At 40.9% G+C, this 72,089-nt stretch overlaps 1 pseudogene; it reads right to left on the bottom strand.

Moving 5' to 3' along the window:
• Positions 1–40,109: 40,109 nt before the first annotated feature.
• On the bottom strand, positions 40,110–61,570 carry LOC118777670 (annotated as a pseudogene).
• Between the last annotated feature and the right edge of the window lie 10,519 nt (positions 61,571–72,089).

Below are 72,089 nucleotides of genomic sequence, written 5' to 3'. Positions count from 1 at the left end.
TCCCTGCAGTTCACGAGACGCTGCAGGATTTTAACGACACATCTCCACGCTCCCAACCCCTCCCTGTACCGCAGCGCCCCTTCGATTGGGAGTTTGACAGGTAGGTGCACTGAACACTGCTTCTGCCTCGCTCCCTGGGCAGAGAGGGGGCGGTCAGACACAGTGGAGGCTTTTCTATTGGCTGCATGAAACATGGTGCAGAGAGAGAGAGGGATAGAAAGAGACAGGGAAGGGGGGAGTGAATCCGGGGGGGGGGAGGTGTTTGTGGGGGTGGAGCCTGAGGTCTCTTTGTGGGTGCCTCCAACTACAGCCTAATGTGCTTGAAGGTAAACAACTGCAAGCACACATTTTGATTCTAGTGTCTTCAATTCTAGTGTATTCTACTAGTATTATTATTATTATTATTAAGTATTATTATAGCCCCTTTCATATAATGGAAAAATACACTAGTAAGTGAGTACATCAATCAGAAAAGATATAGAGCTGTGTAAAGAGTATATAAAACAATTCAAGGGTCAAGGTTAGGTCATTGGTTTTTCTCTGTATCTGAATCAGTCCCAGAATTGTGATCTGCTTGAAGCTGAGGGTGTTGACCTATGACCTGGATGCAAGTGGTAGTATTTGGTCCATGTAAAGGTCATAACAGGGACTGGAAAGGACATGTGGTGGGGTCTGAAGGTTCTGATCTGGTACAGTCAGGTTGAGGTTAGGTTTAGGAAGAAGGTATCATTACAGTTCCCTTAAATTAATAGGACACCTGGTGTAATGAGGGTAGCAGGAGCCATCCTAGTTCCCTGTCCCAGCACAGGATCTAACATCCAGAGCTGCCAGGCTTCAGTACACTTTCCTCACAGTGCAAACCAAGATGTGCCATAATGTTCTAAATGCATAGCCAAGAAACAACTAAGCGACATTCTGTGTAGTATATCCACAAATTATTCAAACTTTCACGCCTTATACTTTCGATAACACTGTTCCGTTACATGTCGAAGGCAATGTTAAATGCTGAATTAATGCAATACTGTTTGTAGTTCTCTGATGCCTTTGGTGTGATACCACGGCCTCAGTGAACAGCAGTGCATCATCACTTTCCATTTTCAATCTGGATTTTTTTTTGCATACAATTCCATTACATCTCTGCCTGAGAAATCGCCCTTAAGCTTCATTGCCAGACTCTTGCGCATGCTTTCAAGGAAAAGATATGATTCCGAGAACTGGCTCTACAAAAGCAGAGACAAAAGCAACTTCACACACGTGCACCAGTTGTATCTGTTCATGGTGCGGTTTGCAATGCCACATCTCATTACATGAAAATGCAACGTGACTTCCTTTTGCTGGTGCAGTGGTTAAGATTGTAACTGGAAACCAGAAGTCTGTGGTGGAGGTTTGCTCTTGCTGTATGAGCAACTCACTTAAACTGAATTATTTGTAAATAATATCCTGATATATAAATAGGTTTCATTTTGAACCAATAATGTGTTAGTGGTCCTCTGAGCCATAAAGTAATAAAGCAATTTACACATCTGGGGGCCACAGCTTTACCGATGGACATTTCTGGACCTTTCTGTGTTGTCCCTTAATGCTTAATGTTCAAATTCTAGTGTCATATGTTCACGGATAAATTGACACTGACATAATGTGCAATGGCATTAATCGTGAGTTTTATTGTAAATGAGCTTTAAGGTCTTTTATTTAAAAATTCAGTGTAAACTGTAAATACTCCAAGTTACATTTGTACATAAAGAAAATTGTGACTGATATCTTGACTGAAAGAGGAGAAAGAGGGGCACCCCCACCACTATACATACACACACACACACACATACCCAACCCCTTAACCCCATTTCTTTATGCCCTCATTTGCATAAACATGAGTAATTTATGAATAATAAATGGTCTTTGCATTCGGAGGAATTATTCATTTGCATATCACCGTGGCATTACAGTTTTTATATCTACCACGCAGTGCTATCGTCAGGCTCTTAAAACCCGCAGAAAACGGAATCAAGGAAGACATTAAAATAGGTAAGCATTCATTTTCCTCTCTCTTTCTGTCTTGCTGTTGCTGTCTCACACACACACACACATACACACACACACACACGCTCACATGCTCACATGCTCCATCTCTGTCTCTCTTTCGCTCTGCGAATATTTCAGTTGCCACAATTGTCATTTTTTATTGAGCTTCACAGATGTGGTTTGAGATATGGCTACATTCTGCGGGAAAGGGGCTGGCAGCATTTTGATATGGTATTTCATATGCCAGTATTTAAAATACCCATTGCGTTTCTGACCCCATTTTTATGCAATTTGCATAAACATGAAGCACTGCTGAATAATTGATGAGTGCCCCATACGTATGTATGTGAGAGAGTGTGTGTGTGTGTGTGTGTGAGTGTGTGTTCAATGTAGATTACAGGCTTAGTAGACTAGATGTTTTACTCATTAACATTTAAACTTTCTTCAGAAAAAATGGACCACCTCATCTTTAAACTGCAGTGATTTTGGCCTGAAAACAATAGCCAAGGCTGCAGACACATTGTTTTCCATTGTGGACCATTGTTCAGTATAGGCATTTTATTTACTCACGACTGATTTTATCTCACACAGTGCCCTGTATTCTGGTTATTAAGCTTTTAGTGACTTTGAAGGATAAAAAAATTAGGGTCAAATTTTATTTGAAAGATTCTCTTTGTGAGCGCAGGGTGGAGTAAACAACTTCCTCAAACGCGTCATACCCAGTCACCATCTCCTCTCAAGCCATTTGCATTTTATATCTATCTCATCCTTGCAGTAATCCTGCCTTGGCTCTAGCTCTCGTCCAACTGACCTGGCTGTTACAGTTGAGGAATTCTTTATCTGAGCTCTTAGTCTAAAAGGTGCATGCGTGTCCTTGAATTGGGAATGTGCTGGTTTGGCACCTCCGTGCATTTTGAACATGAAAAAATGACTTCATGCTGATGTCACCATCCTATAGGTGGCAGACTCTTTTGCAAACCAGGGCTTTGTGTGTGATGATCACTTGTTTTTGCTATTCAATACGAATGCTGGGGGCTTTCTCTTTCTGTGTGAATGGTATCTGTAATTCAGTTTCCATTGTGCAGGCACTTTGATCCCCAAATCTTTACCATTCCAGGTTCCTCTTTTCAGAGTCAGTCATGTTGATTTCCCTCTTGGTTGAATATATCATTTAAAATTATTAAAATATCTGTGGATCGTCATCATCATCATTGTCATCATTACTACAACCACTGCAACTAACAATACCACCAATAAATGTAGTAACAATAATAATAGTAATGTTGCTGTTGTTATAATCACTTAGCACAGCACAACTGAGGAAGCATTGTGAGAGTTGGAGACTGTGACCACAGGCTTCAGCGGGGAATTGTCATGCCCACAGCACTTATTAACCCCAAGTCAGTGGGCAGTGTGCAGACTTGTCTAACACACGTTTGTTGTCCTTTTTAGGTGGGCTGCACTTCTGTACTTCTGCACTGCAACAGCACTGTATAAACTCTTGGACACATTCATGCCTGTAGCATGGCTGAATGTTATTTATCAGTCTGTTGATTAACTAATGTGCTTGTCCACTGAGAACAACAATTTGGCATAGGCCGGTAATATAATTCAGACACAAATGATCCAAACTACATTTTTATCACCATGAGGTGAAATATAAAGCATCATCTTTAAATATGAAGGTTGATGTATGTAGCTTTCCGACTGATTAATTCAAGGTGAAAATCATTTAAGTGCATTTATGTAAATGTACATTTTTTTGTACAGTAGCATGAAATGTCACATGCACGTTCATGCACATTGTTTATTATGCAGAATATTTACATATAATGCCTGGTTGTTCCTGATTGGTCAGTGCAGAATTCCACTGCCCTATTACACTGGCTGTTGCTAGTTGCCATGGAAACCATCTGAAAGCAGGCTGTGATGATGTCAGTTGGACCTCCAAGGAGAGGTATTGCCTGTGAGTCAGGTCAGGTTCCTGAAGTTCAAACCTGCACCAGTGTGCAACAGCTCACATAATGTGTGCATGCAGAATGTGACTGAACAAGTGAGCAAGCCTGATCACAGAAGTCAGGCATTACTCCTCATGTAAAATTTAGTGCTTTTAGACAAAGGAAATAAAACCTGTGTAAACATTGTTATAGTAGACGTCTATAGTACGTGTGGGCAGGTCAAAATGGCAGGTAAATCTCTACCTTGTCTGAAGTACATATGTATGAAGGGACTTGCCGTCAGTTCTAAGTCTGGTCCTTCCATTGACAAAACAGACAGAATGAACTGTGCTGATGAACTGCAGTTTGCGGCGCCATCTTGTTTTTGCATCCTGAGCGCATCAGCTTCAGCGCCTCCCCTTTCGAGGCCCGGTGGGGGTGGGGCTCACTGCCTGGATAAGGCGGGCTGGAGGGTGTCTGAAGTTGGCACACAGAAGCCACTTGGGCAGCCCTCACCCCCACCCCCACCCCAGTCCCCTCCCCCCTCCTTGTCTCCAACCACCCAGCAGCTATCAGACCCCTTTTAATTGATCTTTGTGTCTGCCTCCGGTCCTCTCAAAGGCGCTCATTTGCATGAGTAGAAGACTCCAGCTGTAGAGAGTAACGCACTGCGCTATGAGTGGCACAGACCTATTTTGCGTGACGTGCATACTAAGTAAGCCAGAAACCCTCTTCCACATGCACCGACACAGGCCCCGAGGAAGGAGGCTGGGGCTTAACCGTGTTTGCTGAATCACAGGCAAATCATTTGGTTACATTATTTGCATTCTGATTAGTTCCAAATTAAGAATTTCTAACCTGTACATTTTTGGCTTTGGTTTGTTTATTGTAAAAGCAGCCATTGTGAACACTGTTTTACTCATTAGAGAGATTACTGAGGAATATTTGCAATTTAGATAACTTCCTTCTGGAACGTGGTAATTTTTCAGAATTGCTACAGTGCCAAGTTGTCTTGCACACATATTACAAAAGATAATAATCATTACATTTGGTTATAATTCCTCTTTGAACCTCAAGCAAGAAAAAATAAAGCACACACAGACAAACATGGGAATGCATAAAATACAATTAAGACAATCACAGTAAGTCAAACACAAATTTGAAGCCCATTAGTTAATTAATATATTATTTTCAAAAGCTAATTTCACGTAAATATGTCCGTATTCTTACTGAAATTGTTTGAATATCAGAAAAAGAATAACCTCCCCAGCCACAGTCTGGTATTTTATGTGTTTGCATGAAATCCTTATTTTTAAAGCTGCAAACTTAACAAAATACACCATTATGTCATGTATTTAATGGCATCAACAGAAAGCATTCACTCTGCATTTATTTTACGTAGCTTGAGAGTACAGGCCTTGGGAGGTGTCAATAATGCAGCAATCTGTGGTTGTGCTTGTGTTTGATGGCATCATTTGCTCTGATTAAATTAAACCTGTGATCCACCCACCAATCACAAATTAATGAATTTGCACGTCGCAATCAGTCTGAGCTCAGCAGTGGAGAAAGGACCAACCTGCAAGCGGGATCTGTTTTGTGCTATTAGCAGGTGGGTTGAATTTTCATTTATTTTGGGCCTCAATTGAGAAAAAAAGCTTCAGCGTTAGTTCAGATAATTGGTACATTATCTACACCCTGCTTGTTTCCAGAATAGTGCTTATACAACATAATCTGCTCTGCTGAACACTGTTTTGCTGGTTCCCTGTGTTCACTGAGAAATTAGACATTGAGTCTGCTTTGATGGCTGTTGCGCTGAAAATAGTATTGAGACTGTTTGGCCTGGTTTGGACTGTTGTTTTAGTGTTTCACAAACCTTGTACCAGGTGCATGCGTCTGCAAAACCCTACACCATTTTTGTTGTTGTTGTGCAGAGAGAAAGAAGGAGAGAGGCAGAGGGAGGGAGAAAGGGAGGGAAAGGGAAAGAGGGATGCAGCCGTTGAAGTGAAACCCCAGTCCTTGGCAGCGCACCTGCTCTGCAAAATCTCCCATTTACGTCACAGTGAGGGCCTGTTAACACTTCCACGAATGGGCTGGCCCCTGGAGAGAAATACCTGTGTGTGCACTAGTGGGAAGGTGACATGTTACCTGTGCTGTGTTCACAGCTTCCCTAACCTCGAGGCAGAGGGTCATTGGGATGTCTCCATTCTCCAAGGCAGGTTTTTGGAGAAGGTGGTGTGGAGCAGGCATACAAGATTACGGGCTGAAGCTGATTCTGTTCCCAGTTTCCCAGATATCTCAAAGAAAGCACATTCATAGATGAATCTGCAGAACCCAATCACAGAATCATCGCTGTGTATGTGGTGTTATGGGAATCTAGCTAAAGGCATAATTCAGGTGATAGCAGTTAGTCAATATTTGTTAGATGCAACAAAGACCTTTAAAAAGAATTACAATTTAAAATATTCATCATCATAATTAGAGCCTGAAAAAAAATCTATTTGAAATGAAAATTATATTTGTTTTTAAAATAAAACTCTGGGGGAGTGTTTACTTTCACATAGAAACCTCAGAACAAACCTGTTTTATGCTCTGTTCTTGATTGGGAACAGGAGAACCTGTAGTGTATCTTGTTTGGCAGTTCAGAGTGGCATTCCATCTTGGGTGTGTTGTGTGGGTTAACACTGAAAAAACAGCACATACTATAGGTCTGTAGTAAAAAAAAAAAAAAGAAAAAGAAAAAAAAGTTGTGCTCATTAACTTAAATTCGTATTGTCTATTCATCACTTTCCAAATATTTGCACACAATCTCTTCATTAAACCCGTTTATAACATGAGAAAATGACACAATCCATTGCAAGTTTCGGCAGTTCACAGCTGAACTAACTTGAGTTCCAGCACAAGCGAACATCAACAGAAGTAGTGATTTCAAACACCGATTTTTTAAGAAGGGAGCTGAAATCAATGCGTTTATCCGTCTACTGTCTGTTGCGCGAGGCAATATTGAGAGAGGAAACGAAACAAAAGAAAACAAAAACGGAAAATTGTGCCCCGGTTTTTGTTTTATGGCTAATGATGCCGTGTGATGTGAAGACGACGCTGAAACGTGTGCTGTCTGCGCTGGAACAAAGACGTACAAAAAAAAAAACGGTTCCGTATGGTGACAAAGATTAGAGAAGCCACACACAGAATACACAGTGCGTGGAGAGCGCAGAAAGGGAAATAACTATGGAGGATCACAGAGGGGCTTCATAAAAACAGACTGTGGGAAAGGAGGCCGACATCCAACCCCGATATCCCTATCATTAGGACACGTGTTAATCGCAAAGCCGCACAGACATGCAGTCCACTGTGATCGCTGTCAGTCGCGCGATACAGACGATGTCAGTGGGTGGAAGCCTTTTCTGTTTCTTTGCTTTGTTTTTCCCCCCATTTCGTGTGTGCTATTGCATATTTAAATATTCTCATTGCCATCGTAATATTCACTGTCATCGTATCAAGAGCAATACACATTAAGATACACAGATGTTCAGATGACAACAGTAGGAAAAGAATGAAAAATGTAACTTTAACGACATTTCGATCTACACCTTACTTACATCTTACTCGATATCTTAGTATTTATATTTTGGTAATCATCACAGAGGATAAAATGTAATGTATAACAGCTCATCGTGTGTATATAATGATTTATTCTGAACTCTTTAGTATCCCCACATGAAAATGAAATATGGTGTAATATTTTGAGAAATATGTTGTTCATCTGAAGAATATATTGGGAATGCATTTCAAAAAAATATTAATGCAAAGCAGAAATATATTGCAATATACCAGAATGGCAATAATATACATATTTTCAATATATTTTTGTCTGGAAAATATATTCTCTACAATATCTTCTCAATTTTTACATTTTTTGAATTAGAATCACCTTTTTAGGGACCACAAATTACAAGCAGCCTTCAGCTGAATCAGAAAAAACTTGAGTTATTTGTTCCTGGTGAATAAATAAGATCAATAGTACAAATGTCCATTAGACAGAGGTGTCAATAGGTTTTTAGAGATTTGCAATAAAATCAGATGATGTCTTTCATATCTGTTTCCTAACTGCCATCTTACTGCCAGTCACATCATTGATGGTGTTGGGGTTCCCTGCTGAAAGTCTCAGAGAATCAATGTCCAATGATAGAGCAATATAGAGAGGTCCGGCACTACAGCTGTCCAAATCCACATCTACTTTTCACAAATGTTACAACTTTACTCCACTCAAAGAATATTTCCGCTGCCATTTGCAGTCTTGTGATCGCGTTGCATTTTTAACTAGTTCAGTATCATCCAGTTTCTTTCTAATTAGGAACATCTGGGAGGAATTATGCAAAATGTCACATAAAGTAATATTTCATAATGTATTGAGACAAATACATGATAAAGGATTTTACTAACGGTGTGTAATTCCACATTCCAGCACACACACGTATATACACATGCATGCACATACACACAATACACACAAGCACGTACAGCTATGAATTCATAATAATTATATGCCTTTGATGAGTCCATGATGAATACACTACCTCTCACAGCTGGATAATTGGAATTCTGCAAACATGTTACCAAGGAAACAATTTCATGTCTTTTGGGCCTGGATTAGCCAGGGAATATTTGCACGTTTTGCTTGTTCTGAAGTGAAAGTGTTAAAGGAAGCACTGTGGATGCATTTTTTTTTTTTTTTTGTTTTTTTAAATGTGCATATAATTGGAAAAACCCTCCATTTGATTTCAGTAAATCTAAGAAAACTAGGGAATGAAGCAATGAAGTCTCATGTTAGATGTACTGATTCTTTACATGTAGCTGAAAATAAATCAGTACATCATAACAACATTATCCTCCTCCTACTGATCCTGCCTGCAAATGAGGTACTTTTCTGAATTTGGTGCTATAGCAGTGACGGCACTAATCTGTGATATAATGCATTTAGCGTTCCCAGCTATGGACTAACAGTTTTGACCAGACTAATGTTCAGCCTCGTGCTGACATCGTACAGACATCATGTCACATAACGCAGAAGGTTAGAGTCACCACAGAAGAGTAAAAGTAACAGATTGCTGCACTGTGTCATCATAAATGCACTGTAGTCAAGACATGACCTGTGGGTTTACATGTGTGTACGATGATTACGAACATGCATGTTTGTGCATGTGTCTGTGTCTGCTTCTGTGTGTATTCTGACCCTGATGGATTTGTTTATTGTAAAGCCCTCTGTGCCATATCAAATAAAGTTTGACCAATTAATTATTCAAGGCAGATAGAATACTACTGAGAACCATGGGGTGGATGTTCCTCATAACCTTGCAATTTTACAATCAAGGTTTACCATGGTATCTATGTCTAATCTCACAAAGGGTATGAAGGCGGCTATCAGCTACCAGGAACTGCAAAAACATAACTTGTACTATACCACTCTGCTTGCATTCAGTAGCAATCACCATTGTCCATTCCAAACTTCTGCCAGGGTGTTATTGTTATTCACATAGAACATTATTTCATTTAAGGAGGGCGGGGGCTCCTATTCAGAGTGGACATCATACTATAGAATAATTTGTTTATATGCTTTCGGCACACGTAACCCAGTATCACACATGGAGTAAACATGTTACACGGTATGACACATACAGTAACTGTGGTAGTCCAACCTGGCTTTGGTGTAAAAAACTTATGGCAAAGCAGGTGTAAATTACAGTACATGGAAGGAACGTCACATTAATAGAGCATATGTAATTTATAATCAAGGTTTTTTTGTTTGTTTTTTTTCAAAGGTTTGTCAGTTAACCTGCAGCCCTCCTTCTTAAGTTAATGAAATAAATGTTTTACCTCCTAATACGTTGGAACTTTTTTCATTTCTTTGTATGGTTTGGCTAGCTGTCTTGCAAGCTACTAATTGAGTTTTCTGTGTGAAAAATCAAAAGCAACACATAGGCTACAGTTTATTGTGTTTTTTTAATTCATTCCAGTGCCTTTTAACACTTTCTAACTGTGCCTTTTGGTAATGAAGGACGATGGCGTTGAAAGAAGTGCTGTATCACCAGTAGATGTCGCCACAGTACTTTTGTACTTGTTTTTCAAACTGCATTTTTCATCCAATACCGTTAACACTGAAGTGAAGGCTTCCTGTTTTCCACTGCAACAGCATAAAATTGATCTTGTTCTCCACGTTGCTTTTTGTGCAGCTCTGGATTCATTTCTTGTGGGATTTCAGGGTAAATTAATGAAAAATTTCTCGATCAAACATTATTCAGCTTTAGATCTCAGATGTTGAGAGGATAAAAAATCAAATGGAAACATAAAAACATCATTTAAACAGAAGCTTGCAGATCCTGTATGTGTAATGGATTTTCAGTTAATGCACTGTACCACTGAATCCCAAAAATGGCATTTTTTTCTCCTCACTGTGGATGTATAGAAATTCCTACTTTAATGGCATAACAAATCTTGGTTTTGTATGTGATGTCTCTACTACATTATATTAGTTCTTACAGAAACAAATACAGAACAAGAACTAACATTTTTCTTCTCCAGTTTTTTTAAACCATTCTTTAAAACAATCAAACAACTTAGTAACAGAGTTTGTGAAATGGATTCCATTGTTAAAAAGGAGCGTAACAGGTATGTCCCATCTTTGTTCTGAATTTAATTGCCAGCCATATCGTTTCAGGCCATAGCTAATTTAGTGTTACAGCAGAAAATGTAACATCTTGGGACCTTTGCCAAAAGAAATGTACAAGCTCGATAAATTATTAAAAGGGGCAGTGGGATCCTCCACCTACAGCAGTGCAGTGTTTACAATTACTTTAGCACTTTCATATATTCTAATGCATTGCAGTTAGGCCTTCTAGTCCAGAGCAGCTTGCAAAATAAAGGTAGACAAGTGTGTATAATAAAGTCACATGAATAGTGATGCATACAAAAAAAATACAGCATTCAATGTACTATAATGACTGAAAGTAAATCTGTTACGTTTCGTGCTGCTTAATTTGTACACTGAGAAACATTCTCTCACATACATGTAGGGTAGTTTGCAGAAAAAGTTGCACTGGGGTACTTTAATGACTTCACAGCTTTTCTCATGGGCTGTCTCAGGTTATCCGTGGAACTGAGATGCTTGGGAAGGTAGATTTAATTGTCTTACAACCACCTCTGTGAGGAACAATGGAGATTACAAGCACCCATTGATTATAGTGTAGGCCTGCATAAGTGACCCTTATCCCTATATTGCTTATTCATTTTTCCTTTCCTTTCTGTTTGAAAGAGACCAAATGGACCCCAGCAGGTTAAAGTACAGAGACCTGAAAAGCCTCCTTCCTGGACGCCCTTTCACACACGCACAAAGCCCCAACTCTTGTCTTTTTCCCTTTTTTCCCCATGTTAAAAACCTGATTAAATCTTTTCCTGCAAGGTTTTTGTGGGAGGGTGCAAAACTAAAACTAACAAAAGCGGCACATCTAAAAGACGGGCCTTTCAAGAGCGGACTTCAAATGCTGAGCGGGGCTCCGTTTTGTGCGCCTGCAAGCGTGCGTGTGTGTGTGCGTGTGCGCGCATGCGAGCGTGTGTGTGCATGCATATGCAGGTGTCATTATGCTGGGTAATTAAAGCAACACTACACTTGGAGAAACTAAAAGAAAAAAATCTCCGTTGCACTGTAATGACAAGAGAAACTGTAGGAAAAGAAGGGTTTGTCCATTGGAGGACTGTGCTGGGATCTGCCAGAGCCTCAGAAAACGCTGGAACATGGCATGATATCAGGCTTCATTAGTGAATGCCCTTGTTGATTTTCCCATGGAGGATTAATTGGCAGCTTTGTCAGTTAATTTAAATAAAAATGCATGCAGGAAGTGGACAATCAGTCTTTCTTCCAATGAAAAGGATTCTTCTCATGGAACTATTTTCGTTTTTCACTTCAATCTCATTGAATATTTTAAAATGTATTTCTTGTACACAGTAACACAAAGTAAACATGTTTGCATAATCATAGTTGGCATGGCGTAAATATTAACTCTATAAATCTTATAAGTGAATTTTAAATATTGGCGATAATTAACACTGTGTTCTGCAATGCAGGTAAAAGAGGAAAAATATCTACAGAACACATGATTCTTCAAAAATGTATTAACTGTCAAGATGTAACAACTAATATGAATTTTGGGAAAGGTGACTCTGGAAAATGGAACAGATGGTGCACCTAATATTAAGCCAAAACTAAAAAAAATGTCTATACAGATTATGAGGAATATGTTCGATATGTCATTGTTGTGCAGACATTTTAAAGAACAAAAACTGCTGTACGTATTATGTGTACTTCCCTGATATGCTTACCTCTGCATATATGCACATGACAGTTACATACACATATGGAAATCAATGTCATTGATTTTAACATATAATCATAACATTCTATATAGTTTAGAATTTGAATTTTTACTCTATGGTTATAAAAAATAAAAATTTTGATTATAAATGATAATTCAGGCAATAGTAAATCACAATTAATGCCTATTTCAGACACACACCTGCACAAATACTAGACAAATTGATAAACAAATTTTAAAGAATAAATAAATAAATAAATAAATAAATGGAGAACTTTAATATTGCCACTAACATAAAAATAGGTTTTGAGTGAAACTGTGAAATGAGCCATCAACTGGAATCAAGGAGTGATTTTGATTGAAGTGTAAAAATGCTAAAGGACACTGTCTTGTATAAGTTATATTTGCAATGCCAATCAGACAAAATTGAATAGTTTTGCTTTTGTTTGAACTAACATATGTTTATTATTCGTTTTAATCAAAACAAGGCCATACAGGTTGCTGACTTCTTTGAATCACTTGTAGTAAACTGCCAATTTAGTTGCACAACTTTTCGTGATGAACATTTACAGTATTTATGTGACATCACCTTTTATATTATGCAAGCTGAAGATAGTTCAAGATCAGTTGTGTGTGTCAGAGAGAGAGAGAGAGAGAGAGGGAGAGAGAGAGAGAGAGAGAGAGAGAGAGAGAGAGAGAGAGAGAGAGAGAGAGAGAAGGCTAATATATGGAACTGTACATGCTTGTGGTTTTTGATGGTGGTTTGCCATATTTGTGCAGTCCCAAACAAACTTCACTGGTGGCTTCTGACAATAACTGTCATAACTGTAAATTGACAAATACAAAATGTTCTGTCATCGAGTTCACATATCTTTTGTTGTTGTTGTTGCAATAATCCTTTGTATTAATTCATGGTGGCGGTTTTGCCTTTTTTACTGTAAACATGCACAACATCCTGTTCGGTGACTATACTGAAAAGGCTGAGAAATCCACGACAAACACACCGTAAGTGTTAAGCCCTCAGCGGTGTCTTTCCTCAGTTTACACCCAGGTACACCCATCTCACCACAAAAACAGCAGGGGGCGCTGTCCCAAACTCTACGGCTTATCATTTTTAGACACATTTCAATTTGTGAAAATCAACAAAATGCAATATGACATATATACTATGTTGAGCAGGTTCACATAGTTAAATTATAACAGTGCATCATCATTGTAGATGCATACGTTCTTTATATTCTTTAAATTAGGTGAATGCACTAGGCTATTATTAAAAATACAGTCATTTACATCTATGTGCATTGTGATCATTCTAAATATTGTATATTTAATTCTGAGCACACTTCTGATATTTATTATTATTATTATTACTACTACTACTATTATTATTATTATTATTATGTCATGTTCCCTCAAGAATAGATGGATCAGGACCTAGATAAACATCCCTCGGGTCCATCGCAATGTTAGTGTTAGCAGGGGTCCGAGGCAGCGTAGTATATATCATTCTATGCAATTAAATTTGAAGTAACGATTTTAGTGTTCCTAACTGAACGATTTCTAATTTTCTCAAGGGCTAGTCGTCAAATTATTTGTGAAGTAAATCATATTCAGATTGTTCGTAATCATATTTTATCTCTTCGTTAGTCAAATTATAAATGTATGGGTGTGAAACGTCATGGTGGACGATTCTCTATACCGACATAAATTATAGGCTATTGCATATATTTAGAATGGTGAACGGGTAATGATAACAGCCTTCATTCCAAAGTCACCACTGCAATCTCCTTCAACAGACAATAGGCGTCTGTGCACTGTAAAAGGCTCTGTCTGGAGTATTGAGGCCCTCGGATTTTACTAAAGGGGGCATTCAATCTAACCGGTGTAGTGCTTTGTCCTCAACTCTGAGAAACGGATTTAAGAAAGCAGATTTTTTTTTGCGATACTCACCCATCGTCATGAATTTAGCAGTCACATAATGAACGAAACACACTGTGGGGAAAAAAGAAAAATAATCTAACACTCTCTTTAATTCGTTACATTGGAGGACAGAGTGTCTAACGTGACGTTAGATTGAACGCTTTCGTAAAATAATCCTGTTTCCACTTGTTTTGTGGACCAAAAACGGTGTTACACTTGAAACAGTTTTGTGCTCCATTCATTTACAATTAAAGCTTAGAACTGGATTCCGAAACAGATGCTTACCTAACACTGCCATTTTAGAAAGGCAAGAATCAACATAGACAGATTACAGCAAATTGAAAGTGTTTCCACAACCCTGAAAAAATGAAAATGTTGAAATTAAGAGAAAAACGGTTTAAAAAAGACGTCTCCAGTTGACAGAGTTGACAAGCTTGTGTTGCTGGGGAGTGCCTGCGGGCATTACTTGGATGTGTTTAAGTAAACGACGTTGGTATTAGAGAATGGCACAGGCTTCACCGTGTGGCGCCACCGTGGGTACGGCACCGCACACATAGAGTAAAACTCTCTACCTTCGTACACTGCCTTGCGGGGAAGTTGTGTGTATTTGTTTGATGTGTAATATTTATTTTTTCCTTGTAGTTTTTTCTTCGTTTTGGGGAATTCTTACATGACCATGGTGTCTTAAAGCGGCAACACACCTGTCTTGCGCAGGGTTGTGTTTTAATATTGCCTAAGTCATTTGCAATGAAAAAAAATGCGCATTTACAAGTTTGATTGTTTGTTCATTTGCTCGCAGCATTTTAAAATTGCTATTTCTAATTCATTTTAGTTTCTCATACCGTGCATGAATTAGTTTCAAATGAATTTTGCCTTTCACAATGCAACATTAAATCATCCACAGTTAATCAAACTTGAATTAGAACTAAATACACCCAAACTATTGCTATAGTGTGAGACGACTGGTTGAGGCACTGCATGGGTATTTAGTTTTCTATGGCTTTCTGTGGCCTTAATGTGATCATCAATGAACATACTGAATATGGAGAAATATGTTCTTTTTTATTTGTGTAAACATGTTTTTATTCATATCTTTAAATGCATTTATAAGTGCATGCATCTTATTAATGCTATTTGTTGATTCAGCATCAATATGAATTTTGAATTATGTTAGTGCCTGTACAATGTGAGCTAAATATTTTAAGACACAAAATCACTAACACCACTGTTATTGCATCCCTTAAAAACAAATAATAAAATATTCCAAATATTGTGTCAAAATGCAACCTCTGAAGTGTTGTCAGCTTGTCTTTCTTGCCTTTTACAATGGGGCTGAAAAAAGGCTTGCTTGTGTATGGTGCTGAGTGGTATTTAAGGCCGGGCTGATGTAACAAGTTGCAAGTCCCAATCATTAAACAGGGAGAGTTGATATATGAAAAAAATGTTGATAACTACATGTAAAGTATGAAATATATTACGTGATATCATTTATCGCTTAATACTTGCATGTCACATCAGGTGACCAGGCTAAGATGAAGACAAATTTCTCACAGGTCATTTGCATCTTGTTGATAACAGGTGGTCCTCCTCCTTTTTATTCAGTTATGTGCCACAGACTTCTACATTGTGCTCCCTGTTGAAAAAAAAAAACAGTGAGACAGAACGTGGTACAGCGGTAGTACACCCTCATCCACTCAGACACTGTTACGGAGCACTCCGTTCATGGAGGATACTGTTTTCTGTTTGCTGTTTGGTTTGTTTTTCTTCGCATGGTGGCTTACGATTGGTCATGTAAAATAACTCTCAGAAACAGCAAGAGCTGAAGTCCATTGTGTGTTATACGCTCATGCAAGGGGCGCCAGACATGTCCATGATGGCACAGCAGCAGTAGTCTTGTTCTGGGGTTGTGGCGAATTGTGAGCTTGCAGCTATGTTCCTATGGACGCTCCAACACTGCCTCCAAAGGACTGCACACGCCTTAACCAGTGGAGCTGCACTCTGGACCTTGAGTTCAGCCAGCAGCCCTCAGACTGTCATACAGTGAACAGGCAGCCTCTCATCTGTGACAAGCTCAACCCCAGGGCCGCTCAGGGTCATGCTGGAAAAAGACAAAAAAACAATCAAGCTGCATTTAATAAACATGAGGAGGACTAAAATAAGGCAGCAAGAGTGATCACGCAAGTTTACATCTTGTATCATACTACACTATGGTTCTAATAGCATTGTCAGGATAGGTAGAACCCAACCTCATCTTCATAATGTGTATTTCAGCAAACATAATTTTCTATTCCAAGCAAATTTGATTTGAAAGGGAATTTGATAGTAACTCACTATGCAGTACTATATAGCATGAAATACATACATACTTATAAAACAAAAATGGCATCTGTTGTTGAATGCTGCAAGGATAGGTGTAGCCTGAGTAGACATTTTAGCAATTTTTTTTTTTTTTTTATGGTAAGATAGATATCTAGCTACTTAGCTTGCTAGCTTCAGCAGACATTGTAGCTCATGGGTTTCAATGTGACTGCCCATGGGCAGGGCACAGGGTAGAGGGACAATGGTGTCAGAGCTGTCAAGATTGTCACATATCTAGTAAGAAAGCACTGGCCTTGATTCTTCTTAGAAAATTTAGATCCTGCAGACCGTTCTTTCAAAATCAGTATATTATCTCAATGACCATGTGATCATCTAATAAAAAAGTATATTGTAATTGCATTCATTTCCTTGTCAACTTTCCACTTAAAACTGAACCCAAAACTTATAACCAGAAGCCACGCTAAGGTGGCTCTGTAAGGCTCTGTAAAGATCTGCTACATGCTCCAAACCCATTGAGGCTTTAGACAGGTGAGGGTGGCAACATCAGGTTTAACAAAGAAGTTGCAATTGAAGAGCACTGTGAAGCATGAGGTAGCCCATTTATACTTCCCCCTGAGAGCAATCACAATAAAGTGCACAGCATTTAAGGACGGCAGACAATGTGAGAGGTCCTGTGGAGGTGGGTGTGCGCTGCGTGACAATGTTTGCACCTCAAGTATGGGTTACAGTCATCGGGCGGCTGGGAGACATCAGCACGCCACTGCCACCCCTGGGCCACGGCTCGGAGAGTGACATGTGGGGACGGGTGTCACCTGGATTGCGACGTGTTGTCAGGTGACGGACAGCGCAGCAACTTTGCCGGGGAAGGGGTCCGAAAGGTGACGGCCTCCCCGCTTTAAAATGACATCGCTGTGAAGGGAGCTCGTCCTCGGGGTTCTAATGGGGGGGCCACAGGTTTTTTTTTACCCAGAATCCTTTTCACCCCCTCAGACCCTCTGAGGCAGCATCGTCTGACCAACGTCTCCTGTGGGGGGGATTGCCTTGGATATGGTCATCACAAAACAGCACTCTAAATTAAAAGCACTGTTGACTTTAAAGGGGGCTAACCCAATTTGACTAACGTGATTTTCTATCCTCTGGCAGAGCTACAGAAAAATTATGCGGATGGAAATGGCTCCCAGCCAGGTTTCTGTCACCCCCCAGTCGTTAACTGCTTTGGATTTTGGCAACACTTTGCCAAAGGTTTAACATTATCATAATCTAAAACATATTTAAGGTCATTGATGGCTTTTATCATGTAAAATTAGTAGTCGGGGGTGCTATTGTCAAGTTCTTAGTGCGGCTCTAAGTGGTGCAGACTTTTTTTTTTGGTAATTACAGCTCAGAAATGCCACTGAGTGTGAATGTATATAGTGGAACCTAAAATGCACTTAAAATACATGTGTAAATTAAAAAAGAAGGAAAATAAATGTGCTTGCGGATCCATATAATTTTGGACACAGTCCAACCAGGGTCCCATGCTATTTTTCCTCTGCAGCTCTTCAGTAACTGTTTCCATTAATTATTACTGTGAAAGTGTCTTAAAACAGCCCTCTGAGCTATTCCTCCGTGCTGGGGCTCACTGAAGTAACTTCCTTGGGTTGCTCATTGAAAGCTAAGGCAAACCCACTTTGCAGTTGCATTAAATCAGACTCTTTGTGAAGGATGCTATTTTAACACTTTTTTAATCTGTAAAAGCTCAGATGTTTTTTTTTATTATTACCTTAACTGGGATGTGCAGAAACCAGTGGTAGAAGTGGTAGAAGCTCTGTAGAAACGCTGAATGACATTAACACACCTTGTTCAGGGATTCACAGTGGAAGAGTAGTTAAGTCCTTGAACACAGGATGGGCATTATCGTATATTTATATAAATCTGAGGCATGTGAGTGAGTGTCTCTTTGTCTTCTTTTTTTCTGTTGAGTATATTGGCTTGATTTGGTTTGTTTTATTTGCGGCATAGGAAGAGTTTTTGTATGCTACATGTAAATAATTTGCTCTTGGATCAGATTGATTAAATACCTTGATCCTCCAATGGTTATGCTTTGGAGCTTTCTTTGCTGGAAACATGTCAAGGGATGTGAGGCAGGAAAGCAGAAACTTACATAAAGACAATTATGCAGAAAGTGCAGCAGAAAAATCAGTATGACTCAATCAATATGATAGGGATTATGATAACAGGTGATAGTGACAACCTAGCTGTAATGTATTACATGTTGTTTGATTAACATAAATTACACAACCTACACACAGACATACACACACACCTACACACTTACCTGCAGGGACTGACTGAGACCTACAGTCTTTACCATTTATAACTGTGACATGGTTACTTTATGATTTCTGTATTTTATAGGTATTACTCAGGTGGTACTATACTATTATTAGACCAACTGTTGCTGTTTAATCTAATGTAATGTAACTTGCACTGTTGTCTGCTTTCTGTTCTTTTTATTATTATTATTATTATTATTATCATTATCATCTTGTCCCCTGTTGACTCCTTTGACAGCAGTGTAGATTGATCCCTTGCGGTTGGTTTTTCATTAGATTTTGATTGATGCCAGACCTGTGGGTCCCTGCTGGTGATGGTCTTGAGTTCGTCCCTCATGCATCCCACTGGGGCGTTAATCTGCACCTCCTCAGGCCTTCATGGCTGTGCTGTTTGAGAGGGGATTACAGTGGGAGGGCTGGGGGCACCCAGGCCCAGCGTGGAGGTGACCCAGTGACCTTAAGCTCAGCTGGTCCAGGTGTGGCCTGCAAAGTCTGGACACCGGTAGATACTTCAGACCCAGCCATTCGTCCTAATTAGGTAGCCCGCTGACATCAGGTGTGCCAGCACTGTTGGGTATTGGGACATCTACTCGGCACCCACTGCACCGCATGAAAAAAAAACAATGAAGATCACCTGTCACTTCTCAGATCAAATGAGACCTCCTTTCTCCAAATCGCACCATGAATGTGGTCTTTGACTCCCCAAGTCCCCCAGCCATCTTTCAAACACATGCTGAAGTCCCTCTGCTCTTTTCTTTTGCCAGATATCATTTATTCCAAAGAGTCCTGGAGTTTTTTGTACAATGGATATCAGGTTTTGCGCTCAATAATCTTTTTATTTGTCAAACTATATTTAAAACCTAAAACTCAGGACCTGCTAACGGTTCAGGGATGACAGGATATAGATTACATTAAGACACAAATCATGGACAGAGGAACAACGTAAACTAACAAATCTCCTCAGAACTCTGAGACCCTCACAGATTTGTGCATAACTGTCCATGTCCATCCTGGGCAGGCATTAAACAAATACACCAAATCCAGAAAAGGAAAAAAAATCATTGTTGTCCTTCAGACTCTTCTTTTTTCAGTTCTTGTCTCATCCTCACTCCCCAGTCTTGCTCTAATCTTAAATCTGGATTTCATGCTGTAAAATAATTACAAGTGGCATGTTCATAAAGGGCTAAAATGTGGATGGCTGTAAACTGGACTGTCATAAACAGATCAGAAAATGGAAAACTATTGGGTCAGGAAATGTAAATAAACACAGAGTGACTTGTATCATGGGTTATAATATGCATCATAACACAGTTATGAGCATCATATACATTGTAATAAATCCCAGGTTTGTATTTCCAAAACCAAAGAGGACGCATGTTAGCGTACTCTCTCCATTTTTACAAGACAAAAGAGAGTCGTTGTTCCAGTGTGGAATGTTCAGTTTGTGGCGCAAACCCATCTCTGGTGATTTTCTTTCACAAATCAAGTACAGGCCAGGGAAGTTTGAGAGATCGCCGGACTTGGCCCCGCAAACAGACTCCGCTGTCAGTCAGAGAGAGAGAGAGTGGCGGAGCGTGGCCGGAGCGTTTGGTTAATCTGTCAGCTAATAAGTTCATGGCAGCTCCGTATGCTTCTGCGCCTTTCTGCCGAGGGACTTATGCCCCACGCTGTTTACACTGCCCTGCTGCTTTCTCAGGTGTACCCCCACAGGCAGGGCCTTTGTCTGGGTGGATCGACTTACCCCGCGCGGTGAATGGAGCGAATTGATTAGCCCGGACCATATAATTGTTGGCAAATCCCGTGGAATCATTTCCCATCCATTTGGAAAGGACAAAGCTGTTTTCTTCTCCTCTCGTACGCCACTGGGTTGGTGCCCCCCCTCCCCACCCACCCTTGCTCCATCTCCCTGCGAAATAATCCCTTTTTTTAGTCCGCCTCACACTGGCGGGCTGGACACGGATGAAAGAGACCGGCGGGTGGGCGTGTCCTAAGCTCGGGTCCTGGCGCACCTGCGGTGAGGCAGCCCAAAGGCCCTACCTGGCCCGTGACAGCCGGGGTGGGAGGAGGGGGACAGAGTGGAGTGTCATCGGACGAGGAGGAGAAGGAAAGAACGCGGCAAATCTTCTCAAAGCTCTTCTAGGGGGCCAGGAGCCGGGCGCCAGCACCGGCCGGGGATGCGGATTTCAACCAATTGGGAAGCTGCAGGGCCTTCACCAGTGGCACAGACACTGGAAACACTCACTTTGAGCTCCAGAGAGTCACAGCCATTTTAAGCCATTGACAATCACTCATGTGTACTCCTGTAAATAATTACATTCAAACAAGGCAATCCGAAGCATACCATAATTAATAAACACATTACAACACATCTAGATCTTTGAATAACTGTTTGCAACGTAAACTGTCTGTCAAATGTAGGATCCTGTGTTGTTGAGTATATAGGTGTGGTATATATGGCATATGGCACATGGTGTGTAGGATATAGTATAGGTGGCTCAGTATGGATTTCTTAATGTTTACTGCATTTTTAAGTAATCATATTTCAGAGTCAGTACCAACCTGACTACTCCTCACTTAACAACAGTACATGGACATAAATTAGGTTTTGCTGCAGGGAGAAAAGTCTGCTTCTACACATCTCCAAATACTGTAATATTCTTTTGGAATTGCACATAAAATAGGTATTAGACTATGTTCAAAAAACCTCAATGTATATTGAGGTAAAATTGTATTTTTTGGAAATATAGCTAGTACTATAGCTAGATTGTGCTATAGTACTGTGCTATACCACTGCAAAAAATATCAAAACTAATGACCTCACACGTGGCAGCATCAATGAATTCTGCACTCTATACACCGAGAGTGGATAATGGGCGTTTAACACCGTCGAACTGTTTGAACGAGCAGCAGACAAGGGCCTGTTTTCAATTATAGGTCACGACCCCTGTGGCATCATCCATTCAACCCCTGACCCCGCCACCTCCTGGGACTGCCGGACGGCAGACTTCCCCGAGGATTCCTGCCACTACATTGCAGAGCAGCTGGTCATGAGTAGCCAACTGCTCCTCCGGCTGTCCTGCTGATTACCCCCACAACTTACTGCTCAAGTCTCTCTGATGCCCTTCTTTACTAACTATGAAAAAAACCTCAGCAAAAGTTGAGGGACAGATTTCAAAGATATCAACGATGGAATGATGGAACAGTGCTGATCCCCCCAAAAAAATGATGCAGCAAGTCAAGCTCTGTGGGACACACTCCAAAAATAATAATTCATGATCTTTTTCCCCTTGGAGCAGATCGAGTGCTTGATGCCAGTCAGCAGTTCTAAGATGGTGAGATAACAAAAAAGAGTAGGCTCTTATAATTCACCTCCCTAGCCTAAATTTTGGAGTATAATGGAAGATCTACCTTTCCCTGGCAATGCATAAGCTCTGTGATGAGCATGTGCATTTTTTCAGCATTCTCATGCGAGAGCCTGAGAAATATTATTCATGCCGTTACCCAAAGCATCAGAAATTTAACACCTCATCACTTCAGAGCAGAAGAGAATCCTCAATATTTCAAGTTAAATACTGTGATTTTTTTAGATTATTTATTGATATTATTGGATTGTGGATTGAGCTGAGACCAAATCAAAAGAGATACATTTTTTTGCTATTATTCTCACCAATTTCACAGATACAGAGGAATAAGAATACAGACAAAGGAATACAGAATGGCTCTGAATCATGACAACAAAATGCATGCCTGCTTTGCTGTGGAGGTTTACCAGAAAAGTACTCCCCAATTTTACATAAGCAGTGGGCCAAAGGAAGCAGAGGGAGACAGGGATCCAACAGAAAGCTTTGCGTTCAGATTTGGGAATGCACCTTTTTCACAATATATGAACACTAAGAGGCTGAGACCGTGACCTTTCTGATATTGTGAATCTTGTAATAAGTATGGAGAGATTATCTGGTTTGGAGGAAATCAGTAACACTTCGAGATAACTTAACGTGTGGGCTCAACTCAACAAAAGACACAGGTGAAAGTTTTTTTTTAAGTAGGATATTCAGCCTGTAACATCAGCAGATGTCCCACAATTCCACAGTGCTCGATGAAGAAACAGAAGATCAGGTCATGCGCAGGATGTCTGCTGGATGCAGCCAGGAGGAGGTTTGAGGGAGGACGTTAATGCAACCAAGAATGCAGGCGAATAGAATACCTGGACACATGAATAGTCATGCAGGGCGTTTGGCTGCATCTGTACATAATATAAGGAGTAAGATAAAATCATAATGAAAGAGGGTCCCTTTATGCTCACACAGAAGAGACAACCTTGAGATGGGAATCATGGGCCAAATTCTGTTGAAAAGTTTTTTGCTTGATGGGTCAATTATTGTCTGCATACCATTACATGCATTCAGTTTTTGTCCTTGTATTTTTACCATTTATTTGCAAAGGCCATCTGTTTATTGCATACACCTAATCAATTTTGGCATTTTGCGCAGTTCATGTGAAAAGCATACTGTGTAAAGAATGACCTAAAGCTAATTTACAACACGGCTTTCAAGAATGATATTACAAATAATGATGAAACCCAAAACCCTGGATAGAGCAAAAAAAAATCAGTTCTTTGGAGGAGACATATTTTTCCCAGTCCTTGTATACTTGCTTTTTTACTCTAAACATTCTAACACGCAGACATTCCATGCATACTTCTCAGGCTGATATTTTACCTCAGTCTGAATTATACAATTACTTTTGTGCATTTTGTAAATTCTACTTTCTTTTTAAATGTGCTTCATATTTCCAAGTTCAAGGGAGCAGTGTATGAGAATTTAAAAATGAACTGGAATGAATGGAACATCAAGGGAGACAGGAGGGTTTCTGAGGATGGCTTTCTGTATTGAAGTGGTCCATTCCCTGTTGACCTACCCCTACATCCCAGGCCTGTTGCCACAAGACGGGCCATCCTCCCGCCACGCTCGGGTCGGTGCCCCCTGCCCCTCCAGGGACCTTCTGGGGTCAGAGCTATTGAACGTCCCTGAGGAGACCGACGTTGCCCCTCACTGACCGGCCGCGTGCTCACGTCCTGTTCAGGCCACAGATAAGGGGGAGGGGGCTCGTGTTCCAGGCTGTTGACCAGAACAGATAAACCATTGTTGCAGTGAGCCTGGCTTAGGACTACACTGTTGTCCATTACCGTAATGACCCTGACCCCCAGCACCCAAGGGAGGACACACATGGCTTGCCAGCAAATGACTGAAGCTTGTAGTTCAGACTCATTCCTCTGCAGTGCGGGTTTGGTGTCAAGGCGTCAGTGTGTGATCTCTATTTAATCTAACCGCAATGTGTTTTGATCTTAAATTTATGAAAAAATACACTTAATTAAATGCGTTACTCAAAGCATTTCAGACAATAATCATTGGATTCAGCCATTATTTGTCCTTAAATTTGACTTTCAAGCAAATTCAAGTTTGTTTTCCAATACAGATGAAAGGGCCTCATTCAATTTGGTAATCAAAAGATTAGCCAATATGTGTTTGTGATGAAAAAACAAAAAAAAAATTTAATTGTGAATCCACAGTTAAGTCTAGGACAAAGTACGTTCAATTAGACTGAAAACACGCTAAACACTGAAAGGTTGAAGACATGTGTCATCAAAAGAATTTCATTTTCATCATAAAAAATGATATGACTATTGAGAGTGAACATTCCTTTGTATTTTTAAGAATAAATGTTCAGACACAATTTAAACAGGTATTGTGTTTCTATGAATATGGACAGTCAGTAAAGCCCATCTCATTTTACTTTATTTTTTATTTTAACCACGCGAACAAATCTTTCCATAATCACATGGTATCTAATGTGCAATTCATTTTCATCATGAATTGTCTGTAGGGTTTTTTGTGGGGAAATGGAAGTGAATTGATGATGGTATAACCTATGCACTCCAGTGAAGTACCTTTAACAATGGAACTAATGACATGCTGCTCAGTTTGAAACGTTTCAAATGAATGACCATGTAGGACTGCAAGGGAGTGCTGTGATCCCCCTGGACCAAACGTCAAAGGTCATTCCCGAAGGGACTGGCCGCACTTGTTTCAATTTGGGAGGATGTCCCGTGCCATGGTCATGATGGCCTCCCTCACTCCCTCCTGCCACAGACTGAAATGTCTGACCATTCGGCCCCTGACCAACATGTTACCCGTATGGGCTGGGAGCAAGTCTATTGTCTGGATGCTCCCTGGGGTCAGTGGGTGAATGACCCAGGACTGTTTACAGGAAAATTAAATGGCAAACAAATGGCTTTTGTGCTATTGTTCTCCCCATCAGGAGACATGGTTCAGCTTGTTTGAGAGTACTGTCTGTGTGTATATGCACAGTGGTTTGTAAGTCCTCTACATCGCTGTACCTGAGTTCATTGTTTTTAATAGTGTCTGACATCCAGTGCTGAAATCAGATGAAGAAATTATGGTTTAACATCAGCACTGGTTCATTTAGGTGAATTCCCTCTTTTCTTGACCTTTTCTAATTAGGGAAAAGGGACAATTTAAAAATGGCAGGTTTGGGTTGCTTATTTCTTTGTCATGCAAAATCTAACTGGAGTCTCTTTCATTTAATGGTGCATTCTATCATTTTTCAATTCATACTATAAGTTATTTTGTGCTTCTGTTTTAATTTTTTTAAATTATAATATTTGAGGCCAATTTACACTGGGGAATAATCAGTGAGCTCCCATCATTCATTGTAGCACACTGTGAATTTAAGCCCACACGATGTCCTGCACAGGGAGACATTACTGGGCACACGGGTGAGACCGACTGCTCCTCGCAGGCTATGAATATAGTTATAAGGGACACTCTTTGTTTTGCCAGCCCTTGTTTAAATAAGGAGCCCTCCCCGGCTGACCTACGGGGGTCAGAGGGTCCCTGACTGGTGTCAGGGAGCCGTCTCGTGATTTTTTTCCCACGTACCACCACCCCATTGTGCCGCGCAGAGAGCCCCCATTAACGTTTGGCCCTCTAAGTCACCGCGGCTGCGGGCTCAGTGGCAGGGCGTCTGCCCGGTATGTAAAATAACTCAGTGAATGGGTCCCTTGGAAACGGCGGTAACGAGGGGGCGGCTGAGCTAACAGGGACAGCATGGGGCCATTTTCCGGCTGGGCGCATTTCCAAAGAGTTTTGGAACACACAATCGAGTCTGAGGGGCCGCAGACAAAGTGTTTGTGGGAGACGCGCCGCATGGGTGTGCGTGCGCGACAGAGATAGAGAGAAGGGGGGGGCGAGCACGAATCAGATGGCTGCGTTCGCGGGGAGGGAAGGAATGGTGGCATCGCTGCAGCGAGCACTGTGGAATTGTGGGACATCTGCTGATGTTACAGGCTGAACCTGGCTGAGGGGGGGGGGGTCACAGGTTTGATAAGCTGATTGGGATTTTTCAGCTCCTCACAGTGCAGGAAACATGCATGCATTCGTACCTCCAATGCGAATGCATGCATGTTTCAGAATTAACTTTCATGTGAGGACACAGTATTCTAGTTTCAGAATATGAGAATCAGTATCATAGTGCAAAGGAAAAAAATATTTCCTGAAAGATATTTCCTGGATTAATTAATTAGTTAATAGTTAATTTTCTACCATTGAAAGGGGAGACAGACCTAAAAATAATGAACACATTTCAGTGAAATGCTTCATCTCTGAAGCATTGTATCCCTGCTAGTGTCGCTCCTCCTAATGCAGAAAATGCGTGATTGATTTGTGTGAGACATTCAATATAAAATTTGGAGTAAATGCTCTGTTAAATGCAGACTTAAATACATTTCAAAACAGAAATATCAGTGTCAGAATTTTTATGATTATTTCAGCAACAGAGCAATCTGTTGTTCTGATGTGTCAACATGTGACCAAAAGCTCAGATGTATAGAAAATTTTGCTTTCATATTAAGAACCTGGCCAAAGTCTTCATTATTGCCAGTGAGCTATTGGCAAGTATAGGGAACTGTATTACTGCAAATGGATCATTTGCATTAAACTCTGATGAAAATTATAAGTTCAATGTGACACAAAGCATAAAGGCAATATTTACATTATGCACCATGAATTGGAATTTCAGAAAAAGAGCAACATTGGGAGCCATTTAATAATGAATAAATATTAACAAATACATAAATAAAACATGGTTTTGTGGCACTGCATTCTTTATGCTGTCTACACACTAAACATAAAGTGTTATTTTCCACATATAATGAGGTCATATGCTTTTTTATGCATTCATCTCTGAGGTCTATGACAGGTTTTCTCAGTTTTGCACCTTGGAGTAGAAAGCTCATGACTGGGGCTTTGTTGATCAGAAGGAAGAGAAAGAAGCCAATAGCACTGACAACAAAAAATGACAAGGAAAGAGATTTTTCCTTTCTTTTCATTTGTGTTGGAGCGGCTGAGGTCTTCTGTGAAATCGAGGTACGCTCACAACCCTCTCCCCTACCACCCAGAACATTGTAGATCACAACAGAACGAGGCTTGTCATCTGCGGTGCATTTTGGAGTGTGGCACTGCGTACCTTCACAAAATCTGAATAATTGAAAAGAATGATAAAACTTGTTGGTGCCTGTGCAAAAAAAAAAAAACTGCAACCATCTTATTAAATTAGGTACTGTTGTAACTTATTGCTATGGCTGTGCACTGTAGTTATTGTAGCTCTTTGACTATTAAATATTGTCAAATGTAATGTCCTGTTTTAATTCCTATATCTCCTGTAGGTTGTTGAAGTTTATATGATAACCAAGGTGCACATTTGTTTTAAGTGTTTAAGACTGTCCACATTACACTTAATAAAGAACAAATTAAAATAAGGTCTACTAATCCAAAAAACATTTCAGCACAGTGCAAAATTGCAGGTCTTTACTTTACTTTCTTCAAAATTGTCATTCCTAACAAAGGACCCTGTTGAGTTAGGCTAGGTGTCTAATAAATTGGTAAAATCTCCTCTGTGGACATGCAATGTTCAGCTATGAAAATGCTTGCAGTGCGGTGCATTGTGGTTTTATTCCCTTTCAAAACACCTTTTTCTTTAAAACGTGGAACTATGCTAGTAGCTTTATTACAAAAGAATGGGGTGACAGCAGATTGCAAATTTGTTCGCTTTTCATTTCACATTGTTTCAATCTTACCTGTTTGTCAGATGTCCAGTTGTTCCAAACGAGCAGGTGGAGGGACACTCCTCCAGTTAATTAGTCTCCAAGAAAGCAGGCTTCAGTGATACATCACATCACCGATGCTATGTAGGCCCTCATTAATCCAAATCCACTCTTGCAGTCTTTATGGGAGATGGTGACGTTGCACATTCTGTCAATTCCACACAGTGTTAGCTGAAAATTTCAGGTGCCTGATAGGGAAAAGCACACTTACGTGGCCCACATCAGCGCTGTTAATTAGGCCATCGGTGAGGTATGTTCAAGGCTAAATGCACTGTAGTTGTCTCCCACTGGCTACTCTCATGTAGATGAATTTAAAGCAGCGGCGTCAATTGGTGCAAACATCTGCCAGGTTGATCAAACTTAACAAAGCCCTCCATTGCACTCTAGCTTTGGTGAGAAGTTTTTGATTTTCTCTTCTCCTTATATCCCCATGTTTTGAAAGTATGGCAGCTGCAACCTCTGTAACTTTTAAACTGTGCTAATAGCTATTATTGCCTAATTGACAAAGCCTGCAGAAAGGTATTTTATCCTGGCATCTAACATGTGTAACTAGGATTCAATCTGTTACATGTACCTTAACATGACCTTTATTTCAATATGGTTATGCAGAGAGTTAATCAGTGGGATGAGCTTTGTTAGAGTTTTCCTACCAGTTCAATTGTTCTTACTATTCAGATTTATCAGATATAGACATTATTTTGGATTTCTGAGTCAATCTCATACAAGATTAATTTTTTGTTGCCTTGTGTAATGACCTACACTGAAAAAGTATGGAAGCTCATACTTTCAAGTTATTTGAGAGAAATCTCTCTCTGAGAAATGGAATGTTCATGTTCAGATCAGTGCACCTCCATACCCCAAACTTTATCACCTGGTAGATTTATGATCTCCTGTCCTTTGAGGGTAAATATTCATAGAGTCATTCAAGGTTCTCATGCCATTAAAAACATTCACTATTTGCCCATTGGTAAAAGTGAAAAGGAAATTCTTTGGCATGATTCATGAAAGCCACAGGGCTGAAGGACAAATTGGACTTTTGTGAACACAACTTCATTGTTTTGCCAGTCAGTGGCTCCTTTCACCAAAAAATCCTTGAAATCTCAAAATCAAAGCAATTGTGTAAAAACAATGGATGAAGTTTCCCTTCCCCAGGAGCAACACATGTACCAGAGTTGTCTTCCACATTAATAAAGAGAAACCTTGGAATTCCTTCCATTTTGCCGTTTATTGAGAATTGAGAATAAGTCTAAGAATGATGCTTTTAAGTGACTATGTCAGAGCCCCAGTAAGTCACAAGGCCAGAACTGATCTCGATTCATGCAGTGTGGAACAGCTTGGTGTATTGGAATGCCTCCCTGAATAGGACGGGTCTGCTTTACCTGTAAAGAAGAGTCTTCACCTGTCCCCAAAAAGACAAATGTGGGAAAAGTGTTAGTGATACTTGTATGTTAAACTGTGTTAAATGTTTGTTTTGCTTTGATCAGTAACCGTGTTTTCTATTTACAACTTTACCTATACCCGAGCTCGTTCAGTCAACTCCACTGCAATCTGTATAATTGTTATTGTCTAATTGTGCATGCAGCCAGCCATTGATTAATAAGCTTCACCTATGCCCATTAGTAATTAGCCTGTGATTAAATACAGGTGTGTGGCTGGAAAGGGAGAGCATTAACTGAGCAGTTTGCATTTTGGTTGTACCTGGGAGCCCAGGCCTTCTAGCAGTTTCTTTGTGCAATGCATCGGCCAGCACTGTTGCAGTGCAAGGAAAGGCTATTCTGTACTACAAAACTGAGAAAACTGAGTGAGAAAGGAATTTGGAGGGACTTTATCTTTTACCCTTAAACATAAGGGAAATTTTGGCGGGTCAATGGCAGTATGTCTCCTCTTAATTATTATGGGATCCTTTGCCTTTTCAGACAGAGTTTTCCACACTGACATGTTATCCAGCTAAATATACTGAAAGGATTAGTGCTAATCTTTCAATCCAGATGGATCTTTTTATTTATTTTAATTCCGACATCTGTGTGAGCATCCCAAATTTTGGGACAAACCCATTTTGGTTTCCACTCAACATAGCTTCCCCTTTGCTTTTTTATATGTATACGATGGGTTTTTAACACATTTTTTGTGTGTAGAAGAAAGACTTAGAGGCTTTGAGAATTGACTTTTGTGACATAATCCATAGGTATAACTGGCAACACGAATTATATGGAAATTGATGCATGCTGTCAATGAGTTTTTTTTCTTTTCTTTAAAGTTTGAACTTTACATGTACTTGAACTTGAAAATTTTTGTTCCACTGTATAATCAGTATCAACACCGATTCCAACACCCACCCAGCCCCCCGTAATACACACACATTGTTTAAAAGAAGCTCTTAGCCTCTACTCTGTTCCTTCTGCCCTCTTGGCAGACCTGCACTGGTAGACAAGCTGTGAAAATGTCACCCACAAAGACCTCACAGACTATTCCCAGGCCATTTAATAGCCTCACATAAACTTCTCAGATGGCTGTTTAATTTCACCTCCCTAAATACAAATTAATGGCTGCTTGCATTAATGCGGCCACAAAGGAGCAGCGATAACGTCTGGAGGAGATGGAAGGTCGCAGGGAGGTTGTGCAGATTGATGCCCCCAGCTCAGACTGACCCGCTCCTGAACTTTGTCCCAAACCCGCGCCATCCGACAAAAGACTAAACTCCTCCCAATTTGCCGGAATGCCAGGAGCTCAGATGAGAGAAAAGCCATAGACTTGGGGCAGATGCTCCATACAGCAGACGATTTAGAGTGACTCCACAGCAAGAGAATGTTTGGCTACTATTTGACCATTAAGGGAGCCCCAGAGGTCAGAACAAGGGCAGAGCGGAGTGGATATTAGACAGTGTGGGACAAAACATTTCAATGACCTCAGTTATCAACCTCAGCGTTAACCTAAGTCACACAAAGCCCCTTTCTACCATAGCATGCCATACATATATTCAGTGCTTTAACTTCGGTGATCGAGATTTTTTTTCCCACCAAAATAAAAGTGCTTTTGAAGGAAACGACATGGTCCTGATTGTGGGTGTGCTATGAAAAGGCTCGCTTCATCCACTGGATTTGAAGTACTACCTGAGCTCAATATGAGAGTACCAGTCCGTGAATAACAGGGCCTTCATAAAACCACTTCACCTGTGTTAATTCTCTGAATCATCACCCTCATTCGATAGGCCCCGAGTTAGATCTAAATCACAGTTTCCAGAAGGATACCTCAATTGATAGGGGCCAATTGATAGTCCAGCCAGACTCTTTTTAAGGAGATGAGTTGGCTAATCTTCATTTTTTTTTTTTAAAAAAAGAAGAAATAAAAAAGGAATTTCTAATGAAAAGAAGGATCGTGCAGTTGGCTGTCTAAGGCACTAATAGGCCTAGAAACCCAGTTGAACAAGATGGTTATGTGATTTCATCAAAATGGGAAGTGTCATGGAGAAATTAGATGTCCTTTTTTAAAGCAAAAAATGAATTCTGAACTACAGACACAAAAGTGAAAGTGAACTGCTGTCACTACTCGTATAACTGGAAAACTATAATAATTTTAACAACAATGTTTCCATATTACTCTCACTTCTTTTAAACCGTTCTAGGATTTTTTGTGTTTCAGACTTCACACTGCATTACAGAGCTTGTACTTTGAATAACCAAGAAAAAGAAATGGAAAAAAACCATAAACTCACACATAAACACAATGTCAAATGTGTAATTTTAAACAACTCCCAATAATTACTGGAATATATCCCATATAATACTCTGTTAAATCTCCCGTTGGCAAACAAATCAGTGCTCTTAGGTGACATTTTCCGAACAGCACATCAAACCCACAGAATGTCAGCCATCAAACCCATTCTATCAATGGGGAGATTTCCTTTCTCATTATGGTAAGAATAGTTCCTGCAAAAGAGACTGTCTGAACAGCTTGAGAACTAACTGAAAAATATGCATCTGCATAAGAAGGTTATACAGGTATCTGGCAAAAAAAAACAAAACTCTTTGACCTCATCCTGTGCTCCACAATCTTTAATTGGCTCACATCTTCGCTTCGAGCTAACAGTGACCGTGAGCTTCCAGGGCCCTCCCTCGCTGCTTTATACGCCTCTGTGACTTCCAGCTGCTGCCTCAATTCAGCGGTCCGCTTCGCCCTTGGCATGCCGTGAGGTGAGGCCGTAAAGTCAGCATTCGCTTCTGCATCACAACCCCTGCACTCTGCACTGCTGCTCTGTACGCCAGCTTTCATCCCCGCCGCGGCGCATCCTTCCTCACAGAACCTGGGCGTGATGCGCTGAAGAATGGTTTAAGTACGAACAAAGAACTTTACTTTGTTGTGTCCTTCAGCATGAGAGTGCCCTCTTACAATACACAGGCTTTCCCCTTCATGGCTTTGAACCGCTAATAGAGAGTATTCGCTCTTCTGAACCGCTGAGAGGAAGAGGGCATCTGCCCAAACGGGTCCGTAGCTAATAAACCCCAGCCATACCTGCCCATAGGTACACAAACCTAAGCTGCGTGTAGGCCTAGTCTCCAGGAGCAGGAGCAGATGGCTAATGTGCCTGAACTTTGGCTCTGAACACAGCCAACACCAGGCAGTGATGTGGCAGTTTAGGAGCTGGTAACCACAAGGTTTTGTGTTCTAGTCTCGAGTGGAGCATTACCATTGTACCCAAGGTTTCCATTGATATCCAGTTTTTTTTTTTTTTTACATTTTAGGTGAAAATTGAAAAGTAGAATATAAAAATGGAAGCTGTGTAAGTCAGTCATACCAAGGGTGACAGCAAATAAATAATAATAATAATTGTGTTGTACCATCTTAATAATATCATAAGTAATGGAACTGTGATCATCTTTATCACAGGCTATCATCTGTTGTATGAGAAGGTATGCTTTGCTCCTAAAAATAAAATGAAAGAAATATACTTGATATTTCAAATCATCTAAAGTTTCAGGTCATGATTCAGTTAATATGATTTACAGTTATAGAGTTTTTTTTTTTTCCCTACTCAAACGCAGTTTGGCAAGTTCACCATAATTATTAATACAATTCAGTTTGTATTGAAAAACAGTAACCACTTGCATTTAATTGTGAGTCAAAGTGAAAGGATAATGTGGATTGGATCCTGGACTCAGAGTGTGTCCCGTGAGCACAAGACTGTTTGGAATGGGTGACAATTAGCCTGGGCTGAAGATAGCTGGGAGGCTGAGCAGTGAGAACAGGTACACTCAATGGTATGGGGATCTTTGCGACGTGTCTTCTCGGGGCGTGAGGTGTATGAGGATGAAAGGAGTTAGATATTCGGGCTTAGAGAGGGGTTCTGCTTTAATCAGGGTCCCTGGGAGATTGCCGCCGTGGCACAGGCAGGTCCACCGCCGCGGCCCCTTACTGTAATGCTAATGAGCGCGGCTGAGGCTGTGAATGGAGGACCTAGCTAGTTAGCGCCACGCTAATTAGCACGGCCCGGTGGAAGCCGGGAGCCAGGGGGTTATCTGCATCTTAACGAAGGCTGCAGGAGAGAGGGGACAGGCGGGGGGGAGCCCAACTGCCAAGCGCCACATTGGAGATGGTGAGTAAACACGCTCATAGAGATCGGGGCAAAGCGCCACCCTCCAGGCAAAGGGCCTGCTGTTGTTTTTCTACCATTTTGTCCTCACAGCCATTAACCATTGAAGCACAGAGCACTAGTGACTGCCTGTGTTCAGATTCCAGGTCCCTTCATTCATCCGTGGGACGGGGGGTGAGCTGTGCTGAAGTGTCTTTTCCTTGAGCCGTTCAATTTTGCTATCAGTGCATCCCATAATTTCTTCATTTTCTGGCTTTCAGAAAGCACACTTACCACATGAAATGATGAAGAGAAACATAACTTTTTTGTCTTAACATTTGAGTAAATTAACAATTGATAAATTCAGCCGTTGCTGGTCTTGATTTAGCATTTTAAAGTGGCAGTCAACAATGTAAAAAAAAAGGATATTTTCGAAAGAGCAGAGTCTTTTTCAGTGGATGGGAGAAATGTTTAGGTACAGAACAGATGACAGGCACCTGCAGCCTGGATCGTTTTAGTCCAAGTGGAGTGAGGACACTTCTTCTTGGTGTCCCCAGGGGGCTTTCAAACATGGAGCACACCGTCACCCTGCTGTTGACAGTGGAACGGGCTCTAACGAATGGCCCTGGAATTCTCACAGACATGCAGACGTTCGCGTTCCCGGGAGACGGGCATATGGTGGAGTGTCACCATTGTCAGGGTAGGCACGTTTTGCGGACTGGTGCCATTGTCCTCCCGGCGAGACTGGGCGTGTGTCTGGGAGCACCAAGGCAATTGGCTGTTTGAACCTGTGACCTTTGGAGACCTTTCCCACAGATACTGTGTGACATGAAACCCATGCATTAACAGTGAGCTCGCCTGGTTTTGTTGTAAAGGCAGGCTCAGGCTGTTGTAATTGTGCCATTTTTCTAAAGCTGTGTTTCTCCATTTTTTTATTTTCATTTATTTCTTGATTTACTGGTAAAATGTATTATTACATATTTAGCACTTTATGTGTTTGTTATCTTTTGTTATCATAAATTAGTATATTCTGAATTTGATTGTTTTTTTTTTGCCTGATAATGTAAAGATAATATAAAGAGTAAATATAAAATGAGCTGGTGCAATAAAATATACACTCATTAATTTCATTAATTTGCTGTATTAATTACAATTAGCCTGTTGTGGGAAATAATTAGAATTTTCGTATAAAATACATATAATATAATATAATATAATATAGACAAAATATACAAAAAAACAATGGAAGGTTGTTCATACATACAGTGACTCAAATGGGACAAACCACCTAGGTGTTTCAGACAGGTGCGCTCACAGTTATATCAGTGGATTATTGTCATGTTAAAAAAAAACATGCCTAACCCTATGCCTTGCACAATATTTAAATGTTATGAAAAATACTGCAATGGAAATAAGCTGTGGTCATAATGTATACTCATCTTACCCTCAATTTTTCTATTTCTTTCTCTATTTTGTTCTTGCAATCTCTCTTCCCACTGTACCATTTGAAACATGTATGGAAGTCTAGGTCTAATCCAGTTGGTCATTACATGTCATTATCCAAAAGCCCTTATGAGCATGAGTGTAGGTAATGCATCTACAGTGCATTTTTCTTGAATGGTTGCTTAAAGAATCACATCCATTTACATTCACCAATGGCCTTAAATACAGTACATAGGTGCCAGAGTGGTCAAAAATGTATCATGATGGGAATATTCACTCTATAGCAAAGGTACGACCAGAACAAAATCTTGCTTATTAGTGCATTGCATACCAATTTAAAAAGTGTTAAATGAATCAATGCAGACAATCAGATCCAAAATGAATGATAGTGTAATTATATTTAGAACTGATAACTTGGTCATTGCCCAATTTCTTTTGTTTTAATTAACCAGAGGTGATACCCCTAGAGCACATCATAGGGTCACTGATCATGCATGAAATCACATCACAAAAATCACAAAACTGATCCTTTGTTGGAAGGTAATAAAATGATGGGAATTAATAAATTGAGGAAATAAGAAGTATACTGAGGTGGTAACGAAAATACATTTTTCGATCATTTCATGGGGGCTGCATATGCAATCAGGCTTTTTCTCAACCCAGTCTGGGATTTAACTGTTATACCATCAACAAAAACAGAAATATGAAAGTGAGGCTTTGATTCAATTAAACCACAGTGCACGTTTGTCCTTTTTTCCATACACATCATTTTTCTTTTATATTAAAGATAATTCATCTCACAATGCAAGGAGCTAAAATACATGGAGGACTTAGAAGGCTTAATTTTGCTGTCCAAAGGACAAAACGTTTTGCAGTTTTGCAGACTGAATCTGGGCTTGAATTCTTAATTTCTTGTCAGGTTTAATTACATGCACAGTTCCCCCCCCAAAAAAAATCACTTGGGGGACCATTGCTCTGTGTTCCCAGCGAATATAATGCTGGTTATCAAGTCCTGCACTGGTCGACTGGACTGAAACATTGCTTTCAAAGCTGCTAAATTACAGAGTGAGGCATAGACTGATTGTTCTGCCTTCAGGACTTCTATGGCCAACACATTTCATTCAACTTTAATGCCCCGTGATTCCGAAAAACACGACACCTCCAAATGCTGGCATCCCTGTTTTCCCTACCACGTGGAATCAGAGGGTAAGCTTTATGTATTATTGATGATTTTGTTGTTGTTTGTTGGGGACATATGTTTTTGTTTGTTTTATTTTAGTTTCAAGCACATTTGACATGATCAATGTAGTCACGCACACACACCATCAGCTACTGTAGCTACAGCATGTGACTCTTATTCTTGCAGTCAGCTGCAGAGCACATACAGATAATGCTACAGCTAGTATCTTTGTTCAGTGTGGTTCTTTCAGTGTGCTCCTCAAACTGAACTGAAAAACTGAAATGTGATTTTGCCTCGCGCTGTTCCGCCTTTCCTCAGGTGCTAGCTGTATTACAATAGAAACGTCCAAGTGGGCCTGGGAGCGAGGCAAAGTTGGATACGCAGCGAAAGTGTGTGAATACGAATGAGATTTCAATGTCTGCAAAGACCGCCTTTACCTGGAGTGCAGGTCATTTCCATTTTGTACCAATTTAGAGTTATGATCATTAAACCAATTTTCCACTCTTTCCTAAAAATGTCGGGTCCTGTGGTAATTGCATCCAGGTCCCTCCTGAGGAGCAGGCGGGAGAAAATTAAAACTGACGCGAATCCCAGAAGGGTACTTTTATTTGCAGGAAAGACAGGTTACATCATTCGATTGGGATTTCCTTTCTTGTTCCACAAGGGCCAGAACGTGATCTTTTTTTCTTTTTTTTTTTAGTATTCCTGGGAGATGAATTTGACTGCCCCCTCATCAGCCTCAGTGTGAGCTGTATTTCTTGAACGGAGGAGTCGCGGATGTTCCCTGACTGACAGTTTCTGAAACGAGGGCTGGCTCCCTGGGCTGCCTTACACGTCTGCTAATTGCTCTGTCTCGGCCTTCCTCACGGTACCGCTCAATACGGCACACAAGCCATTTTAGGTTAAAAGGCTGGGCTGCTAATAAATGCAGAGGCCTATCTAAGATGAAAGAAGCACAGCATTTAAATGAATGTATGGGAAGCAAGAGGTGTATGGTACATTGTTTTTATGCAGAGGCAAATAGAAAAGCCTTGAAAAGTGGGAATTATGGGAAAATGTTAATGCACAAATGCATGGGCTGGGGAGAAATTGGTGTGCTTATTTAAGTATAAAAGCCCGGCATTCATATGTGGTCAAGTACAACATAATCTCTGAAAAGATCGGTTGTCTTTTTTTCTTGGCAAAGAGAATAACATCGGTGATGCTCTTAGAGATAAACATACATAGTCTGAATTTTATGAGTAATCCATTGGTGTATTTCAAAACTGAGATTAAAATGACGAAATTAAGATTTTTTTTATTGTTGAAGGGAGGAGCTTAAAGTGTGAAAAATGAGTGTGAAATGACTGTTATAGACTTTAATGACAAACAACAACTCAAACATTCAGGTGTAATGGCCCTCCAAATACTGTAATAACTTAATGTGTGTGAAACCAGAGGGTGTTCATCTTCCTGTAAAGAGCAAAGTCATTTTCTTGGATAATTGCCCACTTCAGGCAGCAGACTGCGGGACTGCATGACCCCGGGGTTATCGCGTGAGTGTGCGTAAAGTTCAGCTGCTGACGTTGCGCTACAGACGTCTCTGTAACGTACAGAGGAATGCCCGCCATGTCTGACCACTGTACAGTACAGCCTGGCCAGAACAACCTGTGTAGGTTATTCTGAACTACCCAGTCTTGGGGGTAGGCTGAGGCAAGTTCCACTGTACTTGGTAGTGGAGACATTGAGGGGAAGAAATGACCACACACTGGTTTCTTGTAAGGGGGCATGTGGTTTTCATTAAAGATGTCCTTCAAGTCATTGACAGAGACAACCATATTAAGAGCATGTAAAATGTGTTACTTCTGGTTCTTATATGGAGGGTGACAAAAATATAAATATGTGAGAAAGACAAAAATAATCGTGTTCGGGAACACTTCTCATAGTAATAGCTCTGAGCTCCAAACTGTGACACCCTCAGTGCTGCCCTTTTGGGTGGATGCAGAATTGTAACGTCAAGGCCACATGGAGCCAATCGGCATATCTGTCATCGTTTGCATGTGACTGATTATTCTTGAATGTTGATGACTAGCAAATCACCCTAGGTAGATTAAAAGCTCTCTTGATTTTCTGAAGCACAGCAGGGAATTGATAATAAAAATAAGCCCACAAAAAAACAATCTGAAAAGGGGCAAAATTACAGAGTGGCAGGTGTGAATCGGATTCTAATTCATGGTGCCCTTAAAATACTGGGACCAGAGGAAATTCTAAAACAAACAAAGCAACACATCCTTGAAAATAGCAGACACCATTTTAATTAAGTAGTTGCTAGGTTACACATTGCAGGGTGAGAGTGTGTGTGTGCCTGTGTGTGTGTGTGTGTGTGTGTGGGGCTTGGGGTGTCCCTCTTGAACATAGAATGGCCATCTTCTGGCTGTATATTTATATTTAGGGACCATTGTTATGTTATGACACACTTATGGATAATTTCTGATATGGTGTTACATGAGCAAAAACAAAAAAACAAAATGCAGTTCTTCATAAGGAGGTCATTTTTGTTTCTAAATGCAATGGTTTTGTATTTTCTCAGAAGATCAGAACAGAAGTTCACATGCATAAGTAACAGACTGTCAGAGGTTGAAGTAGATCATAAGTTCAATCTACCTATTATTTGAATTACAGAAAAACATGCTCATTCTATAGAAACACAATGTGAGAAATGGCATATTTAATTCTGCACTACAATGACATTAGAAATAAAAAAAATGATGTTTAAATAATATGAAAACACAATGGGAAATAATCTAAATACAGTTGGTTTTACTGACTCTGTATTTGCTGAAACACTCCCAAAAATGAAGCTTATTTTTGCATGTATGTTAGGTTTCATTCACATTCTGTCATGTAACAGCTATTTTAACGGAACAGCCTTAGAACTCTGTGAATTTGCATGGGATAAATGTAAATAAATTGCTTTTTAAAAGAATTCAGATTTTTATTGTCCTTTCATTTTGGATGTAAAGTGTTCATGAGAGTCTTACAGAATTATGCCATGTATCCTATGGCCGTAGCACCTGTGCATTTCAAAACACCATGATATTTCATTTGGCACCTTAGAGTTTTTTTTTTTAAATGTACTGAGATGAACTTCAGCTTTAAATTAAACATAACAGTGCATAATAATTTACTCTGACAGGATTTGCCATTTTGACTTCTCTTTTAACTTAGCATGCCAAATAAACAGTTCCATAATTATAGTATATATGGCCATAGAAATAATTGAGTATATTTTCATTATTAAGAGGTGACCTACTTAGACTCACTAGCTGGAGATATTATATTTGTGCCTGCAGCCATGTATGTATCAAAACCCATGCTGGAGCAGTAACACTTTCAAGAAAATGATCTGTGTGTGGGTGACACATAATTATTAAAGTGAGTAGACTTCATACAATTAATTCAAAGTTAAGTTACCCTAAATATGTGTTTGATGTTCATTGTGTGGTACCTTGTGACATGAAAGCAGGGATGAACAAAGCCGGGGAACTAAATGAATGGGGAGTGCACTTATCCCCACAGTGCTGATTTGCATTGATATGTATGGGAATGCACAGTGAAAAGACCCCCATATTTCAATAGCAAATAAAAACACAAGTTTCAACATTGAGTGTCCACATGAAAGGCTGCGTGTGTGTGTGTGTGTGTGTGCGTGTGTGCGTGCGTGCGTGTGCGTGTGAGTGCGTGTGTGTGCGTGCGTGCGTGCGTGTGCGTGTATGTGTGTGTGTGCGTGTGCGTGCGTGTGTGCGATTTTTATTTTCTCTCTTCGGGTGGAATTATTTGCGCTGAGATCAGAGGGAGCGGCCCTTTCATCTCAGCGACAGCGTTTAGCTTCCAGTGGTGGCTTGCTGGGACCGGGGTCCGAGCAACACCCCGGGGTACCAGACGAGGGCGGATACTTTTGGCCTCTGTACCCTGGCAACCGGCCCTGGGGGCGACGGCCCCACCGTCCGGCGCTGCAGCTGCATCCTCTGCTGGAGCACACAGCCCGCGTGTAAAACTCCCGCACCGACCTCCCCGGCAGACAGGAGCTGGATGAAACTGGGGAGCCCTTGATGTGGGAAGCGAATCCGACAGGCCGCACTGGAAAGGTCCTGGCCCTCTCTTTTCCCAGCTACCGCGGACTGCTTTTCTCGCTCGTCTCCTCTCCTGTCCTCTCTTCTCCTCCCGCAATGGTCCCAGAGATAATGTCATAATTTACAGGCATGCATTGTGCAAGATGAATGATGGATGCTTTTTAGACTTAATAAGCATTACCCTTTAACAGATAATAGTCTTTTGGTTACACGCAGTCAGTGGAGAGGGTGGAGAAAAAAAAAAGAGACACCTTCAAAAGGAATTTTGCTTTTAGTTCTTATTTCCTGGCTAATGGGGGAAACTGAAAATGTAATTATTTTCTTTTATGAGCTGGCGGCTTGATACTGATCAAAGGGCGACCCTTTGTTCTGCATGTTACACAGTTCTTTTTTTTTCTTTTCCTCATTCTCAGACAGTTTTGTCTTAAACGTATCAAGAAAACAATAAAACTGTGTTTCCCCTCATACGGCAGAGCACACCTCATGTGGAAAATCTTTCTTTCTTCTTGTTGTGTAACTGTTTGTGCGCTGGTCTCAGCTACCATGCATAACGTAATAGCATGGCAGTAATTGTGTGCCGCTGACTTTTTGGGGGCTTCAAATGAGGATAGGAGTTTGAGGACGTGAACCACAAACCCTGCTGTGCCACAAACCACACAGCCCACACTGGATTAAGTTGAAACTGGGTCTTATTATTTCCTGCAAAGGGTTTGATGTCGGCTTGTACAAGCGAGCATCACTCCAGAATAGCTTCTGCTCAACTGTGTTTAAAAAATAAATAAATAAAATGATGTATATAATATGATCTGCAGAGTACACATCATGTGGATGGGCTGAGAGTAGAAAGAAATAATTTGATTATGCATCCAGACAGTATTAAGATTAGTGGACGGTGCCTGACACCAGTGAGTAAGCAGTGTGTCATTCCCCAGTGTGGAAGTGCAGACCTCTGTTGCTGGGGGAGAGTTGCTGCAGGGTGGAATGGGCTGCAGGCCTGTAAACAACCCCCTGGGGACAGTCAATTGACAATTTAATGAATGTCCGGCGATCCGCTGACCTCACACAGCCTCCGCCCGGGGACTAAACACATGTCCGGGACACACATGACATCATCAAATGCGGACAAGTGGTGGTCGAAGGATTAAATATAGAGATATGCAAACAAAGAGATGTAAAGCAGGATGTCATTCATATGAAGCGAAAGAGATTTTTTTAAAACCCACATCCAGTGTTTACAAAGTGTGCTGCCTTTTTTTCCTCCAATTTCATATGGATAATCCTATGTTAGTTTATTGACCCTGTACGAATATTTTGGTGGGGGGAGGGGGGGGGGGCATTTTATTAAAAGTCAATTTCACACATTTTATTTTCACTACATATTTTAACTGGTGTAATAAGTGGTCTAGAGATTTCATCATTTCTGGTAAGTCATTTTTCACCACTGTTTAATTCAATTTTAGTAGTAGCTTTGTACAGTAAATTGCATTTAGCAATGTGAAGCAGCAGTCTGCCAACGCCAACAAATCCCCTCATTCTTTCAAAGCTCAGCAGTTAGAGAATTATCCTGTAATTCGGCTAAATTACATGTGCACTGAGTTACAGAGAATACTTACTGCAAACAGGTATCCTTAAGCACCAAGCAAGAGCTGTTTGTGCCTAGTGTTTTCCGTATGGTGACATGGACCGATTGATCAATGAAAGCATTGCCATTGTTCCTTCATAAGTATGCATACACCACATTATGAATGAATCCGTCTGGATTAAATACTTATTTGAATGTGTGGTAAGTGTTGTCATGTATCGCCTCAACTGAGTGATGGCTGCACTGATTGAATGTAAAAATAAATACCTCTTCTGAAGAAGCCATGCAAATTGATAAACCCTTCAGTATTACCAGTGGATTATTTTATTTATAATTCACTGACTTATTTCTACAGTAACAAACTATTTTACTCTTTGTATTTATTACTTTATATTTATTACTTTTCACTCACAATATATTTCATAAATGACAACATCAATGGATATAACACTTTTCACAACGGTTCAAAAAAAGACCTAGAACAGGTTTATTAGTGAAAATCCAATATTGTGGATATTGCATGAATAAAGGCAGTATCAACACCATTTCCTCTGTGAAGTAAATATCAGTAATGCAGGAGCACTGGCCATTTTGGTTCTGTCCTGATCAGAAATTTGAAGGCGTGTACTAGCTGCTTGCCACCGATTGGACGTCAGGTCGGTGGCTATGCCTGAATAATAGGATCAGCTGATGGCTGGTGTTCTTTAGTAGCCCCTCCTACAAGTTGCCCAAGTCCTCTATAGATCCTATTTCAATCTGAAACGGCAGGGGGCAGTACACAATGTTTGTTCAATCTCAGCTTATGATGTGCAACGCAGAGTGAATGCCATCTGTCCGGAGGCATCCCGCTTAAATTCTATTTTTGACATGAACATTATTGTTATGCTTCTTTTTTGAGGGGGGAGTAAATAAAATCATATTGTCAAAATTTTCTTTGTTGGATGTGCTATGTGTTATTATATTGTTTGCTACTGTACATTAGACTGCAATTTTTTTTTACCTTACCTTAAGCTTGATTGGTAGTCTTTTATTCACCCTGACTCATCCAGGCAAGTAGGTCAACCCAACACTAACATCTCACTAACATCAGTTACTTTATAATCAACTCACAATAAAAAAGAGAAAAGAAGAATAAGAAAAAAAATCATTAAACACAATTCTTTCAATTTGCTTTAGTGTGTACTGTTAAATTAGGTCACTATCATTTAATTCATATTTTAAAATAAATGTGATTTGGTATGATTTTGCCTCTGTCTTTGTGGTTTTCAAATACTTACTGATAAACACACAGCCACTGCCAGCTCATTCACCTCAGTCCACCACTCTCCCTCTGTTCAGCATATGCATTCCTTCACCTTACCATTCTGGTTTACTATGACACCTGTGCCTACAGCACACCTGACTGATGCTTTTTAGCCATACTGACAGCCAGCAAACAACCGCTTGCTATGATTGAAAATGATATAGTTACACTTAGGGATCTGAGTTTGAGCTGGATAGAATGGCTTTTGTCTTCTGGTAGTTGCACGCAATATGTTCTATTCTGACTGGTAAACAACCTATTTCTCTCCTTTCTTGTACTTTCTATTGTTCTGCAAGTCATACTGGAAATGCAAAATAAATATAATAAACGTAAAATCCATCACAATAAACTACAATAATAAACTATCATGTAAGAGTTAAAGGGGGAAAAAATAAATTCTAAAGTTAAGGACTAGCCATGCAACTGTATTTGAAATCATTGCCACTTATTAGGACTGTGTGCAGTGGCCCACTTAAGTCATGAGGGGTATGCAGTGCCTTATACATTTCTGTGAGTTTTTGTCCTTGCTCAAAGGACAGCTTTTTTCATCTTCTCGCTACCTCGACAAAAGACATTAACAGCAACCTCAGCTATTGTCTTAGCAGAGCCTTTATGTAAGCTTCCTCTTTTATAATTGAGAGAGATTTCATTTTGCAATTACTTTATGTATGGTATAATTGCAGACTGAAATTTCCATGGGGAAAAAAGACAAAAAAACATGCAGCTTTTCATTGGTTAGAGAAAAGGTAGGCACTGCTGGGAAGGAAAAAAAATCTCAAGTGCAGACTGAGGAGTGATGAATGAGTCATTTTATATTTCTCATTTCTCACTCATCGTACTTTATGTGTTAAAACTATTATTTTACCATCTACACTGATGTGGAAGCCTGAGTGATACCTGAGAACTCGGGCTATCATAAAATGTACTTACTAATGTACTTCTTGTTACTAAGAAACTGAAATCTTAACCTTGACCTTTCAGTTCTATTGCCCATCCCTATCTTACCAAAATCATCCACAAGCTAACATTGTTCAACATTTCCTCCAACAATGTATTGCACAGACACATAGTATAATGACACAGAATCGAGCCCTGATAGGCAAGGCAGCATATCAAGGAATGAAAACATTATGATATACGTTGGAAATTTTTTGAGAAGCATGAGACATGAACATCATTCAGTTACTTCCAATTAAGAAATACTTTCTGTCAAAACATGTCCGCACCAATAGTTGGGTTTCCATAGGAGATGCTGAAAAGACTTCAGCCACTCTTATTAGGTTGAAAATAATTGGTTTTTCCTTGTGATATTTTCCACCAGTGCCTGATACTAACTGGATAGACTGCACCCACTCTCTGTATTTAAGAGAAACTACTGCTATATTCATCCACTTTATTTAAAACCACAGTGAAAGAAAAATGCAAATATTTAAGTCAACACACACTACCCAATGTTTTACATCCGGCTTTTGGTATTTGAATTTATTTTTAAAAAATAATATGGTATTTTTTTTTTGCATTTTGTAGAGTGGCTAATTAGCTAGCAAAAATCTTTCCCCCTTTTTATATAACACAAACACAAATTCTTTCAACCTCAGCGCAAATAATACATTCTATACAGGTTTACATTTATAAATTAAGGAAACTATCAAGGTTCTGTAAATCAGATAGCCAATTTGTTTGTTTAATTAACTTTAGAGTTTATTATAATACCAGTGAATAAAGCAAGATCTTATCACCTGCCTGCTAAATAGTGGGTGAAATGGTTAAATTTATGCTTTGTGTCATATGTTTTTTTTTTTTTTTTTTTGGTGTATGTGGAAAGATCCCCCTTGAGTTCTGCAGTTGTATTAAAATAAAGCATTTCAGTTTGCATTAATGACCCCTTGGCTCCATATCACACCACTCAGTTGTCCTGCCTTAACAGAACCGTTCAACTCATCATGGGTCATGCCACATCTTAGTTTCTATAGCATTCTTTGTTAGAGCCGTACAATCATACAATTGCTCCTTACAAATGATGTGCAGTGCATTATAAAACCTAAAATTTTAAGCTCCTGACTAGCAAACATTGATTACACTTCTTAACATTAAAGCTCCTGTACTTTAAATTCCCCTCTTACAGCATTATAAATAATAAATAAGAATAGTGTGTCTCAGTGTGTTCTTTTTACTTGTGAACTACAAAAAATCTGCCTTTTGAGAGTGCTGCTCTATTTAAGCTTGGGAAAATGGTCTATAATAGTTAATTGTTATGTGTTGTATGTGCAGCTAACAAGGGAAATGGCAAAACCCTTTTAAGTATGTGAGGTATAAAGGAGATGGGACCTATCAAAAAGCACAGAACTGAGTTAAGACCTTAAAATCGGAGTTGTCTTCTTTGTAGTCATCAACTTTTATTAACAAGGTCAGGTATATCTACTGAGTACTTTATCTTTTTCTTTCACGGTGAAAATGGCACAAAAGTTGGCAGTCAATTGTTCAGGAAAGACATTCTAATGGTAAAAAAAAAACATTATTTGGTCCTTTGGTTGTAATACGTATTCATTAAGTTTTGAAAATTTTAATGTTCTTGTTGTAAATAGCGTTCGGTCAATAAAAATCTGCTTGACAGAACCAGTACAAGGGGAGAAAAATCAATAAAATCATTTAAAAAAAATTTCATCCAAATATCTTATTGCCTGCTTACACAAAAGTGAAGGAGAAGGACAACTTTGGACAAACCATCCAATAGGCTTGCAAAACAATAAATAAATAAAATACAGTACATATAGTATACACACAAACATATATATATATATATATATATATATATATATACAGAAACACACACACACACATACAGAAGTAAAAGGAGTATACTTTTCAAATGTAATCTAAGTGCTGCTTGAAATTAATTTCAAGTTTCCCACATAAAGTCAGCATATGACAATATGTTCAAGTGTTCATCATGGAAATCGCTCAATTTTCCAACCAATCAGCCCTTGGGTTTTACCATTTCACAGAATCCAAAATGCCTTTTAAACAAACTGTCTCCATATTATGATATCACTCAAATGGATATGATTATTGAAAACAAACAAACAAACTCAAATAACATTAAAAACTAAGAGCAGAAACAACATAACCAACTCAGCATGAATACTGAAAGGCTTCCAAACGTGACAGAAAACAGTAACTATCCGAGTGAATGCAGTTTGGTTCATAAATATGTAGAGGCTTTATGGCTGAAATAAATAAAAGCAAAACATGATGAACTGTGTGGGACAGAAACAGCATCTGCTGTTCACTGGGTCAAACCTCATCTGGCATCATTTGAAATGTTGTGGACCAGCACAGAAAAATCATACTTGGTCATCATGTATCCGGAGAACCTCATCTTGAACAGTTCAAAACCTCTCACCCAAAGTGCTAATGGTCTTGGGAGTTTTCCTATGAATACAAAAACAGGTGTTAAGAGGGACAAGGGTGCAATGTTAACCTGCTCTTTACAGACAGACACTCTGGGCTTCAGGTTCTGGAATGTTCTCCTGTGCCAAGTGATTCTGAGAAAGGCAGTACATTCATCACTGTCGCCATCCTCATCTACACTGTGATCTTCAGTACAAACAGGGTGACACAGAGTGATTTCTGTGATCTGTGTTTTTTAATCTCATAAAATCATTTTCTTTAACATTCGTGTTTTGTAATTGTGATGTTTTGTAATTGTGTTTCATCACTTATTTGAAATTCATTGTTGACAGAACTAACACATCCGATTTCTGCATTTGCAGTATAACAGTTTTCTGATGTCACTGCAGAGCACTGGACCTTAGAAACAGGTCCAGTTTGCTCAAGTTATGTCCTTTTTTTCCATGCACTTTCATCCCCAAGTTTCCTCATTCACCACACATGTCATCAAGCACTGAGTACCTAGTTCATTCTGACCTATCGCTGCATCACTGGGATTATTCTAAAGAAAAAACATTGTTTAAAGACTATGTCTGAAGCTATTGATTCAGCATTTTGCAATACAATCATATTTTCAACCAAGGACAGAATTTAAAAATGGTATTTCACTACTCAAATCAAACCATTGCAAAATGACCACACAAAAGCACCTAAGGCACTGCATTCCTTAGCTGAGCTTCCACTGACACGCTTTAGCTGCAGGTCAGCATTACCTGAGGGTATGGCCTGGAGGTGCTTCCTTAGCAAAGTGAACCAAGCTGACAGCACACTGGCCAGCCCCAGATACAACAGTAGGTTGGCATGTTTACCTTGTTTAAAGGACCATAGCCAATAAGGCTTTTTTTAATGCTAACTCCTTGCGCAGTCTTGTTCACAAATCCTCAGTGGTTCTCTCAAGCATTTTACCTCCTGAGCTTGCATGTTGGATCTGCATATAATCATTCACAGCGGGCTTTTTGTTGCGGTCTCTTCACAACAGGAACAACAGAACCGCAAGCATCCTGATTTCTTTTCAAGATCATGACAGCAGCCAGACAAAATCTCCTATTTATTTACACGCAAACACGATGCGATCACACTAAACTTGTTCCAGGGTCAGCAGCCTTTGAGCAGAAGATGAGACTTTGTCAGTTATAAAGCAAATTTTTATTATTTATTTATTTATTTGCTTGCATCACAACAGCATAAACACAGCAAAGATGAGTCAGAGGGAATCAGGCTGGAGATACACAACAAAAGGGTGCCTGGGCCTCTGCTCTGACACAAAGTGAAGCCATTGCCTGCAGGTATGAGGGGCAAGGTCAAAAATCGGAGGTTCTTGTGGTGAATTGCCGGATGTTTTTCCTGGTCAAGACGCCCTTTTTGTTCTGCCCCTGCTCACAGCGGGAAGTAAACATGCAAACACGCAGAGACACAAACACAAACACGCACACGCTTTCATCTACGACCTGAGCTTTACTCTTCACTGTAACACACAGCAGCATCCATCTCCGCTCCCAGGCGAAATGTTCCTCTCTTATCCCTTAACATTTCTTTAAATATGGCTCTTTAAATGTGTCTTCTCTATGAAAAAAATGGTTAAAAAAATCAAGAAAGTATATATTAAAGTATACGTATTAAAAGACACTGTTCGCATTCCGAAGATGTGCAGTCATTTAAAATAATCAATATTAACGTATCTGAAGGGCTTCAAGTGATTTGACCTCAGCAGGGGGTTCCTCTTGTTCCTCTCTCTTTTCCGGGCTTGTTCTTTGAGCTCGCCGCAGGCCATATCAGCCCATGAAGGCAACACTCTGACCTTTCGCTCGTTTATTTTAAACCCCCCTGCCCTTTCTGCAACCCAGTTCCAGTGCCTCCTCTCCAGACAATAATGATAAAGCCTTCTGTGTAACTGTACTTCAGATTTATACATCTACACACATTTACATATATACAAAATTACATATAAATATTTTTGTAAGTACATTTTCTTTCCTCTTTTGATGTTGTCTCCCTTTCTGAGGGAAAAAAACTGGGAAAAAGGACCCGCCCTCAGAGGAAAGGCCAGTTCTAAACAGGACCTCTGATACTGTAGCACAGTGAACAAAGAGGTAGGGTGGTGCCGGGTCCCCACCCCTGGCCCCTCCCCTATGCAGCCGTAAGATGCTGGTGGTAGAAGAGGCCAAAGATTGAGATGGAGAAAATGCAGGCAGCAATCCACATGGTGAGGAAGGAGAGAAGGCCCCAAAAGAGCAGTGGTGTGAACACATTGATGCCATGGCCACCTATGGGTCTGAGCCCTCAGAACTGGAAATCACAGACAGGGAGCAGGAAGCTTCGGCCTCAGTACACAACCGATGAGTGACACCTGGGAGAAAGCAAGAGGACGGAGTGTGTGAGGGCATAACAGCAAGCCATACCGGTTAAGCCAAAATGGACGACAGGGGCAGGTCCACAACTGCTAATCAACACCCTCTATTCAGTTTACTTACCTAAAGTTTTTAGCAGAACGGTTGTGTGCAGCAACACTACCAGCAGGGCCACATACTGAAGAGCGATTACACAAAGGTAAGAGAAAACCCGAGCAACCTAGGAGTAAATCACACAAAATACATCAAGCAGACAGACTTCAGAGATCAAAAAGAACCATGAAGTTTGAACAATCAGGAAACTTAGAGGACAAAAAGCTTAAAAGGCCATTCAATGCTACCTTATACTATCCTCTGATTGGGGTGCGTAATTAGGAGTCTTTGTTATACAAAGATTATAGAGAACATATCTTAATAACAGAAAATTCGGAGAGACTGGATGTAATAGCGCACACCATTTCAGTGCCATAGGAGGCCATGTAATAATGAGGGAGCTCTGCGCTCGTATGTTTTGTCTTGCAGTTATTAGGATCAAGCTGAGTGCTGTGGATCCCCAAGTGTCACACTTATGAGATGCAACATCAAAAGGCCTCTTGTCGGTGCGTGCGCTTTCCAGCCAGAAGGTTTTGATCTCTGAGAGGGAATGACTAGGCCCACACACATGACCGAATTTAGGTTTGTGGGAGCTCTGCATTATGTATGTATTACAAACACACACACACACACACACACACATACAGACACACAGACCCCCACACACACCACACATGCTATATAATACAAAGGCAGTGAATGAGAGGGAAATTGCATGCCCTATGTCTCACTATGTCTCACTCCAGGACCAATCACGTTGATCCATGGAAACAGGGGGCGGACCATTCCCTTCCCTCTCACCATCTTCTGCAGGTCGACAGTGATGATGCACCCCGCCTCCTTCTTCATCTGCGACACGCCTTTCTGTGCCAGGCTGAGGTAGGCCTGCAAATGGCACTACATCACGGCCAGCCTCAGAGCACACGGCAGCAGGATGGCCCACAGCCATGTGAGAGGTGCTCTTTGGGATTGCCCGATAAGCAGCGAGTTAAAGCATTGTGGATGTGAAGGGGGAGGAGTTTACAGTGGGACTTTGGCTGAGGTCAGGTTTAGGTGTCATGATGCATCTGGGCCAACTGCAGGGTGGAAAAGTTCAAGAAGACCCCAGTGAAGGAGCAGAGCAGCACAAGGATCAGCCTATAGGTCAGTTTGGATATGGGGCCCCTGCAGACACCTCTACAGCACCATAATGGGACAGTGAGGCCACATTAACCCTCTAACAGTCAATCACCAACTGAACAAAGTAAAAAGGCATTGCTCTTTGCAGCAAAATGCTATGATTGGCTCAGATCAACGAGTCACTGTAAATCATACACTGGTGATTTTGGGCTCACTGTCCCATCCAGTGTGGATTTTACAACCTAGAATATGATAAAATGCATTGTTTTAAAAGAAGCTGAAGAAATTGCATAGCGCGTCAAATATAATATTGTGTCAGTATATATATATATATATATATATATACGTTATAAATATATAACCCCATATATATATATAACTGGTATTATATATATTATATATATATATATAATACCAGTTATTTTCATATTTGAATACAACAATAAAACCATACAACAGAATATAGCACAGTGTGGTCTCAGCCTGTTGCTGCTAAGGGCCCTTTCAACAAGTCAAGAGCCATCCAGTAAAGGCCATCAGCACCAGGCTAGAATTCACCTCCGACAGATGTGTCAGAGCTGTGATTCACTCCATGCACATCACAGCTAAAATATCTTATATTACCACAGTATGAGGGTGAGTGAGAATAAGGCCAATTTGGGAACTTGTCTAGCACCAGTACTTGTTCTGAGGTCTGCGGAGGCAGTGCGGTAGCTGTGGAGTTTTGCGGAGGAGAATTTCAAATGGTCGCGCCCGCTTCTGAAGCACGGCCCGCCTGCCCCCAACCCCACCCCATGAACCCTCCTCCCAGCAGCCATGCCCATGTTCCCGGACCCCCCCACAGGTTAAATTGTTGAAAATAAAGGGCTTCGACTCTGTGGGAGAAGGCCCTTTCTGGGGCACGGGCTGCCTGGGAGAGCAGCAGGAGACCACCTGCTAAGCTCAGCGCCCTGGTATGGCCGGACAGACACATGGACACTTCACATTCCTGCCTCAGCCTCTCTCCTCCTGCTGGAATTTGATCCTACGAACCTCCTCGTTACATTTTCAGTTTTGTACTTCAAAAAAGAAAACAAATATTTTTTCTCATTACATCTACATTCATTTTTATGAACATTAAGTTCACAGACTTCAGTGTGCTTCAACACACTGCAATGGTTTCACACATTAACTGAAAACAAAGGCACTTATTGCCAATTAATTTCTAATTAACTGTGATGGTATTTTAGAGTTATATATATATATGAAGATTGCCAACAATAACATAACTGAGTGAAGGCAGAATGCCAAAATGTTTGATTCTGTTATCTTCTAGTGTCTACATTATCAAAATGAAAAAAAAAAACTTGAGAATGGGTCTTTGAATCCATTTGTTTGAATCTCTTCTATCTTCACCTATTTTTAGCCTACAGTCTTAAAAAAAAAGAGCACAATCCACTTTCCACTGAAAATGTTCTTCATTGAAACACTTCTTCTGCAGTTTGTGTTGGTGTCAAAAGCAGAAATTTTAAAAATGTGCACTCTGTGATCGCAGTCACCTGCTTCAGGGCTGAACTCCAAGTAATTCTCAGTAATGATGAGGACTGCCATGGCTTTGACAAAGAAAAAGGGAGTGAAGGTGATTCAGAGGGACCTCTCCCCACCTTTCTCCACCCAGAGGGTCAAGGAGAAGAGAGCCTTTCTGCGAGATGGGAACATTAAGGAATATTTCCACACGTAAATGTATACGTGTATACTTGTACAAAAATGTTAAAAGCCCCAATTTCATAAATTACACATATTTCATTAACATTTATTCATTCAGCAGAAGCTCTTATCCAGAGTGACTTACAAGAAGTGCGTTCAATAGCATTAGGTGTGCAGTGGTGCAAGTAATGAATCATTAGTGCCATATTTGTAATATAACACCATTTTGGTGACCAGTCTGTTCTTTCAAGTTCCGTCATAAGGCATCCAACCATATTCTGCTATCACCATTTTCACCCACCAAAGCTGTACCTCCACAAAATCAAGCTTTTCCATCACATCGTACATAAAGAGTGATTTCCAGGGTGTTTTCAGGGAGGAGAAGATCTAGGGGAACCAGACCCTGTTCTCCCAATCCTCAGCGTGGTGACACTACCATTCCACTAAAGGACTATGCCCCACAGGCTAAATGCTATTTTTGTGCTACTACACATATAAATATACATCTGTCACATTTTTCCCATGCGTTTACACTTAAGTTAAAACAGTACTCCACATATTCAATTTAAGAACCTTAAATTAAGGCATTTGACACAGGTCATATATGCCACTGGAATGGATGAGGTTTATTCTCTCACAACGCTGTACACTGGAGGTGGAAATAACAAGCCGATAGGTTCCTGTCTCAGATCTAGACTAAAATGCAGCTTGGTTGAATCTATTTCGTACAGAAGACGACAACACAGCAAAGAGTCTGAAATAAGGAATTAGGAACTTTTAAAACATGATGTATGGAGAAAGCCTCTCTCTCTTCTGCCCCTCCCGTCTGTCCCCCTCTCCTCCCGGCCCTGTAGAGGCGTTGGCTTTACGGGGCTGTAAGCAACGGTGTGCTGCCAGTTCAAAGCACTGAGCCAAGCACAGACAGAACTCCGGGATTCAAAAGCTCGCCCAACCAAACGGGCTAAGGCGTGATTAGCGCGCTGCTCTTATCGCAGATGATCTAATCCCGCTTTCACCTCCGCTGAACTCAGCGTTTAACATGCGGAACGAATGTCCAATTGTCCGTACTTTTGCATCTCACCGCTACAGCCCTGAAGAGCCCTCTGGGAGTTATGCTTTAAATCGCTCAGTGTTTTCCCCAATGATTTTCTTATGACCCAGATAAATAAGATACTTCATGCTCATGACCCAGTTATTACAGTGATCTTCCTTTGTCTTACACTGTACACTGCACACCACAGTATGACACCCTTTTCAAAGGTCGGGTAGTCTATCAGAGACTTTTATGAGAAATACAGGAGAAATAGCCAATGTACTGTATATTGTACTTGAAAGCAAGATAAGAGTGCCTGTTAATAATTCCCACTCGTTTAAGAACTGGGCCTTAGTGCACCCCAGGAAATATAAAGATGCTACACCGGCCCATCCTATCAACAACCAGGGTCTAACAACACGTAACCCAGCACAAACGCAGCTAATCTGTCATTGCAGCGCTGCCGAAGAGGTGAACAGGATCTTTACCAAGGGTCTGTAAACTTGTTTAGTGGAGTGGAAGGAGTGTCATTATTGTGGCCATCGCTCCTCAGAGGACACCCCCTCATTAGAGGCTCCTCCGAGAGGCCACAGCGTGTCAACCGGGGTGTTTGACGGCGAGCGATACCCGGGCTCGGCGAGTGAGCCGGCTCCTCGGGGGGCGAGGACACCGCGCTGGGGGTTGAGGAAGCATTTTCTCCGCTCGGCCTCCGGCCCTCAGGGACCTCTGCCACTTCCCATCACCGTCTGAGGAGTCACCAAAAAAAAAAAAATAACATCCCCCGGGCTAAACCTTCCACTGTGCTCCTGAACACACAATGCCATGGCATGGAAAAAAGAGGCTGTTTTTATTAACATGATAAAAAAATGGTCAGGAGCACACGATTATACTGTGGTTCAACATCAGGCCTGGAAATCTTCTCGTCAGCTCTTAGTGCCACTAAAATAGACAGAGAGAGAGAGAGAGACAGCTGAAGGTTCAGCTTTCTATATTACATTACAGAGCACACAGGTATTTATACTATATGTGCTCTGGCACATGTCAGTTGGAAAAAAGCGCTGAAACAATAGCCACACTATTTCTCTCCATTAGACTGTGTCCAGTGCATTAGATCAAAAGCAGTAGGTGGGGCCTGACCATCCACTATGGGAGCAGTTTCACAGGTTCGTCTGACAGGTATAAATGTCGCTGCACTTAAGTAGCCTTCCCACACCCACAGACATATCATCAGCTCTCAGCTCAGGGCTCCTATCTTCTTTTTTTTTGCCAGGTAAATCAGTTAGGTGTGGCGTGAAAATTGGATCTTTGATTCTTCACGCCCTGCAACCCCCGTGCGTAACACTCGCTCAGCGACGCCGTTCCCCTACCGAGGCGGACTGGACCTCTGGACTGCTGCTGGGATAACGCTCGTGATTTCATGACAGGTTAGCGGAAGAAAGTAGGGGGTACGGGCCGGGCGTGAGCCGGCTGCGCAGTTACCTGCTTTTTCTACATAGCTGAGCCGGGGCTGAACGCACGTCAGAGTACGATGCTGAACTCCCTGCCTACGCAGAGGGAGAATCTGCCAGACGCTTACCACGGAAAGGGATCTACCGTAAGAGTGCAAACACGGTTCCACTTACTCAGGACCATGTTTTTGCAGCCTGATCACAGCCGAACGTCAAGAGGACTGCGTGGGTGAGACCCAGTGTGGAGCCAACACGAACGACAAAAACAGCTCTCTCAAAATGCACTCCTTTTCATGCTCCTTCAAAAATGTAGCCTTAGATTACACTTCATGTACTGTAGGTCACACATCTTACCAATTTGGCCACAATCCAGTCTGTTAAAATATATATAAATAAATAGATGACACTACACAACTAGATAACTAAAGTGAACACAGACAGCTTCGCCTGTGTTATCATGATATCTGCAGTGGCTGATATGATGACATCATGATGACATCATAGCACAACACTGCCTTTGAAGGATGTTTATCGGGGGTGTTCATTCTAAGGTCTGGACGCTAAGCATGGCATCATCACCACTATTTATCAGGAGGCCCCTTGAGTGATTAAATCAAATCAGCCAATACAGCTGAACTAAAGCAGCTGTAGGGATTTTACCAAGCTGCTCTGCAGTACAGGGAAGCTGTACTGACTTTGCTAGGGGCTGAAGCCTCAGTGCTCACAAAAATCACCCAAAATGTAGGGCAGAGACCCAGTTACCTTTAAGCACTGTTTCCTTGACATCACACCTCTGCATACATCCATGTTCATATCTCGCTTGTCTGTGCACTGATGGGCACCTGGACTAAACAGGCATTTTCAGCACACACAGCTTTATTAGGCATTCTCAGCAATTGGAGAAACCTAAAAATTTGAAAACAAATGAAGTGTCTCCTTTAATGAAACTGAAACACAGAAACTAGCATCAGTCACCTAATGGGAACAAAGCAACAGTGTTTAACGTGGAAACTACAGAGGGTCATTATTAATGACACTGGTCTGTGGTGGAATTTATTGATAAACTGAGGATTGTCACAACACAAATATTTGTGAGGGAAACGTGTGAGTTTGTGTGTGTGTGTGTATGTGTTTGTACGTGTGTGTGTGTGTGTGTGTGTGTGTGTGTAATTTAGAAGGTTTTTACCATACAGACAGCACAGCTGGCACATCCATGATCTACATTATTCTAACTTGTCTAATGTGTGGGGAAAATGCACTGAATGGCTTCTGAAATGCCATGTGCACATTAATATGTTACACTATTAGAATATTCTGCCTGACATACGCAATGGGAGATGTCAAAGATACACACTTAAAACAAGGTAAAGATTTAAAATGCATGTCTGGGACTTTCCTGTTGTATGTGGACTCTTTAGAAAAAAACCCTTGGATTTGCACCCCATGCTGTTCAAATGCAAACTCCAGGGAAGACTGTCAGTTTGCCTTCTTTCATAGCAAAAGTGAAAAGTGAGAAGCTTCTGTATTGTGAGTGTTTCACCCCAGTAAGTTACAGCAGACCCCTCAGGTGCTCACTGGTATACAGACAGGCTGAAAACTAGGTATTTACACTTGATATTTCAATTCTCAGTGTTTCTAATCTTTTACCCCAAAGCAAAAAAATTCCAGTAATAATGTATAAAATGAAACAAGAGAATGATGAGCACCATTTTGATCTCTATTTACATACTGTATTGGTACATACTCACTGGACTATGCTCAAAACAAAAAATGCTCCCTCAAAACACCACATCCGATGGTAAAGCCACCACCAGTCTTGCCAAATTGTTCCGAAAATTTACAGGAGCTACAGACATCCACTCACACACAAAGAGGAAATACCTTGCCCAACAAGAGTTCATCTCTCCATTTTCCTTATGCCAACCGTGTGGCCTGCCAGTTTTACTAACGGCTATTAAGTGCCATTTAAAAAAAAGATCAAAGCGTTTCAAGGGGGTAAAGCTCATGTTTCTTCTGGCAGGGGACCTGGACTGAAAGGACAATGGAGGACAAGGAGGGGGCCATCTTTTTTTTTTAACTTGGGATGTTTTGGGGAGGGGCCCTCAAAAAAAGGATACATCACAAAGGCCAGAACCAGCAGGCAACACGCCACGCTGATGTTCATCTCGCCTCTGGGCGCGGCCCGGCTGTAGTAGAGCTCTGTAATGAGGTACACCACGGCGGCTGCCACTGTGAAATCCACCAGCCATTGGTATTCGCAGAGGTAGTGCAGAGCTGACAACGCAGGCACGAGGGCTGGGAGAGGAGATAATGGCTTAAAAATCAGGACTTTTCAAGGTGGGGACCATTTTAATGGGGTTTTCGGGGGGGATTACCCAGGTAGCGTTTAGCGCATTGGCGTTGTACCTGGGCCTGTGCTGCGTCTTTGATCAAACGCGAGAATGACGGACTCGTCCTGGATTCAGCATGTCCACGTCTGTGATGGCTCTGGTCTACAGCCGCAGGTCAATATCCTTGGGAATGGTCAGTGGCTTGTAATCAACGTGTCCATTGTACTTTCTATAATGGAGAGAGGAGAAAAAGAATAAAATGCATACTTGATTCATCTGTGAATCTCAAATAACTGGCAGTGCTGACCCACAGCTGATGCCTAGCCACTTTAAAAACCAAGAAAAAAATCTGTTATGTCATGTGGTACAGAAACTGGAAAAGCAACAGTACCTCGCCTGATATCCCAGTTCCAACCCTACAATGCTATAAGAACACACATATCACCATCCCTCTCTCCTGTAGTACAAAGTTTGACTCCTCAATGAAGGGCCTGTCTTCTAAAGCTAAGTTCATAAACAGGACAACATGTCTACATTCCACACGGGCGTTCAGAAATAAATATTTCACGGTTTCTTTTTTTTTCTCTTTCTGACATGTCCCGACTTGCACGGTCTATCAAACAGCTCCATGGTGACAGCAACACTTTGCATTCGAGAGAAACCCCTGCTCATTTTTTCAACTGAAGGAAAGGTGCAACGGGCAGGAAAGCAAAAAAGACACTTATGCCCCCCCCCCCCCCCCCCCCCCCCCCCTCACCAGCAGTGCCAGGGATAAGCCATCACTGCACTTATAGTGACTGCAGGCTAACGGACACGATCATACTCTTGCTACAACTCTGAGGGTTGACGCTGCCTTCCATAGTCAACAAGGTGTTCATTCGCATTGCTGAACTCTGCTACAAATCAACAGAAACCTGCTTCTCTCACTGGGTAGTTTGAGGTCACATGACTCATCTGTGCCAGAAAGGGAACAAAAGAACCACTCGGTGTGGGCCTACAGTAGGCTCCACGGAGGGATTGGCGAGGTTTATGCCTGCCATGTGTCAGGCAGCTCTGGCGGAGCGGTCGCCAGGCAGCAGCCGCGGGCGATTCCCACGCCTGGACGACGGGCTTTGTGACGACGGCGTGTGGCGACCCTAGCAAGCAGCTCGGCCGTTTCCAAGGGAAACCAAGAAGAAATCGGCCATGTAGGTTTTTTTTTTTTACCCGTATCAGAGGATTAAAAGAATCCTTGCTAAAAAAATCCAGTCAGGGAGGGGTTCAGTCTCACCACTGTGACACTCTGCCCTTGCCTCTACTGAATGAAGAATTTAAGCGCTTTTCTTCCTTCACTTCTCATACAATCGTTTTACATTCTTTTATGACTGTCGCCAAAACTCGGATGTAGGGTTGATTTTTAAGCAACCAATAAAAGTAAGGCTTGCTAAAATTTTTTTTAAACAACATTTTTTTAAAACAACAACTGATTCCCATAGTGGTCAGCTTGACTGCCTGCTTTGGAAAAAGAAGGAGCGCAACATATCTGCCGTTCCCAATATAGTCTGGGCCTTAATGCTGAGACTGAATAAGGGGCACCCCTGCACCAGTGAGACAGTGGCACTGGGTGCCTCTGGGAGCCGGAGGAGGACGGTGTCAGCGTCACGCGTCTACAGGGCCCGGGCCAGCTGTCCTTGGGCAGCAGGAGAGCCCCCCCCATCATCACCCCTCCCCAATTCTGGGCCTCCCTTAAGCAGGCCTTCCCGCACGGCGTCTGTTCTGCCCTGGACTGGCGGGGGCAGCTTTGAGGATAAAGCCCCAGTGCGACACTCGCACAACACGCTCTCTCTGCATTCAGTCCTGGGGCTCCTCGCCAGAGAAAAAAGGCTCCAAATCTTCCCGAGCAAGGGTCTGCTATAAGATAACAAAAGGCTGAAAAATCCATATTATAATTGTGCGCAGGCAAGTGGCCTGGGATTTACATTTTTAAAAGGGAACCATGCGACCTAAAAGAATGGAGGAAACACATGTATCTCCCATTGACTTCAATTTAAATCACTAAGGCATATTATCCTTTGTGCGATTGTACTAAGAGATTCTGTAATTCGTCTCAACACCCTCACTATAGGATCTGATACGGACAGCTCTCGGAGCGGGGGGGTGGGGGGGGGGGGTGCTTAAGGGCTGCTCTTTCATCACGTTGCCTAGTAATCAATGCCCTGCGTAAACCCACAGATATCAAAAATCTACAAGAGGTCTGATTCCTGATGCCGTGGAGAGCCAACAGCTCTTAGGAGAGGAGAGCAAAACTTCAAACACACGTGGCCCGGAGTTAGGCAAACCTCGCGAGCGGGTCAGTTTGATCTCCGCTCCTCGGACGTCCGGGGGTCCTCGTCGATCATACCCGGCGCTCCGCTCCCGTTTCGCCCTGATTAAAGTGGAGCGCGCAAAGGCGATGAGTGGTTGAGGCTGGCTCCCCATCCCTTACCTCTCTTTCTTGCTTTTCCCTTTCTGATGCTTTCCGGCGAGGTTCCTCGGCTCGTCCTCTGTGGGATGCTGGTACCACTTCAGACTGCAGGAGAGGATACAGACATCATATACTTTGCTTCTTATGGTGTACAGCGAAGAGGGTAAGGCAGAGAACTTTAGAGGAGATCTTTCTCAAGATCAATCTGGAGGTCAAGGCTAGAAACCCACATTTACTGTCCAAATAGCGCAGTTAATGAAATGGACCGCTTGTTCTATATGAAACAACTTCAGGGTTTCGACCGGTCAATTTTCAATAGCAATAGATTTAAGATTGCACCAAGTGTTTGGAGAAGCACTAGTGATCTGCTGGATTAAGACATGGACAAAATTATTCAGTTATAAACATGGCTACTGATTCAAACTGAGAGTGGTGGCGGGGGGGAGGGTGCAAGGTATCAAACCTTCTGCAAAATCTAAACTGAAAACATTTGTTCAAAACGGGCCAATATACATACAACCAAATGTAACGAGAAAACAGGGGATTTAACAGAATCTGGAGTCTATTGTGGCATATGCTAAATCAAGTAATCACCACAAAACCCCATCTGGGAAATGCTGCCAATATGTTAGAAATTCTGACTGTCCTGACAAAGCCATCTCTGCTCCAATTAGAGAAGTGAAGAGCAGGTCCTTGAGCAAGCCATCATGCAGAGACGATACCTTGATATATCTAAAAGAAGCTTTGAAGAAAGCAGTAAATAAAAAAAATAATGCCCCGTTGGTGAAGTTCAGGGCAGATGAGTATCCCAATAACATTTATGAATTGGACAGTGTGCAGTTCTGCAAATTTTGCAGGGCAAAACTTACATCTTTAAAACTGCAGGAATAAACAGATACATATCATAACAGTACAAATCAAAGCTATTTCATTTTGTTCAGATTTTCATTCCATTTGTAATATGAATTGTTCTTTCTTCAATTTAAACATGGCAATTCAAAGCCAAAGTGAAAATACTAGGTGTTTTGTTCTCTTATTAATCAAATAAAAAAATATTATTACAAATGGAAAATATGACTTTTTAAACAGACAACAGAAAATCCAGAAAACATAAAGTGGTAAACTGAAAATAATAAAACAGATTTTAAACAGCCCTATGTACACTTATTCTAGTTGCTGTCTTACAGCAGCTAGCACATGCTAAAAGCTTGTTACATCTCATTTGTTTGCTGTATGGGTTGGGTATGCAACCGTGATTAAAAAAAAAAGAAGAAGAACAGCACCTTTCATGGCACAAAAGCACTTGTCCTAGCATTCCCAATTTTTGTCAATATAATCTCTGAGAGAGAAGAGAGAGGATTTCAAAGTCCTAGTTCTCCCCCTCCTTGAGGGACGGACTTAAAAGGCTCCTTTCTGAGCGGGCTTTGAAGACCACAAATTCGCACAACCTCCCTAACTTAAAAAAACCCACTTGTCACACAGAAATGCATGAGGCTGGCAGGGGTTTAGTGGACTGGGCTGTTTTTGTTTTTCATGTTTGTTTATTTATTAATGGAAAACTTAATTAAGGAACTCTCTGGAGCGACACTTGGGGCCCTGCTTGAACCAAACTTTTCTGAAAATATTTTAACAGCCTAAAACAAGCGCTGATTAATTATTAAGCGTGTTCTGGAAAGCTGTTTACTGTAAAACAGATACGGTGCTAATTAGAGGAAATGAGGCTGGAGGGTTATTTTCTCACTCTCTCGGGTTCGCCCCTGTTATTTGATGGTGGCCCTGTGGATCTTTGTCCTGATGGTGAAATGTTTTCATTCCCTATGGCTGAAAAATGCGTAGAACAGCACTCCTGAGTGCAGCAAGTAAAGTCCTATCTTCTTATGATACTTTAACCACCGGTGAATAGGCACAGTTACTACCATACTTATACAGACCCATGATGAAGTAGAAAAACCATATTACAAATGTTGAACAACATTTTTTCCCCTTAAAATGTTTTTGGAGCTGTTTTTTTTTTAAAATATATGGAATTAAATACCTTATTTGTGGAGAATATGAATGCGCATTGACGCTGTTGAGGTTAAGGTAAAAAATTTAGGAACAGTTTTCAACAGAAAAAAACATCCAATGCTTACTAATTTTTTTCTGCAACACGTTTTTTCCTGTTTAATCAGACATATACATACATATGCAGGGTGATGTACAGTACTACGGTAGACATGAGCAATACTGTAAGATTTTACTAGAATTAAGGCCCCAAAGGGCCCAACATGCCAGCCTACCTGCCACAGTACAGAATCCATCTCGCGAACGAGTAGCAAAGTACAATCTTCTGAATGACGCTGGCCATTACCATGGTAACCACCAACTGCACACCAATCACACCCTGGTGGAAAAATGGGGGGGGGGCTGCGCTCTTTTAGCACCACAATGAAACAACGAACCCAATTGTCCAGACATGTAAGCTTGCGAAGTAATTTGTTGATCACCCAATTAACTGGACTCTGCATCACAGATGTGGGCAATCCCACGAGTCTCTGCAATTATACTTGTGAAAACATTTGCCCAGAAGTACATTAACACCCTCAAAGTGCAAAAATGGTAGAAAATTACTGTAAACACAATTAGATAAATTAAATAAACCACGTAAAATACTGGCTTATGTGTGTGTATTCATACATGCACACACTGCACAAAGCAATCAGGCAGGTTTTAGCAAGGATAAAGTACATAATCAAACCCAGTTTTCACATATACTTACTATAAATAGCCCAACATTTCAGAGCTGAAAATGCTTGCTTGATAACACTTTTTTTACAGAAATTAAGACGCAGCCAACCACAGACACACGCAGGAATAATAAAATAATTGCCAAATTCATACCACAGTCAAGGACTGTGTGGACATCAGCTTTTCTGAAATCAAACATTTACCTAACAATATAAGACTACTTAAAGTAGTCTAATGTCTTTCATCTCAAACACAAACCAAAGATGAGGAAAGGAGAAAACAGTTCTATGAGTTGTATTACAAACTTTGCAAGAAGAGATACTTTCTGGTTCAAAACATTTCTATTGGCTTCTGAATGATTTCAATCCGCAAAAACTGCACTGTAAAAGACCAGCAATTTTTTAGTGCAATATGTATTCATTACAGAAAGTCAGTCCTGAGCTATACTTCTGTTTTTTAAATCAAGCAAGCATTATGTTCTCATTTTGACAGGTAGTACATTCTGCCAACTAAATACAATGAGTGCACTTCCACATGTTTTGTGTTTCAAGTATGAATGTTACTGATGCCTCAATGACCCATATTATGAAACTAGGCTAGGGTTCCCCCGGGGCTAGATTTAGGCCCTACTGCTGGTTAGTCATAAGGCTCTGTATATTTGTGAGAACATCCCCCATTCAAAAGCAGAGTTCATCTCAACCCTGGGCAGAGAAACACCAGCAGCAGACATATCAGAGAGCTAAGTTACTAGTGAGTGTTGAGTGGGTGTAAAAGCTGGGAAGTGGGCCAGGGTAGCTACACACTACTGACATTAGCAGTGAAGGGACAACCCTGTCCATTGCTTTACAGTGTTGAGTTAGAACACTAATAGAAGACTGGTGCACAGAACAGACCTGGACCAGAAACTGCTTATTTGCAGACCTCGAGGTCTCTTTCCATGAGAATGACTTACAAAATGGATTTGCCTTTTTGCCTGGTAATGACATCCTACAAATGAACACAGCCTCTAATCCAAAAATCTGGTGACAGGAGGTCAATGTTGGTTGCCTGGAAGATACAGTGTTAACTACAGTACATTGTGACCTTTTATGGCCTAGTCAAACAACTCAGCACTTAAAGAGTTCAATAAATTATGAAGGACAAAAAAAATGAATAAACAACAGGAAGTGCACCATGGGAAATCCCATGTGTAATCATATTATATGTACAGCCACCTTAGCCACCACACAGCTTCTGTGCCTCTGAAGGAAAGAATGGAGTGAAAATGTTTTACTAGGACTTGACAAAACTGATGCACCTTTCTGACATGCTTGCTGTACCTTGAAATATGCTTTAGGGCTACACATTTGCGTAAAAGTCTCATAGTTTTGCTGAATAAAAAAACATGAAAAGAAAGAAGTAGGACAAAAAAAAGAAGATGAAGAAGGGCTGCAATGTGCCTGACAGGAATCTTTCAGGCATTCAGTGACTTATTCACACCACATCAGCATGCTCGGTCAGCTGGTGTGACAGGCAGAACAGTCTAATTACGGCGTGCCAGGGTGAGCAGTAAGAACCTCCTCCCAGCCACTCATCTCCACGCCAACGCGGGGAACTGCCGACACAAGACAGGCTAATGCTCCCTCAACTGCTTGCATAGCATCACCATTTAAACCCACTTTTACCATTTTTCTGAGCAACGTAAGCTGTACAACGGCACGCGCACCACGGCTTGTATCATTTCAGCCTTTTTGAGTTGATACTGCATGATATCATGACTTGACTGTAAGTATAACAAGCTTACGATCACGCCTATAGCCATTACATCCGTAATAGCACAATGTTTTATCGCTTATGTTGATAAATTTAAAATAAAGAGATATACCTTCTGCTAGTCTAAGCAACCAAAATTTCTACTGCCAATGGAACATTTATAGGCCTGAAGCACAGATTAATGTCTATGAAGTTTTACAAGGCACTGTAGCCTGCGGTATATAGCAGTGCCAAGCTGCAGCCCTGCAGACAGCTTGGGTTTATAATCACTTTTATGTGATTATTATCTTGCATTGCAATGCTCCTTGGGGGAAAAATGCATACTGCTGTGCTTGGGCGTCTTAAGAGGCCGTCACTTCCACAGAAGGTTTACAGGCCAGTTAGAATAATCTCTATTAAAAAGACAATGAACAGGCTTAGCTTTTCAAGGTTTACTACCTTCTTCGAGTACAAGTGGAAGACCTCATGAATCCAAATACCAGCTGGACTTTTTTTTACAGTTAAGCTGCAGGTACCATTCCACAAATGTCCCATAAATTATATAACATTAGCATTCATTGCCCTGAATGTTCAATTTACAGTATAGCCTAAAACATTTAGCTATACATTTCCTTTTACTTCCTTTCTTATACATTTCTAACACTCACAATTAGATTACATATGAACAAATGAATGGTAAAATTTCTATACACATGCATATGCATAAATTCATAGAGAGAGAGAGAGACAGAGAGAGAGAGAGAGAGAGAAAGGGGGGGGGGGTTTAAATATTATTTCCCATGTTATTTTTGCTAATTTCAAACATGTCCAAGTTGTTATGTTGTCAAGGTCAGGGGGAAAATTAACATTTTGTTGTTCAGCACTAAGGAGCAAGCACATTGTGGTTTGACTGAACTGAAGTAAAAGACTTAGTGCTTTTATTGTTCCAAGAGATAAATGAGAGAAATGCCAGCATTAGATCTTTCACGATGACCCGATTAAAAAGTACGCAACATTAAACGAAGACCAAAAGACAGTCACGTTTAAAAATCACACCACTGCTGCATGTCTTTTCTAAGGTGTCTGTGGAAGAGAGTCAGCCTCAGAAACTCATTTGAAGTGCATAATTCATGTAAGTCAGGCAGGCTGTAGTGCATGTTGGCATTTCCATGTCATTACCGCTTCTCGCAGCACTGGAAACACCCAATCCCCACAAGCTCTGCCAGCAGTCTCTGTTAACCTGGCTGGATGTTTCAGAATACACAACTAGGGCATCAGAAAGGTTTCGAGTTTGCCTCTGCATGACAATAGAGAAGAAATTGTCAGGTGTGGGATCCACGCAGAGCCATACAGCAAGAACAAATAAGGTAATAAAATATGTAAAAGGAAATGTGTGGGAAGACTGTGCCTTCTCATCAGCTAGTATGACCTTTTGTCTTCCTGCATCCACCAAACAAAATCTGAAAAATCTGATAACTGCTGATACAGGCTGCCACTGTTACAACTGCTCCCTCTTTTACAGTTGGAAAAAAAGGCGGGATGGAAAAGGATAAAAGTTCCAAACCCCCTCCCCAACCCCAAAGTATGGAGGATTTGAGAGATTAGGCGAAGTGGTGTTTTTCGCAAAAGCAAACTGGCATCTGGAGCGGCTGGTTCGAGGCAGGGGTTCGAAGCCGATACGATGGCTTTGGCTACTTGCCACGGCGTGTCGCAGAGTTTTAAGTCTATAGTCAATACCTTCTCAGGGGCAGCCCCGCGAGGGAGGTCCCACATGAACCGATCGATTTTTAAACTGAATCCTTCGCTAATAATAGAAACCGAAGCTTGGTTTCAGGAGGGTGACAGAAGAGATGGACTCCGAGCTGAGCCAGCCACTGAACAATGCTCATAACGCCCTTAGTCTGGCCCCTCGGAGATGCTGCAGGGAGGCATTCATGCTGGCCGCCGTTCAAGGCCTACTCTTAACTGAGAAGTAGAGGGATCCTTGCGAGGCCAGGGAAATTAAACCAGCATGGGCCGACTTATCTCGCAGTCCACAGGACCCCGACAAAGCAGGGGCCAAAATGAGGGCAGGGGGAGGCCGGTGGGGATAACCACCACTCCCTGTGAGTTCAATCGCCCACCCCCCCCCCCTTCCCGTCAGCTTCGAAAAGTCAGCCGGAGGAATCAAGAGTTAAACGTTTTCCCGTCAGATCATCCTCAGTGGTTCGGGCTGCGAGGTGAGCCACATCCTGTTCAAACATCCGGGCCGCACCGCTCCAGCGGAGAGGCCGTGCTCGGGTCTTGGAGGTCTGTTTAAACCCCACCTGGAGAGCGGAGTAATTGGTCTGGAGCTACCATAATGGTAAATGAAGAGCGCATGCCTGGCGTTGTCGAGGGATAAGCGTGTCATGCAAACATCAGCTGTGACACTGGGAGGATGTTCAACACACAAGAAGAACAAAACCTTGCTGCCCACTTTCCAACAATGGTGTTGCTGGAAGTTCAAAAAATGTAATGAAAATAAAACTTGAAGGGAAGGGTCTTGCTATGCAGTTTAACAAGTATCATCTCCAGCTGGGATGGACCCATCTAAGTCTAACATCAAGTTTTTGTCAAATTTTTGGCTAGTTATAAGAGTAAGATCTGAACTTTCTTTTCAATTGTTAATCAATCTAGAAGAGATATGGATAGCAGGACCCTGTGGAAGCACATGTGTTTTACTTTCTTTTGATGTGAAATTTTCTTCAATTAATCTATTTAATACGCACATATTTATCTAAAATAAGGATTACATTACATTGTATTTTGCCATTCAGCAGATGCTCTTATCCAGAGCAACTTCCAATGTGCAAGTGCAAAATGCATTTAACAAAACAGCATGAAATGCTATACAAAACAAGGACATGTACATGACACAATGATGAGAATGTTATTATGGCATATTATGAGAATGAAAAAGTACAAAAACTGCCAACAACAAAACTACAATACACAAAAATTACATAAAATTACATAAAAGGGGAACAAGCATTACGCTAATGCACGGAAAATGAGGTAGAGTTTGAAGAGGTAAAGATCATTTACTTTGACAAAAGTTAACAAAACCAAATAAACTGGGCCATAGAGATTTGGAAGGCTGAATGGGTGGTCTGTAACACCATAACCCAAACACGTACGCCTTCATTACACTTCATTTACCTTTATTTTTTATGAATTTTCAAAATTCCCTCATATGCTCACAAGGTAAATCTTCACCACTTGTCTTCATGCCCTCCGTTGCTCACATTCCATAGGATGACATTGTTATGAATCACACAAACATGGCGTGCGAGTCCATTTCTGTCTGCATCCCCTGCATGTTGCACTAGTCATTGCTATAAGCAGCGAAGGCCTGAGAGTAGCGTCCAGCAGCTTCTTCTAGCGAAATATTTATATGACATTCTGGAGTCATAATGAGGGCATAAAAAATCATGCTTAGTCAGTAGCCCCGAGAGAGCATTAATACAGATATTCACTGAACCATTATTTCAACTTTCCTTTTTTTTCCCCCTGGGATCCTATCAAATCAAACTCTCATTCTCACAGCCAAGTTATTAGTCACAGCACTTTACATTTTTTGAGTTTTGAAGATAAGTACTGTAGCTAACAATATAATACTTCTTTCACAGTATGCAATATTCTGTGATTTATAAGACACACTGAACGTACAATGCAGCACCATCAATACCTCGATTACTGGCCACTTCAGCACTAAGGGCCATGATGCACGGTCATTCTGTCTTGACCCAGACATTGACACCCAGTTCTCTCTCAAAGCCCACACCTGATTTGATCCCTGCTCTGAAGAATTCCTGCACATAGTGTAAAAAAAAAAAAGATTTGAGCATTTATGTCTTATTTATGCATGAAGACACAGACATTGCATATGCCAAAAAGACCGAAAGTACAGGATCCTGAAGTATATATTGCAAAAAAAAAAAAAAAAAAAAACACATGGTAATGACTCAGAGTAGGTACTGACTATTTGAATCACTTAGATATCCTATATTTAGACCATTGTGTTCTGTTGTGGTCACCACATAATAAAGTGTATAGGCTAAAAGCTCTACACATGATGCAGAAAAACAAGATTAGTCTCAGAGAAATGATTTAGGAGAGATATATAGGAAACTTGTACTGGCCAAAGTACAGTTCCTTCTTGTCTGTTGAGCCAACTGAGAACCAGCCACTCCATAATCTATCTGGCACTGGTTATTGGCAGGCCAGAACTGAGGTGAGCAAGCACAATACATTCCACTGGTGAATACTACAGCTATCAGGAGTAAGTAAACATTTTATGAAGTCGGTATGGTTGTTTCAGTTCACTGGCTTTTCATACTTCAGAACAATGAAATATACTCCATGAACCAGTAGTTTCACAAAACTCTTTTATACATGGCCCTTGGAGTCTTAAACATATGAGTGCCAGAGAAAAAAAACAGCTTCCTCAGACAAGGGTTTGTATCTGTTCACTATGATGAAAAGTTCCAGTTGGTAGACTGCAATTGTCATTGACTGAGGAAAAGCAGTAAAAATCTGGTTCTAGGCTTACGTGGCCTGGTTCAGAACAGGGCTTCATACATATCGTGATTGCCATAGTGCCAGATGTCTTCTGTAATGTCTGTATGTCTTTACATGGGGCCAAGCAGGGGAATCTGTTTGGAACAATGCTTTTTATGGGACTGATAAGTTGGAACATAATGGTGATTTTGTATTACGTTCTGGGAGTAGACCAAGAGGGGACAGGTGGAGGCAAATGAAAAAGGGACACAGACACACTGTGGATCCATAAAAATGAATTGTTTATATTTGCATTCAAATAATTTAAACACGCATTGCAGAAATATTAGAAATTTTGCCCTACAGTCACTGGGTCTGACAAATCCCTCAATTTATGTAAGCAAGCCGTTTTCTGAGAGAAGTGGGTCTCAGGGCTAAATTTGTCATTTTTCTCTAGGGCAAGCAACTGCTTAATTTATTTCCCTAGGCACCAAAGGGTACACCTTGTGAATACCTTGTGATTGATCTGGTATTCAAATACCCAAATGCATAGATAACCTAATTTATCTATCCTTAGCTATTTATGCTCTCGGGGTGTATAGCAGCCAGCTGAATAAATGTTGTGCATTAAGATTTATTTTAAATGAAAGGTATTCAGAAGGGTGGTGAGCAGTGCATGAGAGACTAAAGCGACTAGTGTCACTTCGAAGCTAGCTAGCTACTCAACACATGTAAGCTAGTCTTGCTCCGATACTCTAGCAGGCTTGCGAACTCCTCTCACTTTACCAGGACATGGCCAGCCCAGCATTAGCGCGCTCATCTACTACGCATCTTAGCTAGCAAATGAAGCCACATTACACTATTTTAGCTACGTAGCTTGCGAGCTGGTTGGTCTAGCGCATCACTGGTTTGGCTAGCCAGCTAGCCCAGTAAGTAACTTAACATGAATATATGCAAACAGATGAATTTAGCTACCAACCACAGTTACATATTAGTGAGTTGCGACACACCGTCCTTTGCAACCGTATCATACACCGTATAGTGCATGCTAACAGCCAAGCTTCCTCTATCCATCGAAGGTTGTTAATTATAGTTATAGTTGGTTAATTATATTAGCTGGTGTACCATTTCAAGCAAAATCACAGAGGTATCCCACTATATCTAGCTAGCACAACTTAGCTGTGATCTGCACAGAACTGCCCACGTCGTTACAACGAAAGTGCACTGAGCACCTGCTGTCTCAATCAACACCCCAACATCAGGCGGCACGGACTACGTAAGCGTTTTGCATGATAGGAATAATCAGATTAATAATTTCATGAGCACACTAGCATTTGCTGCAATGTAAAAAAAAATCACATTGCAGATCAAGCCTCAACGTCTTCACAAGTTTTCTTTGGTGGTCGAGAGGTCATGCTAAGACCCTTGCGGCTTAGCTGCCTGTCGATTCGCCTGTGGAAAAGAGGAATTCAATTGTGTTGTGATGTTAAAAATGTAAACAAAAAGGGGTTTGCATAATGTATTGCACGTAGCAAACAGAAAAATACGTTATATGAATATACACTTATCCTTAAAACTGCATTCATAGATTACTAATTTATCTCTCTTTTTAGGCATTCCATTCGATACACTGAGAAAGTAGAATGACCGATATAAACACATACACGTGATTAGTGACTTGAGAGGCAGGTGAACTGTATGGGATGCAGTCACTGTTGTACTGGACGGTTCAGACTGTAAACTTTACTGTAAGCATGTTATATTAAATATGGCTGTTGTATTAAATGCTACTACTAACAATAAAATGATAACAATAATAATAATAATAATAGCAATAATTATAATAATACTAGTAGTATAAGTATCATAATAATTATTATAATTAGCTGTTATAGTAGTGCCATCTATTTGGTTGCAACACAGACAGACATGCAAGCTCAGAGGCTGCTTATCTAGAATTGACAGCAATACTGTAATTTGTAATGCAGTCATTAAAGTTAAACTTATGAGATGGGGAATTAATATTTGGTGTCTGCTTACACTCTCTGAGTTTGACCATTTTTACACCCTTTGATATTTGCAGGGTGAACAAAGAGAAAGGCTGGGAATATGAGCTAAAGAAGAAGGCTCAATCCAACATGTCCAACAACTTTGCATCCAATGAAAATGCTAAGGACAAACATTCTTTCATTAATTGATTGGACTTCTGCAGTAAAATACACACATTGAACTACATTTTTGTTCACTTTACTGCTGCAAGGCACGGTAGCTCCTAAGCTGGGTACACATTCATTTACAAAGATGAGTTCATATTGTGACTTTCAAGGATCTCAAAGTGCTTCACAGTCAAGACAGAGTAAATCTCCTCAGCCACCCCAATATTTAGCACTTACTTGGGTGATATAAGGAATGCTCACAAAATATGAATTGAGGTGGAGAGGGATGGGAAGTAGGCAATTGACTTGGGGGATTATTAGAGGGTGAGACTGTAAAAATCTGATTGGCAATTTGGCCAGGACATTAGAGAACCCTCTTCTCTTTGCAATACATTTCATGGGATCTTACAAGCTCACAGTGAGTCAGAAGCTGGGTTTAACATCTCAATAGGGAGAAAACATCTCCAGAAGCACAGTTTCCCCATCACTTCGCTGGTGCATTGTTTTTGTGTTTGGTCCACAGAGAAGACTGAACAGTATGGATTTACCAACACCATTTTCAGCAGAAACCTGGTTTTATTAATCAAGCTCAGTCCCATGTAGCTTCAGCTATCAGGTATTAGAAAGTTAAATAGGGTTATGGTTGATAAAAATCACTTCTCTTGCAGCTATAGCATGTGGCAACCAAGTAATGTAAACATGAAGGATCACTGTAGTTCTACTGACTACAATGTCTGTCAAAGTCAACTTTACATGTGTTCCAAGGCTCAGCACCACAGTTCAGAATTACATAATCACATTGGTCTTGTAATGGATGGGAGGGCAGCATTTTATGCATGGCAAACTTAAACATATGTCCTCAGCATTAAGTTAGGGTAACACCATTATGTATTCTACTAGGATATGTAGAAAAATCTTACATTTTATGGTTTTTCCTCTTTCATTCAAACATTTTTGCATCTAACTGCAACAATGAATGCAATCTTCTGATGCAGTCACATGCAGACAATATCTAACAGATTGCACTACAGTGAAGTAAACACCAACTGGCACAGCTCTATCAATGTCATCTGAGGTCATGATGATATCATCTCATTGGTACCTGATGAGATGCAAGGTGCCTGAGAGTGGGGAGACAAGGAAAACCTGCAGAGAACTGTACCGCACTCTTACCTGTTTGTCCATTTGTTCCATCATAATGAGATCTGAGGCATTGTCAGCTGATGACGTGGCTGGGATCAAACCCAGGCCATTGGGCTCAGCCTGCACTCAAGGCAAGGGCCCTGTTGACTTAGCCACTCAGGGGCAATGAGAGATACTTTTTGAGATATCTGTAAACTGCAGTAACAAGTTTTGCAGTAAGCCAAGTACAATTTGAATGTTCATTCTGTCTCTGCTGTTTTTTTTTTTGTGTTTACAGACATAGTTGAGAATCATTTGAATCAAAGCAGGTTCCTTCTTCCCTGCATAAGATATCAGAAGTATTTTTTCCAGGTACTTTTATTTCCTGTATATACTGAAGTATGTAGTTTATACTGTGTGTAGTGATGTATATAACTGCTATTTTAACTACTGCTGTACCTGTTGTCCACTAGTAGAGAATTCCTTACAGCAGTTACAAATGTTGTTTAGTAATTTAATACATACAGAGGTACACATGATTTACACATGAAGGTTGATCATCACTGATTAATAGGGCTTTGCTACCTCATCGCTGGTTAAGCATTGCTTAAAAACAGATTTTAAAAAATGCTTATCAGA

Source organism: Megalops cyprinoides, chromosome 5 (assembly GCF_013368585.1).
Source record: "Megalops cyprinoides isolate fMegCyp1 chromosome 5, fMegCyp1.pri, whole genome shotgun sequence".
NCBI classification, from domain to species: domain Eukaryota; kingdom Metazoa; phylum Chordata; class Actinopteri; order Elopiformes; family Megalopidae; genus Megalops; species Megalops cyprinoides.
Note: the sequence above shows the minus strand (reverse complement) of the source record. Positions and strands in the feature narration are given on the sequence as shown.